We start from the raw sequence: 72089 nt of genomic DNA on the forward strand, positions 1-72089 counted from the left end.
AAATTTAAAAATTGATGACTTTGACATTGGCCACACACAAAGAAAACGAAAACCAGACATCTATGCCCATGCTCAGATAATGAATTAATGCAAGAGGAAAGCTGTACTGTTAAGGGATTTCTTTTCACACTTAAACACACACACACACACACACACACACACACACACACACACACAAACACACTGTATAATGCATGTCCGTGGAGCACAAAGATGTGGTATTACTGAATCACTTGTTAGTGGATGCATTACTAACAATAAAGGCAGTGCATCGGTGAAGGATGGCTGCTTTGCTTGATGAATGGAACCTTATTTTTACAGTTCAGCTTACTTTGCGGCTAAAGATAGGTATTATAAAATTTTTAGTTCACTTTCCTTAGGGACGTGGCAAAATAATTTGAATGAAGATAATAGGATTATCTACAATACTTTTTAAGTATACTTTTTATTTTGAGATAATTATATATTCACATGTAGATGTAAAAAAAATAACACAGAGATCCCATGTACCTTTGACTCAGTTTTCCTCCAATGATAACCTACAAAAACATACTACAATATCAAAACTGGACATGGACAGTGATGCAATCCACAGATCTTATCCAAATCCCCCCAGTTTCACTTACATTGTGTGTATGTGTGTATATTTAGTTTTATGTAATTTTATCACTTGTGTAGATCCTTGGGTCTACCAGTGTAGTAGGGACACAAATGAATTCTATCACCACAAAGATCCCTGGCATTGCCTATTTGTGACCACATCTATGGTCTTCCTACCTGTCACCCTATCCCTCACCACTGACAACCACAAGTCAGCTCTCCATGATTTTTGCCACCTCAAAGATGTTATGCAAGTAAAATCCGAATCTAACCTTTCAGGGTTGGCTTATCTCCACTCAGCATCATTCCCTGGAGATGCATGCAAGTGGCTGTGTGTATCAACAGTTCATTCATTTTTACTGCTGAGTAGTATTCCAGGGTATGGCTGAATTGTTTACCATTTACCCGCTGAAGGATATCTGGGTTGTTCCCAGGCTGGGGCTATTAGAAATAAAACCACTATGAACACTTGTACACAGATTTTTGCATCAATACAAGTTTTCATTTCTCTGGGCTAAATGCCCAAGAGTGCAATTGCCAGGCCATATGGTCGTTGCATGTTGAGTTTTATAAGAAATGACTAAACTGTTGGCAAGAGGGTTTGCCATTTTACTTCCCACCAGCCACGCATGCATGAGTGATCCTTTCTGACATAATTTTAACGAGCTAATTAAAATAACTATCATCTCACCAGAGCAAGGGAATTAAGACTGTTTGCTATTGCCAGAGGTTTTATGTTCAGTCTGCCTGGGTTCAAATCCTGGCTCTGCCACTTGATAGCTGTGTGATCTCAAATGAGTTATTCTTCCACTCAGCCTCAGTTTCTCTATCTGTAGAATGGGAATAATAATATACCTATCTCATAGGCATGTTCTGAAGGTACAATTATTGTTTGATTTATTATTATTTATGACATAATTGCAAAGACGTATATATGAGGTTAATGAAAAATACCACACGCTTTATTGTGATAGTCTAACAATGTATAAGAAAAATATTCTGAGAATGTCTCTAAGCTGTCATTTAATGATGGTTTTACACATAAATTCTTTCAGACTTGGAATTTATTACATTACTGATCACAGTGAAATAATGGCAAAACATGTTTTGAAATGTAGGACGGTAACAGAATAACCTCTTCAAAGTCATACCAAATTGTAAACCATACTTTCCTAAGCTCGAGTAAGAAGAAATTAAATTTTATTGAAAGTTGATTGGATGGACAAGATGGCTCTACTGACCAAATGGAAGCAAGAAAAGGAACAGGATGACTGAGGTGCCTCCGTTTCCCCCTGCTAACCCTTTCCAGTTAACTACTTCTTGAGAAAGGCAAAGAGAAGAATAAAGTGTTTACTTTTTTTAAATTTTTAATGTCTATTTGTTTAATTTTGAGAGAGATAGAGAGCAAGCAGGGGAGGGGCAGAGAGAGATCAGGAGACAGAATCCCAAGCGGGCTCTGTGCTGTCAGCACAGAGCCCGATGTGGAGCTTGAACCCACAAACCATGAGATCATGACCTGAGCTGAAACCAAGAGTTGGATGCTTAACCAACCGAGCCACCCAGGTGTCCCTAAAGTGTTTACTTTTTAATCTTCTACCCCAAAAAAGTCATTTCAAAGGAAATGATTCAGATCTTATCCTAAAAGAGATGATCATTTCAGTGTGTTTTGTGCTGCTTTTGTTTTCGTGTCTGTGTGTGTGAGTGTGTGTGTTTGCTGAGACACAACACAGTGCAAACAGCTATGACTTTCAAATCTTGCTATTTAGATGTAATCCAAGTAATTGTATATTTACTAAAATCAACACCTCAGCTAACTTTGAAAATATTTATCTTATTTTCTTTCTTAAAAGTTTATTTATTTTCAGAGAGATAGAGATAGTGGAGTGGGGGAGGGACAGAAAGAGAGAGGCGGGGAGAAGCCCAAGCAGTGGGAAGAGAATGACATGGGGCTCGATCTCACAAAACTGGGAGATCATGACCTGAGCTGAAATCAAGAGTCTGAGGCTTAACTGACTGAGTCATCCAGGTGCCCCCTATTTCACTTATTTTCATCTTTTATCTGAATTTCTTTTAATAAACTTTTTTTTTACTTCCAAGAGACCGCACACCAATGGGGGAGAGGGGCGGAGGGAGAGAGTGAGGGGGAGAGAGAAAGAGAGGGAGAGAGAGAATCTTAAGCAGGCTCCATGCTCAGTGCAGAGCCTGACATGGGGCTCGATCCGACAACCCTGGGATCATGACCTGACCCGAATTCACGAGTCGAACACTCAACTGACTGAGCCACCCAGGTGCCCCTATTTTTAATTTTCACTTCAATTAGAAGTGTTTGTTTTTATTTTTTTGGCGGGGGTGGGGGTGGTTTCATACTTAGATTTGTTTTCCAGAAAATGAAGGTAGACAGCTAAAAAGTAGTTTCATTTAATTATGTGGGAAATACATGTAGTAATTGGAACTCACCATTCAGTGTGGAAAATTGACTTTTGGAATCATCTCCTGGAATCAGGAACCTGAGATGGGAAAAACAAAGTGAATTTGGATTAACATTTATATCACTGTATAAAATATGTGAGCACCACTTACAATTAACCGCATGCTTATTGCAATATGGATCCTGTGTGCTGACGTTTGGCTTACTTATTTTTCTGTTTGCATGAAAGAGCATCTGAGAAAGTTATTAAAGCTTAGTTTTGAACAGTCTATTAGGGGCATTCTTGGGGCACCTGGATGGCTCAGTCGGTTAAGCGTCCGACTTCGGCTCAGGTCATGATCTTGCAGTTTGTGAGATCGAGCCCCACCCGGGCTCTGTGCTGACAGCTCAGAGCCTGGAGCCTGTTTCAGGGTTTCTGTTTTCTTGTCTTTTTATTGTTCTCTGTATGGAATGTAGCTCCTCCACAATTGAAAGTTCACCAAGTACATTCTGTTGGACTTTTTTCAATGTGTCATTTGTTGACTTTTTTTAAATGCAGGATTATCTCTCTGATTAAGACAAGACTTGTATTAATTCTCCTTTCTAACAGTGTTTAAACAATTTCTGATTATTTATCTCTTCTATTCCATTTGCCTGTTTGAATGAAGATGTTTTCACCTGCAAGTAACAGAAAAATAACCTCTCAATGGCTTTTGAAAGGAGGTTCTTTATTATCCATGTAACAAGAAGTTCAAGGTAGACCAGCCTCTGAGTTGGTTAGCTTAGTTGCTCCTGTAATGTCAAAAATGCCCATTTTTTCATCTATTTACTTTGTCACCCTTGATATGTGAAGCCATTCCCCTCATGGCCACAAGATGACTGCAGCAGCTCCAGACATCACATTTTCAGAAACCAATGTCAAGAAGCAGAAAAGAAAGCGTTTTTCTGGATGGATGGATGGATGGATGGATGGATGGATGGATGGATGAGAAACTTTTCTGGAAGACCTCTTCTCTGTGTCATTGGCCATAAACTGGTTACATGTCCAACTCTAAACCAACTTCTTGGATGCAGGCAATGGTACAAAAATGACAAGCTTTCAAGCCAAAAACCTTGGGTGGACTCTGACTGAACCTCTGAGCCTCAGGTTTTTAAGCTACCCAACTGTCTTCTTTGTGAAGATTACATAAATTAATGTATAAACAAGACAACTAGCTCATCAGAGAGATACAATGTGTATTAATCTCCTTCTATTCCTGAAAATGTGCAGAAAGAAAGAAAGAAAGAAAGAAAGAAAGAAAGAAAGAAAGAAATTAGCAGATAATGCCAAGTAATATGAATTTTAGGGATTAATAGTCTAGATTTGCTGTATCCCATTTCAAACTCTGCAAAGAATTCCTGACATGATTTTGAAGAATCTACAATAACAATGCTTTAATGCAAAGAATTCTAATTTTGTTATTTAAAATCATTTGTAAAAGTTGCACCATACCTTTAAAAAATCTGGGGAGGTGAAATATCTACGCAGAACAAGATATACATGTTCTTTCAAATCCTATAATGTTTGTCTCCATTTATTCATTTTGTTTCAAACAGGCTAACATAATGTTTATACAGGGTGCTGGATGTCTTTCTAGGTGCTGGGAATTGAGCAAAAACTGAGAGGCAAAAGTCCATGCCTTCTCCAAATAACCTCCAAAATCTTGATTATACGAATGAGTGTTGATTTCTTTAATAAGTTTCAAATTAATGCCTTATCCCTGTTTCATTATATCATTTCTTTTTTCCTGTGTGGGAAATAAAACAAATTCCAACTCTTTTAGTTGCCTTCCTTCACTTAGCCACTAGATGGCACCCAAAGAATCTATTTCCTTCCAATTGGCAGGAGAAAATGCACAAGTAAAACAGTAACTCTTCCCAGTGTAAAAGGGACAAAATCTCTGCTCTTTGCTCACTTTTTATTTTATTTATCTGTTATTTGGGGAAAGATGCACAGATGTTTTTCATTATTATCTGGCACTCACAGTAAATTTTAAAAATAGTCTTCCAAGTCCACTACAATTTTGTAAAGGCCTTTCCTTCACAATAAGTCATTTCTATTCCTTTATCTTCTACAACAGCAGTTATTTATTTTGCCCTTCTCTTATTCTGATACATACACTGTTCTGCTTCTTTAGAAACACTTGAGTCATTCTCTTCTCTCGGGAATTAAAGAATTACCAAATGTCATCTTCTACTCCCTGCTGAACATTACACCACAACTTGCTGTCAAAGAACATTCTGGAAAATTCCCCATTGCACGTCTGCCTTCCAGCTACTTTGGAGTTTTCACAATACTGATATCTCCTTTAGGTATTTACGCCATGCTGGAATCTAGGGAACCAAAATATGTGTGTTTGCTCTCACGAAAAAATATTCATCATTTCCCAAGCACTGTTCAGGGAAGGGGGGAAAAACAAAACAGTGGAAAGAGAAATTAATTTGGCTGTGAATCAAATTCCAACTGAAGGATCACAAAAGTTTTTTTTTTTCCCCTTCTGTATTCTGTACTAAAACTTGGAGGAAAATCTTTTGCCTAAATAATTAGTTAAGGAATAACTGACAGATGATCTATTAAAATTATTTTTATGGGTATGATCTTGAAATATATATGTATGTGCATGAATTAATGTGCATTTATATGTGTGTGTGAGAGTACACACACACACACACACACACACACACACACACAATGTTGCTCTTTGTCAACTCCACACAGTGTCACAGTCACTCAACTATAGGAAAAGAGCCCTTCAGGGGGCCCACCTTTACAGGACTTGAATCAGGGTCTTTGATCCCTATTCCTAACCAGTTATTTTTCTTTCCTAAGTATTATGCCCTGAGCTGAAAGCTCACCTTTTTCCTATTGTATACATGCTGTAATTAAGGATGTTCTTCACAGACAAAATCTGCCCTGGACCCAGATGTTGATTCTCCTACTGCTTCTAAATTGCGCAGCCTTGCATGCCTGAGGCAGAGGTAGAGTTTCCATACCCATTTATTTTACACTCAATATGCCCTACATCTTTGCGTCTTTTAAATGTTTATTTGTTTTTGAGAGAGAGAGAGCGAGCAGGGGAGGGGGAAAGACAGAAGGGGACAGAGGATCTGAAGTGGACTCTGTGCTGACATCAGAGAGCCCAATGAGGGGCTCAAACTCACGGACCATGAGCTCATGCTCTGAGCTGAAGTCAGATACTTAACTGACTGAGCCACCCACATGCCACTGCTTCTGTTTGTTTATTTATGCTATCCAAAATATCTGGAGACTGTGGGATTGGCTTACACTTGGGTTTTGAACATATTCATTAGATTTAATCTTCCCGTTAGTACTGTTCAAAGTGATCTTTCACGAACTGGCAATCAGACCCTAGTTCATGTATTGGCATTCAAGAAAGGTAGGTCTGGATTCTTGAATTACCACCCTTGGGAAGTTTGACCCTTTGTATGGCTATGGCAGCTAAGTGATCTTCCAGTGCATGGGGAAGGAATTAACAAACATGTTCAGTGTAAAGCACTGTGTTGGGTATGCTCATGAACATGGTCCCAGGAGCCAGACATCTTGGACTCATGATTCCTGTTCTACCCTTTATTATTAGCTGTGTGACCTTGGGGAAATGATTTAGTTTTGTGTGCCTCAGTTTCCTCATCTATACAATGGGAATAACAGTCATAAGCTCCTCCAGTTTTGTTGAAAGGATTACCTAAATGAATGCATATAAGGCATTCAGAATGGTGTCTGGAAGTAAGAACATGCTAAAAATTATACTCTTGTTTTGACTATTATAGTTATCGCTCAGGAAAAAAGCCAATTTGTGAAAGAGGTGTTATTATCATCCTATAAGACAAGAAAACTGAGGCTCATGCAAATTAAATACCTTATCCAAGGTAACAGAGCTAGTAAATGTTAGAACTGCAATTTAAATCCAGATCAGGTCCATCCACGTTGCTACAAAGGGCCATATTTTGTTCTTTCTCATTGCCATGTAGTACTCCATTGGAGAGTGTGATGCTAAGTGAAATAAGCCATACAGAGAAAGACAGATACCATATGTGTTCACTCTTATGTGGATCCTGAGAAACTTAACAGAAACCCATGGGGGAGGGGAAGGGAAAAAAAAAAAAAAAGAGGTTAGAGTGGGAGAGAGCCAAAGCATAAGAGACTCTTAAAAACTGAGAACAAACTGAGAGTTGATGGGGGGTGGGAGGGAGGGGAGGGTGGGTGATGGGTATTGAGGAGGGCACCTTTTGGGATGAGCACTGGGTGTTGTATGGAAACCAATTTGACAATAAATTTCATATATTGAAAAAATAAAAAATAAAATAAATCCAGATCAGGTGACTTCAAGTCTTGAAGCCCATTTGCCAGGTAAGGAATATTTCTAGTGATAGCTGAAATTACTGCTTCCAAAGGCAAGAATTTTTATCATTGGATACTTCTGACAAGTAATAGTAACAGTGTGATGATGATTTATGAAGCAACTATTCAGCCACCATTTGTTAAACCCTTAGTAATACCAGTTGCTACACGTCGCACTATGCATACACTGTTGACTCATTTGATTATCATAACAACCCCCCAAGTTAGTTGTTATTTTCCCTACTTATCAGACAGGGAAATTGAGGCTCAGAGTGGCAAATATCTTGCCAAGCTTAGATAATGGGTATGTGGTGGAACAGGTATCTGAACCCTGACTTTGGACTTTGTGTACTTAGCCACTTTCTTGAGCCTCCTTTCACTGCTTCTGGTTTTCCCTAAGGATCCACAGAATAGGGCACTTAGTTCTCTATGTCAAGTTAAACCTCCGGGTTATTTGGAGAAAGAAACAACGTCTTGCCATTTCCTAGGTTAAACATTCAAGTTCCTTCAACAAATCCAGACTGGTCATGACCTCATTTTGAGGCCTTTCGCTACCAAAGTCCCTCTTCTCTGAATATGCCATCTACCTCTTGGTCACTCAAGCTGTGATGTCCTGAGCTGCGCCCAAGAAAAGACGGATCCTCAGGAGGCCAACTCTGACTTCTGCCCAGAGACAATAAGTGATTCTAAATAAGTCCATGAAGAGAATTCACCATGGTTTCAGTATTGTGGTCTGTTTTCTGTTTTCAAATCTAAAGGAGGTCTTGTTTTGTTTTTTAAATCATTTCTACCCTGTGGTCTAAAGGTAGCCTGAGGTAAACCAAAAAATTAATATTTGACATTTTTGAGCTAATTTCTTCACAAGCACTGTTTTGTTCAACGTTAGTTTTCTGACCTGGCAAAACAAGTAATTTTTAAAAAGGGGGAATGCATTTTCCATCTGGGTGGGCTGTGGATAATCAAAGATGGTTTTGGCATATTGATAGTTATGAGATGGATGAGAAACCTGTTTTTGCCTGATATGCATCTGCACAAGTAAAGGCTGAAACATCCAACTAATATAACTCCTTCCATTTCAGAATAAATTTTATTGATTTCTCTTCCCTTCTTGAGGACAAACAAGTTTCACATCCACATTCCATGGTCTTTGTTTCTACAGAATAAGTGGCTGCTGCTCAGACAATTTTCCTCAGCCCATATGAATTCTCTTAATTGAAGATGTTTACATTTTATATTATGGAGAGAAAAATCTCTGCAATAGGAAGAGTAATGTAGTCTTCCTGTTAAAATTGTTAGCTTCATTATTTTTAAATCATATGCAATTGACTCAAACTGCTTTAGAAATCGTCATATGAATAATGATGAAATAACTCATAGCTGAAAACAAAGGGAGTCATCTTTGGAAACTGGGAAGATGTGTAGTAGCAAAAGATACCAGGATGGATCTAGAGATCTTTCCGATTCTTTCTTATAACCCCTTTCCAAGATGATCAGAGTGTGGGATACAGGGAATTAATCTGTCTTGCTTATCTTTTCATGAGGACTTCCACCAATCAGGGAGAGAAATATATCCAGTAATATAAGCAGTGAACAAAAATTACAACCAGTGAAAAGGTTGTTTAGTCTCTATACCTTATCTAGACCAACTTCAAAATATCACTAAATAATAAACTCTAAATTACTAATAAAAATGTCAAGAGGTTCCAGAGCGTGATTGGGAATTAAAGCTTAGCCGCCCAGATTCTGACAATAATTTTTTTGTTTGATACTTGAGTTCCAACTTGGATTTTAGATTTGTTTTAAAAATTATTTTTGTAGGGCACCTGGGTGGCTCAGTCAGTTAAGCATCCAACTCTTGATTTTGGCTTACGTCATGTCATGATTTCATGGTTCATGAGTTTGAGCCCCACATAGGGCTTTGTGCTGACAGTGTGGAGCCTGCTTGAGATTCTCTCTCTCTCTCTCTCTCTCTGCCCTTTCCTGACTCTCCTGTCTCTGAAAATAATAAATAAAATAAAATAAAATAAAATAAAATAAAATAAAATAAAATAATTTTTGTATGAGAAACTCCAGGCATCATTTCCCAGTACCAACTCACCCTCTTCAACCGAGTGTTTAGTTCTGGGAAAAATGTGTGACTTGACAAGAGCCATTGAGAAAGAGTGAATCCAGGGCTGGTGCAGGCACTCCACTCTACTCCAGCAATGAGGTATGAGGTCCTGCTGGGAGAACCTAGGGCATCTGGGAGGCACAGAATTGCCTAAAGCCAAAACCAAGACTTGAGAAAACACAAAGGAGAAATAGAAACTGGGACAACGGTGATGTATCTTAAGGCTTTGGAACAAGCTCCACTTCTACCTCTAGACTTCTTGGCTACACGACCCAATGAATTAATTTTATTACTTACGTCCCCTTGAGTCAGTTTTCTATAGCTTGTAAATAGATCAGCTTTTCTTGAGCTTTAGTTTCGTATCAGGTAAAGGGATGTTAATATCCCCTTTGTCAGGTATTTGTGGTGATTAAATCAGATAACTTTTGTAAAGTATGCTATGTGCTGACCATGCAGCAACTATTTGAGCCCGTTTCCTTTTCATTTCCTCTTCCCATCTTACATACTTCTGGGCACTGATGAGTCAGACCAATGTTCCATTGATCCAGGGAGTTTTCAGAAAAGGGTGTGGTACTGCATAAAGACTGAGGTCATTACAGGCCACAATTCCCAACAGCTCTCTCCTCAGGCCTGATTCTACGGTACTATCTTTTCCAGGGAGCTTTAGTGGTCAGCCAGGTCGGTGTAGTTCTGGTGGAGCAACACTGACAGTTCTTCGAGGTGAGTGGTAGAACAAGTAGCTAGACAAACTAGATTTTTCTATAAGAAGCACATCACAGACGGGCAACCTTTAAACACCAATGGATACTCTGTCTTCCTAGAATATAAAATAAATCTTGAGTACAGATTTGACACAATAAATCTTGAGTACAGATATTTAAAGATGACCCTCATTTTTGATGACAAAAAAAATTAGGGAACTACAGATTAAGGAGATGTCCAGTCTAAATTATATTAAACAGTTCCATTTAATTGTGAGGTAATTTTTTCATTCATTCTACAATTGTGGAACAGAGAGCAACAAGCTAGTTCAAATCCTTAGTTGATAGATAAGAGAATGGAGGCCCCAAGGGGTGATTTGCTCAAGCCCCCGACCAACTGAAAGCAGACCAATGGAAGGGCAGTATGTCTACTGTCTTTAGACGAGATCGGGTGCGTTCAGGGTGGTATGGCCGTAGACATGTCTACTGTCTTTAAATAGATTGTGCTCCAACCGCCCCAACCCCTGCTTAAGGGCCTCCATTTCACTTTCCATTACACACAAACCAAGTGTCTGGCAGACACATACACACCCATCAAGTCTAACAAGCGCAGCTAGTTTTCCCAAAGTTCACACAAGTATCACCAGTGACTCAGCATCAGGTCTCATGAACACATTTTCCTATTGCTGCCCATGGATCAAGCAAGGCTTGTTAACAGGGCCTGTTCTTGGTCAAAGTTGAGAACAGAGTTGGTTTCTCAATCTCATTGCTATTGACATTTTGGCTTGGCCGTTTTTTGTTCAGTGGCAGAGGGTTAAGGGGGGGAGCTCCTGGGGTGTGTTGTGGGGTGTTCAGCAGCATTCCTGGCTTCCACCTGTTCCCTGCCAGTAGCACTCCTTCAGTTTTGACGGCTAAACATGTCTCCAGATATTGTCAAATGTCTCAGGGCAAGAGGTAAGGACAAAATCAACCCACTGAGAACCACTGCTATGAGAAAAGCCTTTTTGCACTGGGCAGTCCTTAAACCACAGGGTTTAGGTCCTTCTCTCACAGGGTGATCCTAAATGCAGGAAGAGGAAAGATTTGCACATAGACGTGAAGTACACTTGGGATGTGGAATACATTTTTTTCAGGCAAATTACTAAATTGTCAGGCTTCTAGAGCCAGACTTTATTTCCTTACCTGATAGTATTTTAGGTTGAGAGCAAAGACTAAACCTAAAAGAGTCTGATACTTTGTGACTACCACAACAATAAGAAATTACACATTAAATAAGAAAAAAAAAATAATAGGAAGATAAGTCCTATAATGCAAGGGAATGACAATAGGGAGTGCACAGGAAGTAAAACATTGAAAAGTGCACATACAGACTATCTCCCTTCAAAGTCCTGGTCCTTCCTGTCTTGTGGCTGTTCTTACAGAAGGAGCACACAGCATTCTTTCTCCCGAGAGCCTCTGCCAAGCTCCATAGAGCTATGGGTGCTGAACTCAGACAGAAAGTGGGATAAGCCACAGAAGAGAAGAAGGATTACAGTGAGATATAGAAATATGGGGAAAAGCAACCTGAGAGGAAGCAGGAGAAAAAAATCCAAAATGGGAAGTAGGTATAAAGCAAAACTTGCCAGAAGATTCTAACCCAAGTCCTAATAAAACCATCGTTAGGGGCGCCCGGCTGGCTCGGGCAGAAGAGTGAGCAACTCTTGATCTCAGGGTTGTTATGTGGAGCCTCACACTGGCTGTAGAGATGACTTAAAAATTTAGACATCTTTTTTTTAAAAAAAAACCCAATTTTCAAAAACGTAGATTTTTCCAGATTGGATGATTTTTGTGGAACTTATTCAAAGTATTTCTTTTAGAAAGTTGTGCGTCAAAACAGCAAGTGTGTTGCTGTGATTTAGAATACTTAACTATGTCAAATTTATATTAGTAAATCTGGTAGAACAAGAAATAATACCACAAACTGTATCAATCCTACGTAATCAGCCCTTCTGAATATCATAACGTTCCTGATGCTATTCCAAGCTGTCCTTGGAGATAGCAGTAGCCCCACCACATACAAAAGGTTTCCTTTCTGCCTTCATAATTGTCCAGGACAACGCATTCTTTTTTTTTTTTTTTTTTTTTTTTTTTTTTTTTTTTTTTTTTAAATTTTTATTTTCAACGTTTTTTTTTATTTTATTTTTGGGACAGAGAGAGACAGAGCATGAACGGGCGAGGGGCAGAGAGAGAGGGAGACACAGAACCGGAAACAGGCTCCGGGCTCTGAGCCATCAGCCCAGAGCCCGACGCGGGGCTCGAACTCACGGACCGCGAGATCGTGACCTGGCTGAAGTCGGATGCTTAACCGACTGCGCCACCCAGGCGCCCCCAGGACAACGCATTCTTACATTTCATTTTTAATCATCTAAAGCTTTTCAGAGACTCCAGAGTCCGCCTTCAATAGTGCCATAAATGAGATCCAAGATTTCTAAGAGCCTTATGTTTCTTTCTTCTTGTGGTTGATAACATGCTGTTTCTGCCTTGTACTGGATACCAGATGTGGAGCAGTTAGCATAAGGAGAGGAAAATAAGAAGGCTATTCATGGGAGGGCCAGATTCATAGGAGAGCAAAAATAATTTCCTCAAACCAGGAAGCCTCTTTCTTAAAAACAGTATCCATTTATTTCAAGTGCTGAGATAAGGCAATTTAGAATGATTTTCACCTTGGCACCAAAATCTTAAGTAGAAAACAGTACTCATAGAAAAGGATTGGATGGCAATTCTTGCTAGAGAGAGGGGGGACAGAGATGCAGACAAAACAATAAAAACCTTCCAACTCAAAAAATTCTTCAGAATTATAAAGCAGGTTATCAATATGCTCCCATATATGGAGAGTTATAGAATTAGTAATGTGATAGTATTTTTATTTATTTATTTATTTATTTATTTATTTATTTTATTATTATTACTATTACTACTGATGTTGTATTATTTTTTTAAAAAGCTCCTGGTTCAGTTTGTGTGCATAAATAATGAAGATGTATAACAATAAAGGCAAGATGATAGAGACCATAAGTAACTATTTCTGTAAGTACAAAAGCATCTCAGCGGTTCCCAAACCTGGCTACCTATTCAAATCACTCCAGTCCTCCCCTATAGGTCCTTATTCAATAATTCTTAGATGAATTTTGTAACTCTATACTTCTCATGATCTTTCTGGATGATTCTGATGCTTTTTCAGTTTAGAAACCACAGGAGAATTCAAGTTAAGAGACCGTTTTTAAAATACCCATATATTAGATCGGCTGTATTGGGAAGAGAATTTCTAATTTCTAAATAAGCCCATCTCATCCACAGCAGGGCCCTACATGCTCCTTCCTCATGTGCTGTTGACTTGTGGGATCATATAAGCCTGTGCAGAGCTGAGGAACAGTGTGGACCGGCACTCTTAGAAAAACACACATGCCCAGAAAAGTCAAAAGTTTGCACACAATTTTTGGGAGTCGGTAGACGGCTGAAACCCATTAGAGCTACGAACCCCTGTTTGAATGATTGCCCCTGTGATTTGTGAGGGTTCATAGTTCAGTGGCTTCCGCTCACGTTTGAGCACTTAAGGATAGCCTATGTGTTTTTTGAAAGGGCGCTGCTCCACTTCTGAGGCCAGGGTTAAGAAATAACCAGGAAAGCCATAGGGAGTAATCTGGATTACCACATGAGCCTCTTTTAAATTTTTTTTTTTCAACGTTTATTTATTTTTGGGACAGAGAGAGACAGAGCATGAACGGGGGAGGGGCAGAGAGAGAGGGAGACACAGAATCGGAAACAGGCTCCAGGCTCCGAGCCATCAGCCCAGAGCCTGACACAGGGCTCGAACTCCCGGACCGCGAGATCGTGACCTGGCTGAAGTCGGACGCTCAACCGACTGCGCCACCCAGGCGCCCCATCACATGAGCCTCTTAAGTGGCCTCTGCCTCTGCTTCATTCCTTTTCAGCCCACAGGTCTGCAGGAGTAATTTTGTCAAAGTGAATTTCTGAGTATATCCCACCCATGCATGACACTCTTCAAGGTCATCCTATTGCTCTAGAGATGGTTCAAGGTACACTCTGTACTAGTCAAAGTCAGCCTTCTGCCTGATACCACCTTCTGTTGTTTTCATTTGCTTGTATTGCAGCATCACCTAGGATGCATTTAAAAATACCAATGAATGTGCACTACCCCTTGACCCATTACTTTAAAATCTTTGAGAGCAAAGGGGAAAGAATCCAAAGAGGGTTTTAGTATGAAAGGAGGGAAGGAAGGAAAGCAGGAAGGAAGGAAGGAAGGAAGGAAGGAAGGAAGGAAGGAAGGAAGGAAAAAGAGAGAAAAGTAAAGAAGTGAGGGAGGAAGGCAGAGAGGGAGGGAGAGAAAGATAGGAAGGAAGAAAGAAAGGAAGGAAGGGAGGAGGGAGGGAGGAAGGGAGAGAGAGAAGGGAAAGAGAGAGAGAGAAAGCAAGCAAGCAAGCAAGTGGGGAGGGAGGGAGGAAGAAAGGGAAAGAAAGAAAGACCAGAGGGAGAAAAACCCAACTCCTCAGGAGACTCAGTTATGCAACGAGAATCATGAGTCTCTACTGGAGTCCTCAATATCTGAATTACTGAATTACTTGCAGTTCCAGAACCCACCTTGCTGCATCTGGCCTCTGAGCTTTTTCTGTGTTCTTCCTTCTGCTGACAACAGCTTTCCCCTCCTGCCTCCTTACTAAGCTTATTTAACTGCCGTTTCTTATTTCTGAAATCAAAATCCCCTACTCCTCCCAGAACTGGGTTCGTTTTGCCTCATATGTGCCCACTGCTCATCTCTATCTGACTACATTCTAAGCTGTTAAACAGTAGTAGAGAGGCTTGATATTTGGGGTTTGTTTTGTTTCCAGGGCTAGAACCAGAGCTGGGCACTAAACCTGGCACATTAAGTAGCCACTTAATAAGTCTTTGTTGAATAAGCAAGGATTCAGATCTGCATGTTAGCATATTCAGATGACACCAGAGTTTAATGATCCTTTACTAGGAAGGACATATGATACCTCATATGATACCACGACATGGAGACTTGATAGGGTAGATGCGATTTTTTTCTGTTTGCTCAGGTCTACCTTAGAAGACAGTAGCCAGAAAGGGAGACTCTACAAATCTTGGTTTAGTGTTCAAACCTCCCTTTTTACTATCTTTCTATGACTTTGCCTTGGAAGACGCTATTAAATCTTCCTAGCAACTGAAAAAGTTAGAAATACTGTCATTTGTCACCCAACTAACATTAGTTATCCAATATTAGTTATTCCCTGAAATGAGTCTCAGTCTGAGAAACATGGGTCTGCTTGGTCTGTAGATGGTGACCAGGTAATGCGTGTTAAAAGCTCTTAACTACTCTTGGTCTGAAGTTTCTCTAAGAAGACAATTTGATATTTGTTAGGGTAAATAATTTTGTACTACTGATACCACTCTGGATACTTTATCTTGGAATAGATAATAACAGAAAACTTTAAGCACACTCCGTATGCCATGCACTTTTCCAAAGATTCAACATGTATTAACACCTTTAATCTTTACAACCCTAAAAAGAAACTTCCATTATTATCTCCATAACACAGATAAGGAAACCGAAGCACAAAGAGGTTGTTTAACTTCCCTAAAATTACATAGCTACCGAACAGAAAGGCCAGGAGTCAAATGAGCCCATGTTTTAGCCCCTCTCCTGGACTGCTATTCAAAAGACAGAAGTACGGTTACAATCTGCTTATTTTATAACATGTGTATTTAATCAGAATCCATACTGCAGTTGGATTTCAGATTTTTGAAGAAGTCAAACTTTTCACTGGCTTACCTAAATAGAAGCCTGGCTATTGTCTGTTTTGGTTTTGTTTTGTGGAAATAATGTAACAATATGTAACTTTTCACAGGCTCTATGCTCTGTAAATAAAAGCCCATGTTTCTGTGGCCTATTCTTAAATTTTCAGATCAAGGAACACTTTTCATTCAACATTCACAACAAAATGTTTCTTCTTCTTCCTAGCCAGAAAGAGACAGTGAGAAAAAGAAAGAAGTTAAAAAAAGAAAAAAAAAAAGTTTAGAATGGAATCTGTAAAACTTTCGGAGACTAGACATTTAAAGAGAATGCCCCACTGATGTTTCCTTTAATTATAAGTTTAATGTTATGATATTTTTGAGGCCCTGTGTATCAGTTACTGTGCGGGATGCTAGGGATTCATTTGTGAATAAAGCTGGCAAGGTCAATTGCTAATTAACAAGTAAAGATATCACAGAGATAATTTTAGATGGTGATAAGTGCTGAGAAGAAAATAAAACAAGGTGATTTGATAGACAGTAAAAAAAAAGTGAGATGTGAAATGAATCATTTGGAGTAGAGATTAGTTAAGGGTTTGGTTACAAATAAAAGCATATCTCACTTTCTGTGTTGCCTTTTAAGTTTTACATGAAATTAACTTTTCACTAAACTTGAAAATTCTTTCTGCTTTTCATATTCTACACTTGTCATACAAAAATGTCAATCAGACTTTTTTTTATTTTGTTTTGTTTTTGTTTTTACCTTCCAAATACAATCAGATTTGCAATTTGTGGGAAATTTATCTCTGAGATATTTGCTGTCTGTGAGTTTTTCATGGAAATGTTTCTGAATAGAAGTACTTCCCACATTGCCAATCTAACTGGGACCTAAGAATAATTAAGTGAAGTAAAACAAGAGAATGGGGATCTGTGTGTAGATATTGCTTAATTTTATTTACAGATCTGAGCTAATCCTTGAATATCACTGTAATCCTACCAGAAAACAGTAAATAAGAGTGAAACCAGTGGTGTTTCATTTCAATAACTCATGAATTCACAGCTTATATGATTAAAATATGGAAGAGTAAATTTGTACGTGTCTGTAGCTCAATGTAAAATTTTAAATGTACTATCCCGGAGTTTAAACTTGAAGAATTGAAAATAAATCTGCTGTGATCTGTCTTATCTTCAGTTATTTTATATCAGTATTCCTTCAAACCGTGTTTATGAATCAAAACTACACCTTTGTTAAACATTTGATGTTTGAGCCACTCCCTGAAACAGAATTTCCTTTTTGGGGTGTCTGTTGTTAATTCTGAATGGTACTAGGCAAACTTTTGGCTATATCCAAACACACAGCTTTCACATTGCTCCCTTTTGGAAGATGCAATATTATATATATTTCCTGTCCTTCAAATAATAACAGCAACATTGTAAACAGCCCCTACCTTGTCATATCAGGAAGGAATCATTCTCTTCAGTCCAGTAATTACAGCGTGCATTTTGTGAGACAGCCTTTGAAAATGGCTCATAATGCTTCCATTTTTTCCCTTGGATTGCAATATATTGTTGGTCATAAAACCTATGAGTTCTGCCAAAAATAAAATTGCAAATTGAGACTGTAGATGGTTTGCCATCCAATCTGTCACTGTTTATAGTTACTACCATTAATTTTAGCCCATAACTAAGGCTAAAACTCGTATTAGGCTTCTGACTGGCTGAGTACATATTTGTTTGGTACTTAGACTATAGGATATACATGTGGTACTCTTACTGAATGCTTATTGTCTGAAAAACAGAGATCACTAAAACTGTAACATCGGACATACCAAAGGTCTATACAATAACATCTTTCGAAGATTCCTCTTTCAGAAATCAACCAGTATCACTTACTAAGATTTTCAGGTTGTAAAACATAACAAGAAATACCAGTTAGGTAATACCTTCTAATTCGGCGTGTTTTCCTACCCACCCAATTATCTGCATCCTACGTTAATACGTTAAATATTTCAGTGCCCAGTCAGGAGTAGAGAAAAGCCAAGACTTGGACCCAGGAATGTGCACTCTGAGTGCCAAATTAGAATATGCCTGAGCCAAGCTGTTTACCCTCAGACTTCAAAGTTAGGAAATGTGCATTGCCTTAAAACCTTTCTAGAATTCAAGATCAGTAAATCCTGGAGATCAGTTTGTGATATGCTGGCAGGGAGGTCTGAATGGTAGGTTTTAAAGTTTTACTTATCACCTATTTTTTTAATGTTTATTTATTTTGTACGGGGCAGGGACAGAGAAGGAGAGAATCCCAAACAGGTTCTACTGTCAGCACAGAGCCCCAACAAGGGGCTCAAACCCACGAACCATGATATGACCGGAAGGAAATCAAGGGTCCCATGCTTAACTGACTGAGCCCCCCAGCCTCCCAACTTATCAGCGATTTAAAAAAGAAAGTAAGAGGGGCACCTGGGTGGCTCATTCGATTAAGCATCTGACTTGGGCTCAGGTTATGATCTCATGGTTCTCGAGTTCAAGCCCCATGCCAGGCTCTGTGCTGACGGCTCAGAGCCTGGAGCCTGCTTCAGATTCTGTGCTTCCCTCTCTCTCTGCCCCTCCCCCACTCATTCTCTCTCTCTCTCTCTCTCTCAAATAAATAAACATCACAAAAAATTAAGGAAAGAAAGAGAGAGGTAGGGGGTGGGTAGAAGAAAGAAGGAAAGAAAGGGGAAAAAAAAGAGCTTTTCTTTGGTTGTGAAATGTGAAATTGTTCCAAGCACAGGACAAGTTTCCTTCTAAAAGGCATGCTTAGGGGCGCCTGGGTGGCGCAGTCGGTTAAGCGTCCGACTTCAGCCAGGTCACGATCTCGCCGTCCGGGAGTTCGAGCCCTGCGTCGGGCTCTGGGCTGATGGCTCAGAGCCTGGAGCCTGTTTCCGATTCTGTGTCTCCCTCTCTCTCTGCCCCTCCCCCATTCATGCTCTGTCTCTCTCTGTCCCAAAAATAAATAAAAAACGTTGAAAAAAAAATTAAAAAAAAAATAAATAAAAGGCATGCTTGTTTCCCAGATGTCTAGTGAATTTTCTGTATGGTTTCTGCCCCTCCTGTCCTTAATCTCTCAGCGCTCCAGTTTTCTCATCTATAAAACTGTATGTGTGTGCGTGCATACATACACGTGCACACCGACACACAAAACATATTTCAATATTCTTATATGGATTAACTGAGACAAGCTATAAAAAGGGGCTTCTTTTCTTCCTTTAGTTTCCTTTCTAATGTCTGCATTTTAATTCTATTCAAACTAAAATGGGGGCGCCTGGGTGGCTCAGTCGGTTAAGCGGCCAACTTTGGCTCAGGTCATGATCTCGCCGTCTGTGAGTTCAAGCCCCGCGTCAGGCTCTGTGCTGACAGCCCAGAGCCTGGAGCCTGTTTCGGATTATGTGTCTCCCTCTCTCTGACCCTCCCCCGTTCATGCTCTATCTCTCTCTGTCTCAAAAATAAATAAGCGTTAAAAAAAATTTTTTTTAAAAAACTAAAATGTATCTGTGCATTATTTTGATAACAGGGACCTCATTACAGAATGATACTGAATTAGGAAAAAGAGATTTTGTCATGCTACTCTATCCTAGGACCATTGTCCTCTTGCTATAGATTTCCCAGACCAAATAAGAGTTCTTCACATCAGGGGCCAACTGGATAAATGCCAAATACCTTATGGAGTAACCCTTTCCCAGCTTTTCTGTTTTATTTTTTTTTTTAATTTTTTTTTCAACGTTTATTTTATTTTTGGGACAGAGAGAGACATTTTTGGGACAGAGAGAGACAGAGCATGAACGGGGGAGGGGCAGAGAGAGAGGGAGACACAGAATCGGAAACAGGCTCCAGGCTCTGAGCCATCAGCCCAGAGCCCGACGCGGGGCTCGAACTCACAGACCGCGAGATCGTGACCTGGCTGAAGTCGGACGCTTAACCGACTGCGCCACCCAGGCGCCACCCAGGCGCCCCCCAGCTTTTCTGTTTTAAATATGAGCTATATATGTCCATGAATTTAAAAGTGATTATTCCAAGGGCTTAAGAATAGTTTTTGTTTTTAAAATAGATAAATCAAATTTCAATAAGATACTGTGTATCAGAAACTTAGCTAGATGTTTTCAAAGTATGATTATTAAGAGAAAATGTATTTTATTATATGAATTCTTTAGGTAAATGGTAGTACCTTGGGATAAGGCAACCCTATCCGTTATTATGAAAAATTTTTGATTACTAACTGCCCAATCTTAGTTGATCTGTTTGTACTGACTCCATCATTTTTTAGTTAATTTAATCTGAAATCAGAATAGAATAGCATTGACAGTTATAGCAATAACAATTGCAGCTAACGTTTCGAGCACTTACTACGTGATAGGCACTGTCCTAAGCAACTTATGTGAATTATCTCATTTATGCTAACAACTATCCTGTTATTCCCTTTTACAGATGAGACAACCAAGGCTCAGACAATTAAGTAACTGTTGCAGAGCCTTACCACTGTTTTTATGACTTTCTAGAACTAATTCATTATTAAAAATTTTAAGCTACTATCTAGGTATATCTTTGTTAGGAAAACAGTTACTATTCTGATTCTTCACCAGAGTCAAGATAGAGATTTCGTTGAGAAGTTGTTTACAGATTCAGAGCAGTAGATTAATCCTTTTATATCCCCCACTGTTATTCAGTTTACACAATTCTATTTAAATAAGAGGCAGATGATCAAATCCAGGGTATTGGGTAGGGCCTCTAGTACATCAAAATCTTTATATGACAGGAAAAGTAAGTTAAAGTTAGTAAAGAGATGAGTCAGTTAGATGGTATTCTTTCAATGCAAAAGTTTTTTCAGTAGGAATAGTAGTGTTTCTCATGTCATGTCTCTTCTGGTTTTACCTTATACATCCTTTGTAAGACAAGGAGCAATCATATAATGTGTAAACTGAGTTTACTTTAGAGAGAAGAGGCCTTTTTTCTGTGACTGGTTTCCAGGAAGTTCTAGGCAAACCAAATCTCATTGATACAGATGGAGGTGGTTAGGTTAAGACACTGAACGGGGGACAGACAATTTCGTAGTACAGATCTTCCATTCTTCAGGAATTTCATATATTTGAATCACACTTCAAAGACCAGGATGACTTACTGGTGGAAATAAGGCCAGGATTCAGGCTTTCAGTCTCTGTTTCGCCATGGAGAAGGGTTTGAAAAGGCGATGTAACAGCCATTTCTATTGCAAGTCACAGAAAAACTCAGAGGATGCTAAGCTGTGCCAAACTTCTAAGAGTCTTTTCCCTGCCCTGATTTTATTTTGTCTGTAAATTGGGAATAGCTCTGATCTACCATAGTGGTGAGCTGAAAAATGGTCAAACGGCTGCAAAGTGAGTCTGCTGGTACTACCACGTGTTTTTATGATAAAAAGCTATCCTGAGATTTCAATGTTGTTTTCAAAGTAAGCCGGTGTATACTGGTAATTTTCATCACATCCCTGGAGGGAGCATACTTTGCCTCTAGGCGCCTCTATTATAATTATATGATTATATATAATTATAGGCACCTATAATTCCTGTAGGGCAGCTGTTCTCAAACTTTTCATGCATCAAAATTACCTTGGAGAGTTTGTTAAAGTACAGATTGCTGGACAGCACCTCTCAAGTTTATGACTCAGTAGGTCTGAAGCAGGGCCCAATAACTTCCATTTCTACCAAGTTCCCAGATGCGGCTGCCGCTGGTCCAAGGACCACACTTTGGAGTCACTGCTCTAGAGAATGCTGCAGAGATATATTTGCTGGGGTTATTACAACCATTTGACGAAATCCATTTCAATGAGCCACTAGATTGAATGAATGCCATAGACATGGCTTTGCCCTCTGCACAAAGTGGATATGGGCAAACAATAGAGACACTATTTGCTAAATAAAAGTGGCAGCTCAAAAGAGATTTCATTGTAAAATATTAAGTGCATATCAACACCAAGCCCCTTAGGTAATGAAATAAAGACCATCGAATGGAGGTGGGTTAGGAGTCAGGGTACAGAGGGAAGTTTCTAGGCTTCAGACTATTTTATTTGTCAGCTCTTTAGTATTTATCTAATCAATCCTAGAAGACCATGCGTCTGAAATTAAAGACAACAGGCAGTAAAGAGATGTATAAGATTCCAACAGGAACTGAGGCAAATGTGTTTTCTGGGGTAAAGGATTCGTCTTTATCTCTGTCTAGTAGGAAATAGTCAGTTGATTACAAGAATCATAGAATTAGTGTTATCATCCAATTTTTTAAATAATTTGGATCTGTAAAAGGGCTCTACTTTTCTCAAGCTGAAAATAGGTTAATTTATGTTCATTTTTTTTCTTTATAAAAATGTTCTTGTACAGAAGCCTCAATATGGTGGGGTGCCTGGGTGGCTCAGTCCGTTAAGTGACCTGACTTTGGCTCAGGTCATGATCACATGGCTCGTGGGTTCAAGCCCCGTGCCAGACTCTGTGCTGACAGCTCAGAGCCTGGCGCCTGCTTCAGATTCTGTGTCTTCCTCTCTGTCTGCCCCTCCCCTGCTCATGCTCTGTCTCTCTCTGTCTCTCATAAATAAATAAATGTTAAAAAAAAAAAAAAAAGAAGTCTCAATATGGTGTTATCCTAAGATCTTTCTAATATATAGTTTCACACAGTTCACAAAGTTTTCAAGTGCATCAAACCCCATATTTTTTCATAAACTCCCCTTGTAATAATGCCTTGAACCAACATCTCTGAAAAGTTCAAAGCTCTTGATATATCTTTATATCACTTATTCTGAAAATACCCTTGGGAGGATGCAGACAAGGTATCATTAAACCCGTTTTACAGAGAGGACAACTGAAGTCCAGACTGCTTTGTATCACCTAACAAATTAGTGGGGCAGAGTTAGTTATTATATACTTGTGTTAGAATTTTAATATCCTACCTTCAGTTTGAAGCTACATGTTATGTGTTTTCAGAATGAAAGTATTCTCTTTCTGAATAAAGGCTTTGTAAAATGCTAGGTTACTAAATTGTAACTGATCTATAGCAACTCTTTCTCTAGGTCCTACTATCCACATATTCTTGTTAATTCTGTTCTCTGTTTCAACAAACTTACACATACTTTCCTGGTTTTTATAATGATATTTTTATGACTTTTCTCTTGTACAAAATAGGCATGTAATTTAACAATTTAAGAATATATTAAAACTTAAAACATTGAAATTAAAATCATCTCTTAAACCCATCACTCAGAGATATCCACCAATGCTACCTGGTAAACATCCATCCATTTATTTGTCTATAAAATCCTTTACGACAGAAAAGGATTTTTCTAATATTTTTTATATCAGTCCTATAAGCTGAACTTCTTTCTATGTGATTAGTACTTCTTATGAACTTTCTTCTGATAAGACTGAAAGACATGCATAAAATTAAACAATCATGAGGTTTGATGAACATTCACGAAGTGAACATCCTTATGTGTCAGTCTGAGACCAAGAAACCAGCATTGATAGAACTCCTGCGCTCACCTGCAGTCATGACGCACTGTAAAAGTTAAGCAGTAGTTATTTTTGCCTCATTTGAGCTAGATATAAATGATATATATGCTCTTTTGCATCTGGCTTATTTTGTCCAGCATTGTGTTTATTAGATACAAGCGTGCACCAACTCTTATTAATGGCTGTATGGTATACTATTGGATGGCTTACTATGACTTGACCAAGGATGAAAGCAAAAAAAAAAAAAAAAAAGTCATCTATGAGACATTTAAGCTAATTCTAACTCCTCACTGTCATAGACAAGGTTGTTATCAGCATCCCTATTGGCTTGTTCATATTCTTATACAATCTGTGGGATAAGTTCCTAGAAACGGAAATGCTGGTTGTAAAGATATCACAATGTTAAGATTTTTGAAGAGTATTGCCAGGCAGCCCTTTAGTGTGGTAAAAATATATTTCCAACAGTAACATGTGTGAGAGCCTGTTTCCCAATATCCTCTCCATCACTGCACATTACAATTTTCTTTCATCCTTGTGGTTTCTGAGGGTTTTTGGTCTCAGCATATTCTAGCTATTAATGACAATACTTCTCAGTTCAAGTTCTGAGTTATTTCAGAGAGATAAGGACCAGTTTTTATTTTTCAAAACTAACTTATTCTTATATACAATGATATGCATATGAATTGGGTTTTTTGTTTAGTGTAATACTCTTCAGTTAATCATTCTATATTACAGGATTCTTTGAATATATACAGCCTAACCTAGCTAAATATTTCATTTGTCAAATATGTATTGTTCCAGGGTATGAAAGGAAATATAAATACTGTGTTCTTTATGTCTACATTTTAATTGCTTTCTATTCCCTTAAATCTAGAGATTTATTTACTAGTCTAAGTAATAATTATTGTCCCATGCTTTCATAACTTGAAGTTTCCTTCCCATAAGTAATTTTTAAGAACTTTTTTCTTATTCTAAAAGTAATATATGATTGTTTGAAAATGCATATTAATTCAAAAGAAAATGAAAATCGTCTGTATTCCCTCCTCCTTATTGTTTGTTTGTTTGAATGCCTCGTTGTAGTCTTTCTTATGTACACTTAGAGAACTATTGTTCACACACACAAAAAAATGAATTACACTTACTGCACATGCTGTTTCCCTCATAATACATTTTATCTATCCAATCTTCTCTTGACTCAAATAATTTTATTCAATCAATTAGGGTATTATATATTTTCTCCAGGGTGTTCTGTAAACACTAAACAGTAAAGAAGGTGAGAGTTCCTTCTTTAGATGGAGTTGTCTCTTAGTTATTGTGTTTGGTGTTGAAAGAGTCACCAGGGGCACCCAGGGAGCCCGAGTGAGAATGTGTTTCCTGATGTAATTCTCTAGGCTCTATCTAGGGCCTCCTGTCCCCTTAGTTGGCTCCTAGTGCCTCTGCCAGACCAAAAGGAAAGGATCAGCTCCTCCTTCTTTTCTGGTCTTCCATGTACATTTCAGCTTCCAGCCACCAGTCTTGAATGCAAAGATATGTAATTTTCTTAGATCTTTTCTAAACAGGCTACTTCTGGAAAGTAGTAAAATGGCTACATTTGTTTCCCAGAGGCTCAATGTTGTTTAAGCTTCTATTACAAGCATGCTATGCTTATCAATGAGAAGTGCTGTTTCCATTCATAAAACGTATGAGCTGATCGTCCGATGTTAGTTAACCATGTGTTTGAAAAGTTTGAAAAGTTTGTTGTCTTCATCCTTTGGCTCAGTTAAATCCACAAATCATTAGGTCCAAAACTAAACTTGAGCTGAAAGGTCATTGCTTTTTTCCACCAAGCCATCTAACCTCTAGTTTTAGAACAAGTATCAAACCATCTGCTTACCAGGAGGCAGAGGAGCTCAAAATCCATTAACGCCATATGTATCAACAGAAGTGTGACTTCAGAGCCTCAAATGTTTTTAATTTTTCTCCCTCATTATTATCTGCCAGAAACTTAGTTGGAATGCTTTCTCTTTCCTTAAAATGCATTGAATTTCCATTTAATTATGCAAGTCTCCCCTCTTATTAAGTAATTATCCACATTTTCTCATCTGTGTGTCTATATTTCAGAAGTAACTGCTTCATTTTGTTGGCAAAAACAGGAAATTAACCAAAAAGGGGGCAATAAGATTTTATTTTCAATTTCCCTTCTTTCTCCCGAGGGGAACTAACACATCTTCCAATGCATCACAAGATAAAGATGCTGACTCAGCCTCTTAAATCATCCCTGGAGTCTACAGCATAGCCCCTAATGAGAGAGAATTTGCTGTACAAGAAGTTATTTTATTAAATGACTGAAAAATAACCTCTCCTCTTCCAAAATTGCCCTTAGCGAAATAACCAAAGTCTGAAACCAAACCCTCCCATACTTATCCCAAAACACAGGGGAGGACAGACAACACAAATTCAAAAGGATGAAATGGCTACTTAGTTTGAAATTATACTTTGGACATTTCACCAAAAATGCGACATTAACTGTGGTCAACATAGGGAAGTAAAAATGTTCACCAACCTAAAGACAAACTAAGCAGATCTTCAAAGGACAGGGAAGAAAACAAAGCGGGAACATTTCAAATGAAGTTTACGATGATTGTGTCTAATTGAAATGGATGCAGATTTGTCTTAATAATAATTCTTTGCACTTGTGGCTTATAAAACATAAGCATTCTTATATCAGTTACTTCATTTCATCCTTACAACAACACTGAGAACGAGGCAGGAAATAAATTACCTTTCCAAAATGACAGATGTGGAGTCTGTTATTCAGGGAAATCACATGACTTGCCCAAGGTCCAATGGGGCAAGTCAGTGGCAAATCGTCTGATTCTAAATGAGCCCTGCCCTACTGCCTTTTTAAATTAACTGATAGAAAAGTGTTTACATAGAAGTTCTTAGAACACTGTAATGACTCAGCTGTATTGTTTGGAACACAAGGAAGTTAAGAATTATTGGAACATATACTCTCTGTAAAATATTAAATTCAAGTTGTTAGTTTTAGCCTGCTACATCCAAATCTTTCAAAGATGCTTACCTTCACATATTAACCCCAAATATGTAAGTTCTTCTTTTGTTTATGGTAACATTGGTTGATTGAAGTTCCAGCTGATTTTCCTTTTACCTGCTGGTAGAAAAACCCAATGGGAATAAAATAAACAAGATCTGTATATTCTGAACACTCAAAGATAAAACTTTGAAATCATTAACTGACCATGAAGTAGCATCACCCTGAGGTTTGCAGATTGCCCAACTAACTACAAACAGCTTCCTAACTTCTCTCCTGCTTCTTCCCTCTCCCCATCTCTCCCAACTTTATATGGCTGGCAGATTGTTCCAATTGTAGTTACCTTTTGCAAATCTTCCTTTAGCTCACTAAAAAAACCCAAAAAACAAAAAAAAACACACAAACTTTTTATCCTGTTATTCAAGATCTCTGCAAAATAATATTACCTACCATTTATTAAACAACTATTACAGAACAGATAATCTCAAAACAATCCCAGGAAATGCATGATTAGATCAAGTTTAGAAATGGGTAAACTGAGGCTGAGGGTGGTCAGGTAACTCACCCTAAATTGGACAGTGATTGAGGCGTAGCACCAGTGTCCAAACTCAGGCCTGTCTAACTACAAAGACCAGACTTTCTAGATTTGTTTCCGACCCCTGGGACACACATAGCCTGTGTTACCATGTTACCATGAGCCTACAGTGCTGGACTGGTGAACATTCCTGGTCCTGTCACAGTTCTGTGCTGTTGCCAAGATAGTTTTTCTATCTGGAATGTTTTCCTCAGTCCTACTGGCTGTAGGGATGCTATTAGTTCTTAAGAACTAACCTCAAACATCACCTCTTCCTTGAAGTCTTTGCTGACTCTTATCTCACGTGAACAATTCTCATTCTTTGAACACTTTTAGGTCTTTGTATAATTCTTACGGCATTTACCTTATTCTACTACATCAGCGATTTCCTCGTCCTCATTAAAATGTATCTGGCTTCCTACCCCACCATTCAATTTACTCTTTCATCTTCTCAGCTAAAAGGATTTTGGTGTGAGCCATTGGAAGAATGGAGATGCCATTTATTTTAACGCATGAAAGTGTTTGCTTTTGGACATGTAGAGGTGAAGATATCCATTAGGTTTAAGTTGGACCTAAAAACTTGGTAATTGTCAATATGCATAGGCTATGTAAGCCCTAGTCCTGGATAACTTCTCTTAAAGTAGTGGTTCTCAAGCCTGTTTGTACATTAGAATCACCTGGTAAACTTAAAAATCCCAAATCCAGGCCCTACTCCAGGCCAATTTAACCAGAATATACAGTGTAGGATCCGGGCATCAATATTGCCTTAAAACTTCCCTGAATTATAAAAAAAAAAAAAAAAAGAGGGAGAAAAAGAAAGAATAAATTGCTTCCAAACAGTTAGTACTCAGCTAACAAGTCCAAACAGCTAGGACTTGACTTAAATGTAGTTCATTATAATCAGCAGAATGTTTCTCACGCAGTGAATTTGTTCCACCCTGACAAAAACTTGCCTGAAAATCAGAGCTGGACTTGGGAGTTTCCACAATCCTTCCATGCCATTCTGCCAAATTCTCCACTCCTTAAAAATCTGCAACTATGAATTATTCTCTCTAGGAAGACAGAACACAGCAGAGAATATTGACCACCACTCATTCAACAAACATATTTACGTACTGGGACACTAGTGTTGTTTCAAGAGACTGAAAGATAAGACTTAGGCTCCACCCCAGGGGCACTCTCAAGCTAGCCAGGGAAGATGAACTTGTAAAGAAATAGGCATAATCATTTGAGCTACATGGGGGTGTAAAAGTAAAATGGTTAGTCTTATTGGTGTGGCGGGGACCAGCTTCAGCTTTGCAGAGGAGGTGAAGCTTGAGCTAAATCTTGAAAGATAAACTTGTTGATATTTGCAGGCCAACAAGGACAGATTGGGGAAGATAACCCCCAGGAAGTGGGGGGTGTAAGTAAGGGAGCGTAGTAGGTTTGGGAAACTGCAAATAATTTGGAGCGGTGAGTGTGTCTGAGTGTGCAAGGAAGGATGACTGAGGGTGACAGAGTTAATTAGAGAAATACCTAAGTAAGGAGGGGGATGGGCTTTATAAATCCAGTTAAAGGCTTTACACTTTCTCCCGGTAGCTTCCTCCTCCAATCTCTTACAGCATGGGCAACAGGAAGCTACTGAATGAAAGCTGCTTAACCAGAATCGAATTTTCCAGCAAACCTTAGAGAGACACTTCCTATCTCCTAAATTACTTTTCTAATCTTTGGAAACCAGGTGTGGTCAAAAGGAATCTAGTCATTGCCCTTCTAGGTAGATATGCAGTTTCAGCAAGGGGGCGGGGAGGAGAAGGATGGGATCAGCTACACAAGCACTGGGATTCTGTTGTTTGACCCTTTCAGCACCTCCCTCCCTCCTCATCCTTCTCTATTCTCTTTCAGTTGTTGAACAACCACTTGCCCCGGGTGGTCTCTTACCACTGGTTTCAGAGTGATGGCTCCCTCCCGACTCAGGGACTCTGGCAGGGAGTAAGTGAGGGCCAGGCAAGCTGTAAGCACTTTTCAAATCACTGGGACCACTCCCTCCACCCCCCTCCAGGGCTGCCTTGGGAAAAGTGACTGTCTGTACATTTGTGTTAAACTCCGTTGCACCATGCCTGGGTGGCGCAGTTGGTTAAGCGTCCGACTTCAGCCAGGTCACGATCTCGCGGTCTGTGAGTTCGAGCCCCGCGTCGGGCTCTGGGCTGATGGCTCAGAGCCTGGAGCCTGTTTCCGATTCGATTCTGTGTCTCCCTCTCTCTCTGCCCCTCCCCCGTTCATGCTCTGTCTCTCTCTGTCCCAAAAATAAATAAAACGTTGAAAAAAAAAAAAAAACCTCCGTTGCACCCTAAAGTACCACCACCCACCCACCCCCTCAAAAAAAAAAAAAGTTGGTGACATGTTCTGGTGTGCTAGTAAGTAGTATTCAACCCTTAAGGAAGAGGGAGGAAAGCAACAGGTCTCAAGTCCTTCCACCTGGAGATAGTTACTCCTTTGCAGACAGTGCGGAAGAGGCAGTAGAAGCTGCTGAGGGCAACACCTGTTCAAGACGTAAATCCCAGGCTATTCTCTCACAGGCAGTCTTATTGTTTAAAGTGCAATTTTCCCTGCCTTCTTGGGCTCAAATAAGAACGTCAAACTTCAGCTGCCTTGTGGAAAGAGGGTGAGGCCCTTGCTCTTGAAGGATTGTCTCTCCCCTCCTCCTGTGTAGAAACACCTGATATATAGGTTTCATCTCATTCTGTTTCCATCTGGAAGGCAGGAAACCTCTCATTTTAGCCTCAGTCCCGCTGCTTGACTTAGTGATCTTGGCAAGCCACTTAACGTCTAGATGCCATAATAGCTTTTTTTCACCAGGAGTAACACATGCCTCTTCCAAACCCTCTGAAATGTTAGATAAACCCAAATGGAGCTTTGTGGAGAAAATAGTGAAAATACATACACCTGTTGTAATCAACTAATTCATCTCAAAATTGTTCTTTTAAATTTTCTTTTGAAATGGAAAAAACATATATTTCCTATGAGAAATGGTCTTTTTGGATAACTTTTGGGAATGAATACACTATAATTGTGTAAAGTGTTAAAATATTTGTCAATTCCAAATTAAAAACTGCATTAAAAATGGCAATTTTGGGGCGGTGCCTGGGTGGCTCAGTTGGTTAAGCATCAGATTCTTGATTTTGGCTCAGGTCATGATCTCACGGTTCATGAGATCGAGCCCAGGGTCCAGCTCTGTGCTGACAGCGCTAAGCCTGGTTAAAATTCTCTCTCTCTCTCTCTCTCTCTCTCTGCCCCTCCCCTGCTTGAATTAAATAAATAAATAAACAAACAAACATTAAAAGAATGACAACTTATCAAGATGATAAGTATTTACTGCTCTTGTCGCTTTCCAAAAGATAAGGCAAAACAGAATTCTGGGAAGACTGAGATCCTGACCAAAAGGTTTGAACAATATCTGTCTGTATTTCAAACTACAAACGAAGTCATGGCATGTAATATTCCACTAATATGATACAAATGGATGACTCTTACCTTATAGCTCAGACGTGTTTTAGGTGTACTTACTCCTGCTAAAGACAGATCCCTTTCCGAAATTACCTCTCAGAACACAGCAGTCATGTTCCTACAGCTATACAATTAATCTACTTTTTACTCAGACCACACTGAGGCTATTCTTAATGACAAGAAAAAGGGGCAGAGGGGAGCCTGTCAAATAGGATTATTCAGAGGAAAGAAAACTAAATGGATTCAAAACTGCAGCCTATCATTATCTTCCACAAGTTGTACTGGAAGGACTAAAAAACAAAATAGCATTTTATCAAAACTATAAATCTAAGGAGGAGACATGACTTCTGGTCTTTTAAAAAAATGTTATTTTAACTGCCATGATTACCTGGTAGTTTAAATGGCTCGCTATGAAAGGTATTATATAACAGCATTAGGTGTGTGCATGTGTGTGCCTGTGTGCGTGTGTGTGCTCGTGTGTGTGCTTCCTGACGGCACTAACAGCTCTCTTCACTATCAGGCATGAAAGGTCAAGAGTCACTGGGAATGTCAGATGTTCTCAGCTGGATAACTGATACCTTGTATATGTCTCCCATTCATTTCTAAATACATGATCAACCATTAGCAGACAAATCTTCAAATGACTGTATAGATTCAGGGCTCTTCTCTGTTTTATAGTTTAAGAAACTGAAAAAGGTGATTTGCCCTTAATGTTGTAAAACAATCTTTTTTCCCCTTTTGCCCTCTTAGACACCTAACCCTAACACTCCCTCCCCTGGATGTATATGGCTAAAAGCCCAGCAATAGAATATATTGTATAGTAAATCATAGCATGTTATCAGGGTCTTAATGCATTACTTCCTTTCTCTTTTTAAAAGAGAAAGAAAGACAACACAAGTAAATTGACCTTTCAAAATAGAACAACAGGCACTTTGGCACTTGTATGAAAACAGAACTAGTACCCTCCCAAATTACATTTTGTAAACATCTACCTTCTCTGTACAAATCGTGATGACCTTGTTGTCTTAAGCCAAAATATGAGCCAACAATAAGACGAGAAATTAAAGTTATATCTCCCAACTCTTTATCCTGAGTTCTTGCCATCAAACTAATTCATGCACCCTCCTAAATAATATTTACAATGAAAAAAAAAAAAGCAGGTTGATTTTTGGAATTATTGTAAACCAGAGGATATCCGAAGATCTTCAGTAGGTCCATGCTGGAGTTGTCCTATAATAAATAGCTGTACCTATAATGAATAGCTTCTCGTACCTATGATAAATAAATAACTCCAGACTGTTGGTGGCATATTTTGACCCAAGTTTTTACATTTAGCCTTAAGAAGTTCACTCACATGCTCATCACTATAAATCTTGCAAATGTATCCAATAGACTAAACTACTTAAATATGGGAGTGAAAATGAAGGTCCTGACAATAACTTAAAATCTGACTTTCTCAATTGTTAAACACTGAAGCAGGGGGCAAAAATTAAGCCCCTGAGGATTTGGGAAAGAAGCAGAGAGTGGCGGGGAAATTTACTATGTGTCTCTGAAGCAGATTGCTGCAGAAATTTAGTTATCATGGTTTTATAGGGAGAACTAATGAACTTAATTTGGAAAAGTAAAATTGGAAGAAATCAGGCAGATCCACAAATCATAGTAAAGTAACATACATCTTAACAAGTGGGATGCGGCAGGGCTCCATGCCATCTATCGCTCTGATAATGAATGCCATTTAGGATAGGGTATAATTTCAACAAAAAGTTGAAATAAAGGATGGATGGCTTAGGGAATTCCAGAAGGTGCTTATAGACTTTTATGTATTTTTATTTATTTATTTTTTTTTAATTTTTATTTTGAGAGAGGGCAAACGAGGGAGAGGCAGAGAGAGAGGGAAACAGAGGATCTGAAGTGGGCGCTGTGCTGACAGCAGGAAGCCGAGGTGGGGCTTGAACTCACGAACTGTGAGATCATGACCTGAGCTGAAGTCAGACGCTCAGCCGACTGAGCCACCCAGGTGCCCCTAGACTTTTATTTTTAGATTGTTCATTTACAGAGTTCAGATCATTATTTGCTGCTAGTTATTTGCTCACCAAGTAGCCAGCCATGGAAAGATAGAAAATAATGGTTTCATTTGGGGGGGGGGGGTGGTGAGAGGACAGATCATAGAAGCCTTCATTATGTGTTAGCAGGCTGCAACAGGGATCTGAGTGACCAAGGAGACCGAAAACAGGCTGCAGAGCTAGATGACCGCTAAAGAATAGTGTTACAGCCCTTCATCCTCCCACTGAAGACTTCAGACTAAAAGGAAAATCTTAGCTGAGAAAAAGAAATCTGAGTCTTTACAGCTATGAGGTGGGTGGGGGTGCTATGCTGAAGAAACACTGAAGCCCAATGTTTTAAGGCACCTGATCATTTTAGTCCCCTTCATTATCATTTTCTAAGACTAAGTGCTCTTAGAACACCACTTGAGGCTGTGTTGATGGTAGACATTTCTTGCATCAAGTGCTTTCCTGGTGACATGGTTTGGGGTTTGTTATTACACCAATCTCTCCAAACAATTTGCTTCAATTTATGACACAGAGTGTTACTTTACTAGCTAATCATGTATGTTCATTCATTCATTCATTCATTCTTCCATTCTTTTGTTCTATAACATCTATACATACACGTAGGCACTTTATGTACTTGGTTCCAGTAAAATGAAAGAAAATGACAGAGTTCCTATCTCCTCAAAAGCTCAGAATCACAGACAAAATGTTCACACATAATTATAAGACAATGACATACATTATGGTTTTCTATAAATGCATTGGGCCTCTCCCTTCTCTCTCTCTCTCGTGTGCATTTAAATTTTCATACTGTGTTCTATTGTTGAAATGTAATGCTAGAGCTGATATGATTAAACTAGCATTCAAGTCTTGACACCACCACTTCCTGATCTTGTGACCTTGAGATTTTGGTGGAATTTAGCCTCTAAACCATTTCACTTCTCAGGGCCCCAGTTTCTTCATAAGAGCTCACACTTACTGATGGTTTAGTATGAGTTAGGTACCTTATGTGTTTTACATGTATTAATTTATACAGCCTGCACAACCAACCCATGAAGAGCTTGCTAATATAATCCTTATTTTACAGATGAGAAAATTGTGGTACCAATAGGCTAAATAATTCACCAAAGATCATACAGATTGACAAGTTTTGAACACTGGCCACAGCATCTGTGATCTTAATCAGTGATATATACAGCCTCTTCAGAGTGCTAACAGTAAGGTTAAAATGAGAATATATATGGGAAAGGGTTTTAAAAAGTTTAAGCATATGAAAGAAAAAGTGTAATTAAAAACAAATCTTTTTTAATGTTTATTTTTGAGAGAGAGACAGAGCGCGAGTGGGGGAGGGACAGAGAGAGAGGGAGATACAGAATCTGAAGCAGGCTCTAGGCTCTGAGCTGTCAGCACAGAGCCTGACGTGGGGCTTGAACTCATGAACTTTGAGATCATGACTTGAGCTGAAGCTGGATGCTAAACTGACGGAGCCACCCAGGGGCCCCCAAGAAGTGTAATTTTTAAAGACTTTTAAATCCAAAACTCTGTTGGAGGAAATCAGCTAACATCTGTAGTGTCCTGCTTGTTTACTTAGCAGTCTTTCCCCTTCCTTGGATAAAGAGCATGTTCATTTCTTTCCTTTACACTCTGTCTCTCCGTACATTAGGTAGGAATGGTTCTACTCCTGCCTCCAAGCATGAACATACTGAAAGCTGGTTATACACCTGTCTTGGGCCAAAAGTAGTGGCGAGCCAAAGTCAAATCCCAACACCCTCCAAACTCCAAAGTCTTGGAAATGCCTAGCCTTAGAAAACACTACAATCAGAAGCCTTTGCTTTGCCTCCTGAAGTCTGTCATGAGACAGCTGCTTGGCCTCAGCTTTCTCAACTAGAGCAGCCCCCCCAAGTTTCTGTTTCATTGATGGCCAAGAGTCAACAAAATTACAGGTCTATATAATGTTGTTGACATGTAGGTTGTGTCCAAAAACAAGGAGAACGTGGACATACTTTCAGGCAACCACATTTTCCAATCACCATCCTCAGGCATGACAGGGAGGAAAGGGGGTATTGCTAGCTAAAGGGCATGTCCCACAATCTCACCATCTCACAGCCCTCTGAAGGGACATAGCACTTTCAAGATTGGTCCAATGAATGAAGTCATGTTGTCAATGGCTGCAGAATTACAAAGACCAGATCTCTGAGTCTACCTCAAAAGAAGACTGAAAGTCACCCTCTGTTTTGAAGTTTGGTGGGTGTAGTCAGGGTGCTCAACATAGTCTTGATAGCATAGACCTTATTCTGCCGTGTAATTTGGCTAGAATTGACATCCACACGTACATATCATGATGGAATTCATGACCATTTTAGGCCCACAGAGTTCCTACTCATTTAACTATCTAAAGGGAAAATCATTCCAAAGAGCCAAGACAAGCCAACTTAACAGAGATTTTCCTGGAATTTCCTTCCAGCCAGTGGTTCCTTCTAGCTTTATTTTTTTATGATTCAATTACCAGTACCCTGCCATTTGCTCTCATCACCCTCTTTCTCTCACTCAGCTCCCTTCTTTTCTTCAGCACACTTCACCTTGGTAATAGATGTTTTAGCCTCTGTGTCAAGAGCAAGGTTTAAGGACAAGGGCAAAGTTAACCATGTAGCACCAAACAGGATTCTCTGGACTCTGGAAACTGCCATTGCACCAAGTGTACTCGTTCCTCAGAGTGATTATATCATTAGCTGGTGCATGAAAAGCCTATTGGCAAACTTATAGGCTGGAATCCAGTGAAGCTGGGAATACAGTATATAGATCCGGTGTTTTGTTTTGTTGTGTTTTAACCTGTAAGATTCCCCAGGCACTCTGCTACATTCCAGTCAGCTGACTAAAAGCAACATCTTCCTTACTTCATTGACTCAAATTCAAGAATTATGACCTCAAAGATCTCAGATGTGGTTTCCTGTATATTATAGCTACTAATACATTAAATATTATAAAACATTTTTTCTATTTTCTCCATAATTTAGGTTGAATTGCTTGCTCCTAAACAATTATTTAACCAAGGGTCTATCTTTGTTCAGGCAAGGCTTCCCTCTGTCGCAGCCCACATAGAACATCTGTATGCAACCTGAACGTTCTCAGTGCTGACAGCCCTGCCTCTCCCCAAACTGTCACCATCTGGCCATCGGCTGTGCGCACGGCTGAGAACCCACGCATGCACATGCGCGCACCAGTCTTTTCCCTGGAAGGCTGTGAGCTCAGCATATCTCCCAGATTCTTGCCCAGTGACTCAACTGAATCTAAACTTATTTTTTCCTCACTGTTCTTTCACCTAGCCTTTACAATTATAGTTCCACCTATCAATAAAAACACAAAATTTCCTTTTAATTATAGAAAACATTTTCAATTTGTCTTACCAGCAGATTGAAGGTAAAATATATATACATACATATTTTTTCCATGTGATTTGCTATGTCACATCATGGAAATATCAACAAGTTCTGCTAAGAATTATGATATTTATACTTGGAAAGTAGTCAATTTCAACTCACTTTAAAAACAAAAATCTGATAATATTGCTTTAATCAGACACTTTAATTTCTTCACCTATTTTAAAACAATGTGCCTGCTAAAAAAAACATAATTCCTTTTGCAGCTTTATACAATTGCTTTTTAAATTGTACATGAAAATTAAAATGCCATTTCTGCCATCTCTTTATTAATTCAGCCACTAATCTTCCTTAAGTAACAGGCATCTGGTTCAATTAATTAATTAGTTATTTTGAGAAACATTTATCAGTGCTTACATTAGGTCAGCATCAAAAGTATAGAGATGTCTGGGGTGCCTGGGTGGCTTAGTCAGTTAAGCGTCTAACTTTGGCTCAGGTCATGATCTCACAGTTCATGAGTTCAAGCCCTGCATCAGGCTCTGCGTTAACAGCTCAGAGCCTGGAGCCTACTTCAGATACTGTGTCTCCCTCTCTCTCTACCCCTCCCCATCTTTGTCTCTCTCTCTCTCTCTCTCTCTCTCTCTCTCTCTCTCTCTCAAAAATAAATACTTTAAAAATATATATAGAGAGATGTCTAAGACATGGAAACTGCTATGGACCTTGCAGGCTGGTAGTTAAGCAAACATATCCAATTCAGCTCAGAAAGTAGAACTATAGAGACAAAAACCCTTCAGAGATTTTTCAACCACTTTGGTCTCTTCTAAGGCAGAACTGGGTGCCTTTGAATTCAGATTTAATTTATTAGTACAATAAGGGCCTTTTGTCCATACATAAATAAGTACATAAATAATTTTAAAACCCTCTTGCCTCACTGATAAAATTTCTTTTCAAAATGAATTTTCTTTTTCTTTAATTTACAGGTGATTTCCATCCATGCAGTGGTTCTTGACTTAGGACAGTTGATGCAAATATATGTCAGAATGAGAATCACAAGAGGCGGTTTTTCAATCTTTATGTGATCTCTCTATTCCAGTGCTCACTGACTTCAGTGTGCTCTCTCTAAAAAGATAGATTGCTGGGCCCACCCCCCAGAGTTTCTGATTCACTAGGTTTGGGGTCGGGCCTAAGAAAATGCATTCCGAACTAGTTCCTAGTGATGCTGATGCTGCTGGACTGGAGACCCAGCTTTGAGAACCACTGCTCTTTCCCATTAGACTATCAAGAAAGTGGTTGCATTTTATGAAATCTCCCAAATTACTGTGACACTCATTTCTTAACCACTAATCAACTCTGAACTTTTCTCCACCAATATCACCAAATCCTTTTTCACATTTGGTGTTTATATTTCTCACATGAAAAATGTCTGGTCATGTCTTTTCTTCTTCTTCTTTTTTTTTTTTTTTTTTTTTTAATGACACCAGTTTCTGCAGATACAAAGCTACAGATTAGCCTTGATCCTTTACATACTATTGGTTATTTCTTAGTGCAATTCTAAAATAGCATCTGTGAAGTTATTCATCTATATGTCTATCAGGGATTTAGGCGGAGAAAATGGTAACAGTATCATGAACACTACTATGGAAGTTAACATGTGCCATGTTTACATGGTTCTAAGAGCTCCATATATGTTAGCTCATTTATATCCTCTCAACAACCCAATGAAGTAAGTACTATTATCATCCCCATCCTAAAAAGAGAGAAACTGAGGCCCACCGAGGTTAAGAAGCTTGCCTCAGGTCACCCAGCTGGTGAGTGATGGGGCCCAGCCTGTCCAGTTTCAAATCCAGGCACCTAACCACTCTCTTTTCTACTGTGACCTGGAAAGGTTGAAGCTCTTAGTGTACCTATTAGTGATATTTTTGATATTTTAAGACCTTTCTCAATTTCCAGAGATGTTCAACAATTACACTATAAGTATATTCTAAATTTAAACAGTCTCACCATGAAGCAAGAAGTAACTCAAGTATTTTTAAATCTCCTGACTCTTCCTGACTACCCATTCCAGCACTGTAAATCAAGAAGGGCTCCATTTCCATTTATCATATGATAGATAGATGGATTAATGGCTAATGGAAAGCTAAGCTCTCCATGAATTTAGGGAAACAAAAGGAAAGAAAAAAATCCTAATACTCTTCAAATGAGGTTATCAAAACTTGACCAAGGCTAATTAGAACATGTATACAACTCTCCTGTGATATTATTCAGATATGACTTGTGGCAGAATAAGGTTTTGTTCTTCCATTTTTCTGTTAAAAAAAAAAAAAAGCTGTGGGGCACCTGGGTGTCTCAATTGATGGAGCATCTGACTCTTGATTTAGGCTCAGATCATGATCCCAGGGTCATGGGATCAAGTTCCGTGTTGGGCTCCACACTGAGTGTGGGGAACCTGCTTAAGATTCTCTCTCTCTCTCTCTCTCTCCCTCTGCCTCTCTCCCTACCACACGTTCTCTCTTCCTCTCTAAAAATAAATAAATAAATATAGTTCCTCAGAGAGGAAGATTAGTAAAAATAATAATGTGTTTGCTATTTGGGAGTTTCCATTGAAGATATCCATGAAAAAAACATGTCACATCAATCAACTTATACAGGAAATGTTCCATAATTTAATTTAAGGTGAATCCAAACTCTGGGTAAGTTTTAAAAGGTTGAAGACCAATAATACTGAATTTCACCCCAGATTTTAATACTCAAACTCATCCCTTTACCCCTGGTTCCACTGTGGGAGCCTGAAGACTGTCTCCTTCCCTCCCACTCCAGGTACCCATCTTGAAGGTTCAGCATGTAGGGTGTTGTTACCACTTAGACCACATGACACTATCTCTTCAAAACATTTTAACAAATGAAATTCCCTTGGCTGAGTTGTATTAAATATGCTGTGCTGGAGTGCCAATGTCTGAAATTGTAGCTTAATTTTGATCTCCAGACAAGAAAAATGTGATTAAATGATTAAAATTAACATAATATAATGTATTTTTTAGAGATATTCTTTTACAACCCATGAGGTTTCTTGAAGAAGAGATAGTTATTGTTCTTGACATTAAGCATTTCTAGTTAACTGAATTATAATATCTTAGAGTTTAAAGACAAGGCATGATTTGAATTAATAAAATCACAAACACTTGCAACCACAACTATTATGTTTAAGTGTCCAAAAAAAAAAAAAAGTCAGGAGCCCAGATTCTAGACCTGCTTTGGCCACTGGTAGCCATGTGACCTATAGCAAATAATAACCCCTCAGCCTCTCAATTTCCACATCAGGAAAAAAGAATGTATAACCAAATGTGTAGAATATCAGAGACCAGAGGACTACAATAAAGATCGATTGATCCCCAATCTAGGGTTCCTGGGCCAGCCAGGTGAATGATGCTTTTCAATAGATGACAATGAGATATTTCCCTTATAGGAGTTCCTCCAGAGACCCCTGGAAGGGGTACAAGGTTACAAATTTGCAAAGGAAAGAAAGTAGATGTAACATGGAAAACATCACTCATAATGAACACCTTAAAAAAAAAAAAAATATATATATATATATATATATATATATTTGATTATATATATACAATTTGATTAAGGACCAAAGGATTAAGGAAGTCTCTGGGCCTTGATTATTTTGCACCCACTATGCCTCACACCACCCCTCCCCCATTCAAAATGACCCTTCTTGCAAACTTCAAAATTAAATGTGTGGTGAAGGCTTGTCGGAACATCAAAATAAAACATTCTTGTCACTCTATTATTCTTTGATGTATGCAAGTACACATATACCCTTAACTACAAGTATAACTGAAATAAATAAACTCATTTTCATAATTATAAACTTCAAATTTCAAGGCAGAATGACCTCTGATTTACATGGACTCACTGTAAATGGCCTTTTTCTGGAATCAATTATCCTTGTATAATCAGCACTGCCTATGTTTTAAAATGTCTGATGGAAACAATAAATTTTACCACAGTCAACCTGCACAGGTTAACTAAAGTATCAAATTTCTTTGCCTTTGGCCAACAGTATACCCACCCAGTGTGGTAATCCTGGATATCTTCTACTGATCAGAACCAGTGATTAATATGTTTCATTAATACAAATCTGAGAAAGGATTTATTAATCATTAGATGCAACTTGGTTAGCAAAATTTTCCAAATATAGGGCCCATGGCGAGCGAGTGAATAATAAAGGTGGTCCTTAATATTAATAGGTTGGGATTCAACAGCATACAGCAACTCTTAAATTTTACAGAAGCAGAAACTGAGGCCAAATGAGGTTGCAAGTTGCCAAAATCCCCTTCCAACTTTGAATTTTTATTTGTCTAGTGAATCTACATTCCTAAGCCTTCTATATATTGTAAGGCTTAATAAATCTCACTGGTGATAAGTATATTCAACCTCAGTTCCTCATGGTTCAACTAAAACCCATTTCCTCTGTATGTAAACTCCATTCCATCATACTTTAGGAAAGGGATTGATTAATTAAAACAATCCCACGGCTTGTGTTATAATGGGCTAATGTTTAGGCATGGTTACCTTAGCTTAGTAATCTCTACTAGTAAAACATATTTATAAAAACATTTGTAACATATGCATTAAATTCCCTTTGTAGAACATGTGGCTTTAAATAATGAGGGAAAATTTGGCAAAAGCATTTTGTGTTCTGCCAAATCCAGGACAAAATGGTTTATGAAATTTAACTAAGGTTAAAGCACTAGTTCCTGCTTTTTTCTCTCTGAATTCTTTGCCTTGAGGACAAAGCTTTTCTTGGTGTATAATATCTAAATTCTCAAAGCAACTTTTTGTTGTTTTTTTCACTGTTATCTGGAAAGATGTAAAAGAATGTTAATTGAAAACTAAGAAATAAGGAAAATATTCATTCAAGTGGTTTCATGTTTAGTATCATTAAGGGTCTATTTAGAATCACATACTTAATAAGATTAATATAGTTTATTTTTTATGAGTCATCTCAACATTCCCAGAGAAAATTAAAGATTAAAATCAAATAAAAAGGGGTGCCTGGGTGACTCAGTCAGTTAAGTGTCTGATTTTGGCTCAGGTCATGATCTAGCAGTTCATGGGTTTGAACCCCACATCAGGCTCTGTGCTCACAGAGCCTACTTCAGATTCTATGTCCCCCTCTCTCTCTGACCCCACTCCCTTGTTTGTGCTCTGTCTCTCTCTCTCTCAAAAATAAATAACACCAAAGTAAACTTGTTTTTTTTTTAATTTTTTTTTCAACGTTTTTATTTATTTTTGGGACAGAGAGAGACAGAGCATGAACGGGGGCGGGGCAGAGAGAGAGGGAGACACAGAATCGGAAACAGGCTCCAGGCTCTGAGCCATCAGCCCACAGCCTGACGCGGGGCTCGAACTCACGGACCGCGAGATCGTGACCTGGCTGAAGTCGGACGCTTAACCGACTGCGCCACCCAGGCGCCCCAGTAAACTTTTTTTTTAATGAAATAAAAAGTACCACCTAACATGCTGCTCTGAGTGACCCAAGCCATTTGGATTATACCCATATATATCTTGAATTCTATTTGACCCCAAAAGACTTTGAGTGGGAAAGTCCCCAACAAACTGGCTACCACGTTATAATGAAAAATAAATCTCAGACCCAGTTTTACCATACATGTAGACAATCATTAAACAAATAATAACTAGCAGCTTCTAAAGCTTGAGGATGTGCCAGCGGAATTCTTTAGGTATTCGGCTTGGAAGTTTACTCTGGATAGATAAAAAACAAAAACAATACCAAAAACGCACGGGCAGGATTCTGTCCTAGCTAGGGACAGCCAGTAAACTGCAGAACCCTGAATGGACACAAGATCATCTAGGAGTCCAGCCTTGGGCCCCTTCATTCTGGAACAATTTTTGGGATTCACCAGATTCATACAAAAGTAGAAAAGTGTTTCTAAAATTCCTCAGCGATCCATAAATACCTTTAACATCACCAATGATGGCCCATTTCTAACATTCATAATACCTATAAATAAACCTTGAATTTCCCAGATAAAAACCACTTCTGACATTTAGTATGCTAATTAGCCAAGTCTCAGGTGTTGAGATGCAGATAGCTAAAGCACTTGTACCAGTTCACTCTGAAAAGTGGCATTTTCTGATAAATTGCTTGCCTCCTGTCTCTGGAATCTCTATGAAGGCAACTGACTGCCCTTCGGGTTAAAGCTGAAACCAATGGACACATATATGCTATTATAGCATCTATGCTGGAACATTTTAAAATAGATTACAGATTTCATAAACAAGCCTTGATTATTATTATTAGGCATTTTGAGATCGCAGGGAAAGCAGTAACCAGTGAAATCACAAAAGGAGAAATTCTGTTTCGAATTCTCTTTCCATTTCTAAAGCTGTTGGGTGTTTTCTAGTTCTGAGTTGATTTTCTTTTCAGCATATACATTTCATTTTACCATCAACCTTTACCTCTATAAATTGGTGTATATATGCATGGTAGGGGCTTGAATAGTTAATTTACTTATATGTTAAACTTGGAGTTTATTATATTTTGCCTTAATTCCTGCTGATTTAAAGCACTCACAGCTAGAGATGGTTTTATAAACAGAATGGTCTTTAAAGGAAAAGGAATGTTACTGTGCTTTTCTTTCCCTTTTTAATGCTAGTTGCTAAGCATTAGAATTGTGAAAACTATTTTTATATTTAAAAGCATTTTCATTATCTAGCTCCTATGAATTCCTATGTACACAGAGGCATCTACTGAAATAGCGAACAGGCTTTGACACTGAGTCGAGAGAAATAACCATTATGGCCAGTCTTTTTAAAAAAGTGTATTCCAAATTCGCATTCCAGAAAAGCTAGGAGAGCCAGAAAGAGGCGATTTAAATGCTATTGTCCTTTAAGCCTGTAGTGTTAGGGGCAGTAACCTGACATTCGTCCAGTCATTATGTGTCAGGCCATGTGCCAAGTACTTTACATGCACTATTTTATTGGATACATTCCCAATCATTCTATTACGGATGGCAGCACTCTACAGTTGTTAAAAAAACAGGCCTTGGAATCACGAAGATCTGGGTTTAAATCCCAGCCCCCATATTATCTCTCTGGGATCTTTACCAATTTGTTTTCTCTGGGCCTCAAATTCTTCATTAGTAAATAATACTATTTACCTTATGGGGCTAGTGCACACGCATATGTGTATGCACACACGTGTGTATTCTAATGACAGGCATATAGTCATTACTGAAAAATGTGTCTAGTTTCTTACTGTTAATGAATTAGCATTTGTAACAAAGAAATATAGGTTAAGTTGTGTTCCTCCCAAATTGTGTAGAAGCTTTAACCCCAGGACCCCAGAAGGTGACTGAGTTTAGAGATAGGGCCTTTAAAGAGGTGATTAGATTAAAGTGAGGCCTTTGGGGTGGACCCTAATCCAATCTGATTGGTGTCCTTAAACAAAGAGGAAATCTGGACCCACAGAGAGATACCAGGGGCATACGTGCACACAGAGGAAAGGCCGTGTGAGGACACAGTGAGAATGTGGTCACCCACAAGCCAAAAAGAGAGGCCTCAGTGGAAACCCAACCTGCCGACACCGATCTTCAACTTCCAGCCTCCAGAAGTGTGAGGAAATAAATTTCTGTTGTTTGGGCCACTCAGTTTGTAGTATTTGTTATGGCAGCTCTAGCAACGAGATAGAAACTATAAACACAGTTATCCATATATTGGACATCAATTTAATTCAATATTTTAAAAATAAAATACTGCATTATCAAACAATCCCAAAGTAGACATAAACATGAATTCTCCTGGGAAAAAAAAAAAAAAAGGAATCTTACCTGAGTGACAGAACAGCAAATGGGATACATTTTAAGGAGCCCATGTAAAGTTTATGTAAGTAGAAATGAAATGAAATTTTGAATGAAATTTAATACGTCAGCATTTATTCATTTACTGCATATGTATTTATGAGGCATCTATAGTGCATTCTGTGCTGAGCCTAGGTGATAAATAAACTTTTCACAGTCCCTGCTCTCAAAGAGCTCAACAGTAAATGCTCAAACAGTAAATAATGCATTTTTGTAAAATTATCCCAAACTGCTCAAAAGGTGGTGAGTTATGAGGTTTCTCATTGCCCAGAGGTATAAGGGGAAGGAAACTTAGAAGTCTACATAGACTTTTCTATGAAGGCATTGATGCTATGAACCAGCCTGGTCCACAAATGTCAACAGAATTCTAATAATATTAATCGTGGTATTAGGAATAGAACAACATACTCTTGTGAAAAGCTACAAAATCTTTGCATTTTGTAGAGGCCTCTATTGCCTCTACCTCCAAATCCTTTTTTAAAATACACCCACGTCACTCCCTGTCTACTCCCACCACCCTGTCCAAAGCCCTATTGTCTCCTGTCTGGACAACCTTGCCCTTCTACAGTCCATCCTTCACAGAATAGCGGGGTCATCTTTTTAAGTCCTAAATCTGATCATATCATTCCTGTATTTAAACTAGAGCAAAGATTTCCTATTTTCAATTAGAAAAAAAAAAAAAAAAATTCAGGTCCTTTACCTTGTCTGTAAAGCCCCCTGTGATCTCACTCCTGCTTACCCCGCAGACCTCATTTTCCAATCACTGTCTTCCACACCCACTTCCTTCTCTTTTGTAAGCAAGACCAGCTTCTCTCCCTTCATTGTAAGGCTTTTTCATTAGATATTCTCCCTCTGCCTGGAACTTCCTTTCCCCAGAGGCTTGCCTGCCTGACATCTTCTCTGCATTTCAGTTTAAATGTAATCTCCTGAGATGAACCTCTTCTGAGAACACAGTCTAAAGTTACCCACCTGGTACCATATATCAGTCTATTTTATTGTTATCATAGCACTTCTCTTTAACTAGTATTTCCTTATTTGTGTTTTGTTTTGGTTTTGCTGAAGAGTTTATTTGCTTGGGTTTTCTTGTGTCTCTTTTCTGCCCACTCTAGCCCCTCTAGAAGGTGTGTTCCCTGAGAGCCAGGACCTAGCCTGTCTTGTTCATGGCTATATCCCAGGTCCCAAAGTGACCACCTCACAGTGGGCACTCAGCCAACATCTTTTAGTCAGGGTATTGATGTAGACACAAATGCATGGCAATCTATTCTGGAAAGGTAAAAGGCCTTCAGTGGCAGAAAGGACACTTTGCATATTTAAAGTGTGCTTAGTGTGAGGGGCAGCCTGGGTGGCTTAGTCGGTTAAGTGTCCAACTTCAGCTCAGGTCATGATCTCGCGGTTTGTGAGTTCGAGACCCGAGTCAGGCTCTGCGCTGACAGCTCAGAGCCTGGAGTCTGCTTCAGATTCTGTGGCTCCCTCTCTCTCTGCCCCTCCCCCACTCACACTCTGTCTCTCTCTCTCTCTCTCTTTCCCTCAAGAATAAATAAACAAAAAAATAATAATAAAAAATAAAGCGTGCTTAGTGTGAACATGGACTCTGGACAATGTTCACACAATTGCAGTGCATTAGGCTTAAGAGGGGCACTTCTTAACAGAGGTAGTTTTAAGACAAAAATAACGACCAATGAACAAAAGCGATGACTACTTCTACTCAAAAGACAGTCTCAGTACATAGATTCAAGTGCTTAGTTTCTTGGAGATATAGCCCTTGTGATCAATTGTGCTCCTGTTGAGGGTAAACACCCGAATGATTTAGGTGCTGGATTCCTGTTTGGAAAGAAATGCTTACTGTACACAGACCAGTGAGAGGCAAACTCCTATCCTGAATTCAGTTTTGGGAAAAATCAACATGAAGAGCAGCCTCGTCCTTGGCTACTGGTGACAGTGAAGTCTATTAAGTTTTCACTCCATTCATAAAACTGACTAGCTTGTCAAATTTCTGAGTTGATCTGAATTGGATTAAAGGTAAAGGCTTATGAAAATTTTCACATTTCAGGTATTTAATTGATTTGCCATGGGAGACTAATGTGCTAGAAGTCTTAAAAAGACTAGGTTAGGATCTAGAACTCCTGGGTTAACTTTGTTATAATTATTTAATTCCACACTTACATATTGGAAGATACAACTTAGAACAAAATATTCAAAATGCACATTAATCAGCAAGTTGGTTTTTATTCTTCTATATTTTTAGATGTTAAAAATTTGACAATGAACATGGATGGCAGCACTCCACAAGAGAGATTATCTGCAAAGAAAATTAATGCATTTGGTAATCCTTTACAAATTTTGCCTCCATTGCTGAAAGACTATTTCATTACATCTAAACAAAAATGTGCAATTTAAAAAAAAATCTTATTTTTCCACTTTCTATCCTCCTGGCATAAAACATGCCATTCTGATTTAGTATATATGTGCTAGTCACCCTGACTCACCTTCTTCTCTTTACTGGAAAATTCTTTTGATTTAGTGTGCTCTTGTACATTTTTGTTGATTTCACATTTTCTTAGAATCTACTTTATTTTTTAAAATATTTATTTTTATTTATTTATTTAGAGAGATGGAGTGCAAACAGGGGAGGGGCAGAGAGGGAGGGAAACAGAGGATCCTAAGCCTTCTGGGCTGACAGTAGAGAGCCCTATGCAGGGTTCAAATGCACAAACCATGAGATCATGACCTGAGCAGAAATCAAGAGTCAGACGCTTAACCCACTGAGCCATCCAGGCGCCCCAGAATCTACTTGAATATGGCATTGTACTAGGTATTGGTTTACTCATTTATTAATTCATTCACAACTAATGAGACTTTTCTTTGTTCCATGCACATTTCTGGATATTAGGGATAGATAAGATTTCGCTCTGTCTCTAAGACAGGAGCCATCTAGAAAAAATATCTTACCTCCTCACTCCTTGGTTGTTGTTTTCTTTCTTTTATTTCTTCATTCAATGGAGATTTTTAAGTTTTTTAGCATGATTTATAATACATATCATACATAAATTTATGCTATTGAGGGATTTTTTTTGTTTAGATATTTGATTTTGTCTCACTGTCACAGACATCTGAATATGGAAATTTTAATGTTGCTACTTCTGCTATTTATGAACTGGTGCATGAAAATTTAGTTTTGTCCCTGAACTAATATGACTTTCCTGTGGGTGACAAAGGCAACTCAAGTGTATAAAGGAGTCATGTTCTGATAGCCTACTGTAGTATCCAAATCAGAACACATTTCCCTAGGGGTGCTATATTGCATGCCTTAGTGTCACTCTTAGGCCAGTTTCAAAACCTACCTAACCCACAAGGTAATTCAAATACATTAGTAACAGCACAGGCATGAGTCCTGGCTTCTGGAAGGAAGTCATTTGGAACAGAAGGAAGATTAGAAGCAAATCCTGACTTTCCTAGTCACAGAGACTCCCTTAGGTAATATTTGGAAATAATAAAAAACAGTTTTTTAGAGCAGGGGTTCTCCAACTTTAATGAGCATAAAAGCATCTGAGGGTTTTGTTAAAACACACCCTCTGCTTTAGGAGGCCCAGGGTGGAGCCTGAGATTCGGCTTTTCTAACAAGCTTCTGGGTAATGCCAGAGTGGGGTCCTCAAACCATACTTTGAATGACAAGATCTTAGATTACCATAATGAGTCATGAGACATCTGTACTTGCAATCCCTCTACCCAACCCCCCCTTTATTGATCGTTCTCCCAATTTACTGTGACATCCTGTTGTCTCTCCTCTTAAAATATTTCCTACTCCCAAATTAACCAAAAATCCCCCATCTCTACAAATAAAGATTTCAGCTAATGTGTAAGAGATAGCTACCTAATTTCAATCTCTTTATCTTCATCTGACTCATGTCACATTACCCCTAAAAATGTGGATTGATTTTTAAGGGGGGGCATGCCCTAACAATGTGAAGGCTCCAGGTGGAGCAATTTAGAATGTTGTATAAAAATAAAAAAACAGGGGCGCCTGGGTGGCACAGTCGGTTAAGCGTCCGACTTCAGCCAGGTCACGATCTCGCGGACCATGAGTTTGAGCCCCGCGTCAGGCTCTGGGCTGATGGCTCGGAGCCTGGAGCCTGTTTCCGATTCTGTGTCTCCCTCTCTCTCTACCCCTCCCCCGTTCATGCTCTGTCTCTCTCTGTCCCAAAAATAAATAAAAACGTTGAAAAAAAAATTTTTTTTAAAAATAAAAATAAAAAATAAAAAAAACAAAAAGCTCAGAGTGCTAAAGGAGGGATATTTTTGAGACAAGTCCTGGCCTGGAGCCATGTGCAGTCATATGCCTCAGGGCTCACTGCCCCCAAGCTATCCCTGTGTCTTACAGGAAGTTCCCTTCCTCTACTCTTAGACTGACAAGGCCTTTGCAAGCAAGCTGACTACTTATTTATTGTTAAGCTCTATTTTAAACAACTGGTGTTTATCAAGCATCTACTTTGTACAAGGCACTGCAATAAAGCTGTTACTTGTACATACATAAGCTCTCAGGGGACTTATGGTTTAATAGGGCTGAACTTTTACCTAATTCTTTCCTTAGAACAAACTAAACTCTGCATCTGTCCTTGTTGACTCTCCTATTTCCTAATATCCTTACACAGAGCTGGCTGTGAACTTTGGAAAGTCACTAGCTTTTGGAGGATTTGGATTTATAGAACCTTCCAATTCAAGCACTGGGGTTCTAATAATATCACTTCTGTGTAACTTTTTTTGTGTCTCCCCCTCATTCTTTCTGGTCTTTCTAATGCCTCTGCCCTCACAGACCCATCTACAATGCTATTTTCCCTGCAGTTTATTAGATTTGCTACTTCTTCACAAAGTATGCCCTTATATTGTCCTGTATCAGTCTTTTTTTTTTTTTTTTTTTTTTAACGTTTATTTATTTTTGAGACAGAGAGAGACAGAGCATGAACGGGGGAGGTCAGAGGGAGAGGGAGACACAGAATCCAAAGCAGGCTCCAGGCTTTGAGCTGTCAGCACAGAGCCCATCGCGGGGCTCAAACTCACAGACCGCGAGATCATGACCTGAGCCGAAGTCGGACACTTAACCGACTGAGCCACCCAGGCACCCCTGTCCTGTATCAGTCTTATGTCAATATCTGTGAGATCCAGCTCCTTTGACATTTCAAGTTCAAATTTATTTGGAGTCAAAAATTTAATAACCTAATGTGGTCTCCAAATGTCTTTTTTTGTATATTTGACTAGTATAGTATTAACTTATGAAGAACAAAAATGAGAATGAAGAGGAAGAAAAGCGAAACGAGACTAGATCCAGTAGATGCTTACCACACACCACAGGACACACTATTGTCTTAAGTGGGGACCTTCTACCTGCTCCATGCTGGTCATGCCACCTGAAGGTGTTTGAGTTTTCCAGCCTCTGCACTAACTATACTCCATACTAAAAGGGGATTGACCAAACAGTAATTTGTTCACCCACTTCTCTGATACACTTTAAAGGAATTTCTGACATTGTCTCACTTTGGTGCCACTATATATGTCAAGTCTCTCATTTTCCAGCATTCGATATCAGAATTTTATCTAGACAATGGTATTAAGATTCTCCAGAGAAACAGATGAGGATATGTACAATAGGATGTATACGTATACAGAGAGAGATTTTATTTTAAGAAAGTGGCTAACATGATTATGGAGGCTGGCAAGTCCACCATCTGGAGGGTGGGCCATGAGGCTGGAAAACGAGGGAAGAGCCAGTGTGGTAGCTCAGGTTGGAAGATCATCTATAGGCAGAAGTCCCTTTTGAGCAAGGAAGGTCAGTTTTTTGTTGTACTTAGGCCTCCAACTGATTGAATGGGACCTATCTAGATTATGGAGGGCAAAAAGCTCTACTTGAAGTCCATCAATTTAAAAGTTAATTTCATTCAAAAACACCCTCACAGAAACATCTAGAATGTTTGACCACATATCTGTGTTCCTTGGCCCAACCAAGCTGACACATAAAACTGACCATCACAACAGGAGCAAATGTCAAAAACAATCATGTTCTATTAAAAATACTATGGAAAAACATCCTCATGCATAACAAATATCCTAATGTTTCTCAGGAGTGATCTGACCATAGTGACTTGAACATTTTCTTCAATGTGACTGTTCTACCTAGATCCCACTCTTTGTGCCCATACAACCAGGAATTATCAGCTTTATGAGGAAGTGGTTGGGGGGGGGGGTGATGGAGAAAGATAGGTAATACAGTCATTTTGGGAAAGATAATAGATATTTCTTCCTTCCATTATATAATTAAAGGATTTTATTCCAGTTTCTTTCTGGGAAGTCTTCACTCTAGAATTACTAGAAACATTTAAAAACTCTTTAAACTAACATTTCATGTAATAAAACCATAAAGCAGAATTCTTGAACAGAAGCACTCATTCTCTTTTTGTATATATATTTACATATTGAACTCATAACAATTTCTTATTCCTTCCATGTGAAGAAATTTGTGAGACATTTTTGCTTAACTCTGGGTGGTCCATTTGTTGTTCTGTATTCATTTTGCTTGTGATTTTGCTAATTAAAAAGTATTTAATCTTTAAACTTGCATGAAGTGGGAGAAATGGCCAAGTTGACATCAAAACGCAGATCAAAAGTATTGACTCTCTTATTTCTCTTTAAATCAAGAATGAGAATTGACGTTACGCTCAAAATAAAATTATCATAGATTGTTCTTTTACATATTCTGGTGGGATTTTTTGAGTAAGATAATTTGGATAAAAGAAATCATTGCTTTGTACATGTGTCAGTTTATACGAAATAGTTTATCACAAAGCTAACACTCAGTTTTTAAGTATAGAAGAGGTGATTAGACTGTGAACAATGAAAGTCTATGTTTATCATATTTTTAGTGGGATAAAACTTTGATCAATGACGTAATTAGGAAGTTTGTGCCCCATATACTGGCTTAAAGAGAGATCATTACCCTATTCACAACGGTCTCTTTTTGTAGAGGTCTTATACCCTGTTTTGAAGTTCCAACAACTTTACATCTTTATTGATACAGTTTTGCTTAAAAAAATTAATGTTTCTGTTTTGACTGATTCATTTGCAGTAAGAGTAAGTTTTACACCCTGTGGTAGGAGGGGGTCACACAGAGGACAGTGGAAGTAGGGGAGAAGGCTGTAAAAATCCATCAAGAAATGAGCACAGCACATGAAGATATGAGTACCGGTACTATATGTTTTACCAAATGCCCTGCCTAGGAATAACTGTCTTTCTACAGACCCCATTATATGATCCTCCCATTCAATCCTGGTGTTAGACCTTGATTACTTGTCTGGATCACACATGCATTATAGAAACCAGTGCTAATATGCATAGAAATGTGGAGGTTCTCCAGAAGTTTTATGATAACAAATGGTGCCATGAACATCTCTCACATATTCATTGCCAGGAAGAAATGCATGGCTTCTTTTAAACTCTTCTCTAGTAATTATGTACTGAACAGGAATGACTTCTTTACATGTCTGCTTTGCTTCTAGACTGTAAACTTCTTGAGGGCAGGAGCTAGACTGTATTGATCTTTGTTGACAGAGAAGCTAGCTTTAGTACACTGCTTGCACAAAAAGAAGTTCCCAATAAGAATGGCTGAACAAGGGGCACCTGGGTGGCTCAGTAGGTTAAGCATTTGACTTCAGCTCAGGTCATGATCTCATGGTTTGTGAGTTCAAGCCCCACATCGGGCTCTGGGCTGACATCTCAGAGCCTGGAGCCTACTTTGGATTCTGTGTCTCCCTCCCTCACTGCCCCTCCCCCCTCAGGTCCTGTTTCTCTCTGTGTCTATCAAAAATGAATAAACATTAAAAAAAAAAAAAAAAAGGAGTGGCCGAACAAAGCACTGGATAATACTCTCGTGTACACTCTAGCATAGGTAGTTAATGATAAATGATTGAATGATAAATAACCATAAGAAATAGTATGTAACCCTCAGGCTCAGTTTTTCAGGTTAGTTTTCATTTGCAAACACATGACTGAGAAATTGTCCTCTTTTTTCCCCTTTTCTTTTTTTTTTTTAATTCAAAAAATAAAATGAGCTATTTTGAACTTAAAGGCAAAATACTCACTAGGGTTATTATCCCATCCTTCATACCATTCCACCAACCCTGTTTATTCTCACTGGGATAAAATTTGAAAACTCCAAGAAGCAATTTGAAAAAAAAGTAACAGGCAATTGTCACGGCTCTAAACTGCATATCAGAGAGTATGGTAAGCACAGTAATCAATTAAACCTGATAATAGGGACACAGAATTTATACTATTTTTAAAATAATACATTATATCTTCAAAGCATCCTTTCTTCCTCACATTTTGTAACTTCCTCACATTTTGTCCATTTGTTCAATGGACTTTTCATATAAAGTCCATTAAGTAAAATTATTCCTCCCCTATTGAATATGGGCAGGAAAATTTTCCTTATTTTCCCGATAGGCCAGATTTGTGCTGACTATGGTGTAAACCAGAAATGGAAACATCAATGCAATAACGTATCTGCAATGATTAACAGTAAAACTTTAACACACTCCTCATAATAAGGTTTGGATTAGGTTAAAGTTCTCTTTTCTCAATAAAAATACCACGCCTTATATTCCATTGTACTTTATAGATTTTGTAGAATGAATGCTTTGATTTTGCCTGCGCATCCTTCTCCTTTTAAATAAAGGAGCAATGAAACTCTTCATCTGTGTATTATCAGAGATTTAAGAGTACAATTAATAGTAATAATAGTAATAGTAATAATAATAACAGCTTACACTTGCAAAAGGTTTACCAGATGCTAGCACTGATTTAAGTGCTTTGCAGGTATCAACTCACTTATTTCTCAACACATTCTGTCAGATCAGTATTATTATTCCTCTATTACTTATGAGGTCTCTGAAGCATGGAACGGGTTAAAACTTGTCCAAAGTCACTACCAAGTAAGTGGCAAAGCTGGGATTTGAATACAAGAAATTGGTCTCTGAAGTCTATGCTCTTAATCAGTAGGAAGTAAAAATTCTAAAATAAACCATATGCTATAAATATCAACACTATATAGGCAGGGATTGTGTCTGTTGGGTTTACTTTTCAATACACTGTCTTACACAGTGCCAGGCACATAGTTTCATAAAAGATTATAAAATGAATGCCAAAGTAATACAGGTACATTGCATAATATTCATAAAATGCAAATAAGAAAAAAATTAATCTGCAATCCCAATATATTGCGTTTTGGTATGCATCATTTCATTCTTTAATAAACATATGCCCTTTTTTGCATCCATACACACAAAATATCATTCTTTATTATATTTGTAGACTTTTTCACTTAGAATATTTCCACATCAAAAAGTCCTTTTCTGCAACAATAATTCTTCCCTTCTACAATATTAGGTATTCTTGCATGATTAATTTTAATTTATATTTTGTAAATAAAGTCCATCTTGATGGGAAAGTCATGCTCTTTCTATATATTTGGGGTTGTATCATGTTAAAATATAAGGTATTCTCATGTTTCCCTATCTGTAACACAGAATTTGCTGTCTAAAATTCTAACATTAGTAACATTTGATAGGCAATCTGGTTCTTAGTAGACATAAGAATGAGTAAATTAAATGAGTATACGCATGAGAGTACATTTGTCAACTAGTAAGGATGTGATATCTCTTCACGTGTCTTTGTTTAGATGTTATTATACAGAGGATTTATCTTCTGTTTTGTTTTGATTCTTTGAATAGTTTTGTATTAATTATGTTGTTTTCAATTTACAAATTACACCGTCTTAGTTCTTTTGAGATCTGAATTTAAAAATGCATGTCAAAAGTATGACAGCAAATTTATACTCAGCCTAACACCAGCTAATTTCAAAGCATGGCATTTCTATTCTAGAGCCAGTGGAGTATTTTTGTTAACAAGAGGGATAAGAAGAAGCCAAAATTGATATGCTTTTTTTGATGAAATGTTCAAACATTCAAGCTTCAGTACACTCTGTTACACAGGGATGATGGGTTTTCAGGTCTTTTTTAAATTTAATTAGTTGAAAATGGAAAAGTTAATTACATATAATTATAACTTTGCTTGAGTATAGGACTTCCATAATACAGCAGATAAAAAATGGTTCTTTTACTAATAGGTGTGCTGATATAGTCTACGACATCCCAGGATGGGTTTTGTGGTAATGTTTTAGATGACTTTATCCTAGCTCTATAGACTTGTCAACCAACACATACAAGATATTTTGAACTTAAAATAAACAACTATATTTTCTTTCTGATTTGAGTCTTATTCTGTGACTATCTGTTGATAACCCCAAATCCTTTACATATCTTGGCTCCTATCTTTTACAAGCAACAATTTCATAGAAACCTTCAAGGGACAATGGGATTATGGACAGACTTTCTTACTACTGTGCATATGATCAAAAACAAATAAGCATCCTCAAAATAAGATTAGTGTTAGGCATATAGAAAGTTTGCTCCATAAATATACAGAACATTTCAAAAAGTTGCCAAAAAATTCACTAGTTAAGACAAATATTTTAAGTACAAAAGATATTTTCCAAACTCAAACAATGCAATCAGTAAATTCAATGGCTTTTTCCTTGATCTCCACACTTCCTAAACTTTGTTATACTTGACTTATTATCTACTATTCTTCTTCCTTGTTTTTTTTTTCCAATTCCCACATCATAGATATTCAACGACATAGCAATTTTGGATTCTTTTACTTCCTACTTCCTGCTTCCTTCTTTCCTTCACTGTCTCCCAAGTCCCTTAACTGTAGGCCATTCCCAAGACAGCTTCCCTGTCTGCACTCTCTCACATGATTTCTCTTAGTGAGACAAACTCTGTCTTGGAGCTATCTATGTGTTATTTCCAGATTTTCCTTTCTTTGATCAGGCCCCTATCACATCATCCAGTCCTTCACTACCTGGCTATTCAAGAATTACCTGAAATTTTAGCCAGTCTCAAGTGACATATGAGCAATCTATAGGAAATCTGGAGGGAGACTTCTAAAGAAAGTGAACAAAATTGGTGTTTTTGGAAGAATAGCAAATAGTTCCGTTTGTTGTAAGTGTGGTGAGAAAGGAGAATGGAAAGGCATAAGATTAGAGCAGTAATACAGGGCCACATTATTTGGCATCTGACGGGTTATATATTTTATGAAGCCTTTGGATTTTATTCAAAATACGATACCTTTGGAGGTTTGAGGTCATGGGAGCAGCAGATTCTGTTGACACTTTTAAATAATCACTTTGACTGCTGGGTAAAAAAAAAAATAGCAGGAAAAGCAAAGACAGGTATAGGGAGAACAGCTAAGTTGTATGCCATTGTACACTTCCAGGTAAAAGATTAGAAATGAATGCATAGTAAGAGTCAAGGCCAGCCCACGAATGCCTTCTTAAACCATAATATGGGGAACCTGGGTGGCTCAGTCTGTTGAGTGCCTGAGTCTTGATTTCAAGGTCATGATCTCAAGGTCATGAGATGGAGCCTCTCATCTGGGCTCCCCACTGGGCATGGAGGCTGCCTAAGATTCTATCTTTTCCTCACCTTCTGCCTCTCCCCCACTCGTGCACCTGTGTGCACTCTCTCTCTCTCTCTCTCAAAAAAAAGTGTGTATATATATATATATTTATATTATGTATATAATATATATTATATATAATGTATATACATATACTATATATATTACATATATAATATTATATATTATATATAATACAATGTATATAAATATGTATACATAATTATATACAATACACAATATATAATTATATATAGATATAATATATAATAATATTATAATATAGCATATATATATAATATATATGCTATATATATATAATACAGCATATATATGCTATATTATATAATATATTATATAATATAATATATAATATATATAATATATAATATATAATATATATTATATATTATAATTTATATATATTATATATTAATTATATATAATTATATATATTATAATATATATTATATATATATTACATAATATATAATGTATATATATTATATACATATTATACATATATATACATATATATTATATAATATATATTATATAATATTATGTAATATATAATATAATATATATATTATATGCTATATTATATATATGCTATATAATATATATGCTATATATAATATATATGCTATATATATAATAATATATAATATAGCATATATTATATATTATATATTATATATTATATAATATATATACAATATATAATATATAATATATATCAATATAATATTATATATTATATAATATATATTATATAATATATAATAATAATATAATACATATTATATAATATATAATATTATATTATATAACATATTATATTAATATATAATAATATTACAATAATATATAATATTATATTATATAATATATAAGTATATATTATATTATATAATATTATATTATATATTATATATGTTCTATAATATATATTACATATGTTCTATAATATATAATATATTATATATTATATATAATATTATTATATAATATAAATATATATTAAATATATAATAATATAATATTATATGATAATATTATATAATATACAATATATAATATAATACAATATATAATATATTATATGAAATAATATTAATATATATAGTATATTTATGGAGCTATTTAACTTACAGTGAAAAATAAAGAAGCACTATTTCTATAATGGTAATGAAGTATGAAATAAAACAGAAAATAATACCACTTAATATGGTTTATTATTAAAAGCTGGCTTTATTAAGAGATTTGGAATTAGGTAGAGATTTATAAAATGATTGTTGGGAACTTCTGAATACTTTCAAGAGCTTGAGAGGGCAAAGGAATAGTTCTTAGTCATCTTTACTCTTACTTTAAAACTCATGACTTTCCCCTGTAAGAGTGTGGGGTTTACTGTCCATGATGAACATAGCCTTTGATATTACAAAGGGAAGGGGAGAATCTGAGAGAGAAAAACATGGTAAGAGGTTTTTTCCTGAGGTAAAAGAGAAAGAGCTGGAATAAAGCTGAGAGAGGAATACAATTAAAGAGGATGTTGTGTACATAGCAAACACCAGCTAAAGTGGAGTTAACTGAGCTATGAAAGGTGGGAGATAGGAAAGAGGGAGACCACAAAATGTGCCTGGCCCACCTAAGTGGGAAGAAAGAATCAGTGTGAAAACAAAACAGAACAAAACAACAACTTTTCAAATGACTGGATGATGAACATCTCACAGTTTGGGGAATGAGAGGTGGGGGACCCATCCAATAAAATATATAAATGGTAAGTTTAGAAGATAGGGTTGTTAATGTAGAAAAACCTTATGCTGTGAATTATCAAGAGATTGCCCTTGGAGCTAATAAAGATTAAAAGATCCTTCCTGAAATTTAGGGGACAAAAATTATAAATGTGTTTACTTAAACTTCTTTCAATGGTGTCAAGGAATTTCCCACTCTAGAATATATTGAGATATTAACTACATCTATTCAGGCAAGTGATAGTTTTCTGAGATCTATTGGCAAAACACTGTCATGCTTTAATTTGTGAGCACTGTTTACTCTTATGAAATAGGATATTAGGGGGTATATAATTCTCAGTTATGTGTTCTTATAGAAGTAGTCTCCTTTATTATTTGATAATATATTCCAAAGTTTATATCTGCTTATATGTGTGTGTATGAGCAGAAGGATCATGCCACGTTCTTTCTGGACAATGGTATCATAATTTCAACACGCCTCTATTAATGATTTCACTGGAGTTGCACTTCAGGACTCTACATGTAAAACTGATCATGAGAATTGAACTCGAACCTATTGATATAAGGCCACACTCTATGAAATATCACATGTATTTTAAATGTCACTAATTCATACTCCCTTCAATCTAATTCATTATAAAACAGACAAAAAGATAAGTCCATGATAAAAGAAAAATACATGCATTAGCATTTACAACAGTAAGAAAATCGATAAGGTTTTTAAATAATATACCAAAAAAATCTCTTATATTTTTATCTTCCCTGGCCAGGGAAATTGTGTTAACAGCATGCTAGCAAGAATCATCCTAATTTTTGCAAACACAATTTTTACTGCAGTGTAGGCAGGGCCTTAAATACATTTCTCACTACTGCATCTATTTTTAATTTCTAATTCAACATGGAATTCTTAATTCACTGTCTCTAAATTGCAGGCTATTTACAAAGGCTTAGGTGAAACACTATGCTTTTACTGGGTATTTTATTTTTAACTTTTCTCTTCCCTAGGAATAACACAAAATGGACCTCTTTTGGAAATGTGATAAGGATATAGCTGGTGCATTTTTCTTCTGCAATATTCAAAATAGATTTCCTGCATCAGCAATGACAGTGTTCTCTCAACCAAGCAAGTATCAGCCAAAGTACACTCTGAACATAACGCACGCAGGGTTAATCAACCTCAATATATAAAGGGTAAGCTATGTGAAGTGATTTCAAAACAGCAAAAAATTCTTAATAGTGTTTAGATTTTTTGAAAAATGTTGGTCTCTCTCTGTCTCTGTCTGGAAAGTTTGCATGTCTGGGTTTTAGATTTCTTGTTGTTGTTAAAAAGAAATGCACAACCAGTTGGTAATGTGCAGTGTGGCTCTACTTTTACTCATCATGACCTTGAACAACAAGATTCTACCTACTTACAAGGTCCAAGTATCACCCACGGGACAAGGGTAAAGTTTCTTGTACACCATACAAAATGTGCATTTTCATTTCTCCCCACAGACAAGTATGAACTTTGAATAGTTTCCATTGCTCTCCCTGTAACCTCAGAATGACAAGGAAGCAGCATCCTACAAGGAGATGTTACAGTAAATGTTTCTTCAGAAGCTTTATAGTGATCTCTTCCAATAATATAAGCCATGAAACAACAAATACATTATTTATGAGGTGTTAATATTTATTGTATCTTAAAAAGTCACCACAGAAACCCAATCTTTGGTGATTATAGCAAGAATAGTTATTACCTGGGGGTGAAGGTGGCTAGTTGTTGACAGGAAAGGAGCTGAGGGAGCTTCTTATTATCTTCAGAGTGGTAGTTGCATAGGTGGAATCCTATGTACAATTCATCTAGCTACACAGGTAGGGCCAGTGCCCTTTATATATATATATATATATATATATATATATATATATATATATACTTGCTTGGTGTGGAGAACACTGTCACTAATGATGCAGGAAATCTATTTTGAATATTGCAGAAGAAAAATGCACCAGCTATATCCTTATCACATTTCCAAAAGAGGTCCATTTTGTGTTATTCCCAGGGATGAGAAAAGTTAAAAATAAAATACTCAGTAACAGCTTAGTGTTTTGCCTAAGCCTTTGTGTGTGTGTGTGTGTGTGTGTGCACACGTGTGAGTCATGATGTATCATGGCCAAAATTTAACAAAAAAACTTTAGGCTTTGATGAAAATCAGACACAAGTGTATTACAGGGACATATTATTCTGACTCAATAGTCAGTTCTTAGTACCAATAAATAATATTTGACGGAAAGTCTATGTTATGTTTGGATAGAAATTTATTAACCAATAGTAAAGTAATATCTGTTAAAGTGAAATCAATTTTCTTTTTTTGTTCAACTCTCATTTGGGGACAAATTAGATATTTATTCTGTACAGTATCATAGCCTGCATTTCTTAGCCTCTTCTACCCACCTTTTTGTTGTCCACACTCACTCTTCAGCAACAGAAAAGCTATTCTCTTTTCTCAGTAAGGGCGGTCATTTGCCCTTTCTTTAAAAAGGACAAAGCTGAAGCTGAACCACAGAGCAAAACCTTCAGGACTCTAACTCTGCTTTCTGAGCTAGGAGTATTAGGAGAATCTAGGCTGTGTGTAAATCAAAAGGTTTAGGGCTTAGAGCCCAATGAGTTGTTGTTTTCTTTTTGCTTTTCTGTTTATTTTTTTTAATATAGAAAGTAAATTAGGCATAAGCTAGGAAAAAAGTTATCACCTGTGGGAAATTTTTTGAAATGTCTGAGAAAAAAAATCATCATAAATCCCCTTTAGGTATTTCTGGTTGTTTAAAACAATTCTCATCACCTCTTATTTTTATTCATAGGCCTTGTTCCTTTTTTTCCACATGGATTTGGGGAATTTACAGTTTCAGAAATGTGTTGAGCATATTTTATGAATTGAGTGATCTTCTAACCCAAAACAAAGTGAATCCTGCCATGCCAATGTCAACAATCTTCTCTAAAAGATTTTAGAATCTTGTTCACAGAGACAATAAGGCCTTTTAAAAAACGAATAGCAAAAAACAAAAACAGGAGATTTTTTAAATTTGTGATTTCTAGGGAGAGGATAATGCTCCAAAGTTTTATAAAATGAAGGGATGGGAGAGGGGCAAGCCCTGAGAGAAAAAGCCCATGCTACATTTCAATTATTGTCTATACCTTAACACATTTAATTTTGCCTCTAAAAATTCTGAGGGAAGATGACATTCCCTTTATCACCTCTATCAAGAAGAGTAAAAAGAGGTAATTTTTGTTCAGAAACCTCTGAATGAATTTAGTTACAGAAATTACTTTTAATCTCATCACTGTTATGGTCCTATTTGTTACAATTACCATTGGTGAGTTTTTATAGTTAGGTAACTGGTCATCCTCAAGGCCACCTCAGAAAAAATTGGTAACAATAAAATAAAGGCAAACCTCAAAGTATAAGAGACTTTTATTTTATTTATTTATTTTTAAAAATTTTTTTTTCAACGTTTATTTATTTTTGGGACAGAGAGAGACAGAGCATGAACGGGGGAGGGGCAGAGAGAGAGGGAGACACAGAATCGGAAACAGGCTCCAGGCTCTGAGCCATCAGCCCAGAGCCTGACGCGGGGCTCGAACTCATGGACTGCGAGATCGTGACCTGGCTGAAGTCGGAAGCTTAACCGACTGCGCCACCCAGGCGCCCCAACGAAGTATAAGAGACCTTTAAAAACTGAGAACAAACTGAGGGCTGATGGGGGGTGGGGGGGAGGGAAGGGTGGGTGATGGGTATTGAAGAGGGCATCTTTTGGGATGAGCACTGGGTGTTGTATGGAAACCAATTTGACAATAAATTTCATATATTTTTTAAAAAAAAGGCAAACCTAAAGGCATCTGGGCCCATAATGATTTATAGTAGTTTACATACACACGTACACACACACACACACACACACACACACACACAACTACACTTGAAATGAATATTTCAACCTGCCCTTTTAACTTCCTCAGTCCTAAAATTACGGCTGAAAAATAATCTCTAAGATGAGTTAAATGGTTGAGGTAAGCATGTTTGAATATTCTGACCTATTTCTCTGTAACCTCCAAAACTCAGCTGCTTAAAACAACAGTAAAAAGTTGTTATCTCATATAGAGTCAGGAATTCAGGAATTGCTTAACTGGATGGTTCTGGCTCAGTGTTTGTCATAAGGTTGTAATAAAATGTTGGCTGAGGCTGTGGTCATCTGAAGGTTTGCCTGTACCTACAGTATCCTTCTCAAAGATGGCTGCTGGCAAATTAAAGGCTTATGGTTGGTGGGAAGCCTTAGTGCCTCCCCATATGGACCTCCGCAGAGAGTGGATGAAGCTTCTTCCTGACATGACTGCTGGCTTCCCTCTGAGCAAGTAAACCAATAGGAAGCAAAGCGGAAACTGCAATTGCTTTCATGATCTAATGTCGAAAGTTAAAGCCCACGATCTGAAGGCCCTGAAACAAGTTATCTGCCCCCTCCCTCCCATACCTAGCAAACAATGGTAGAACAAAGAACACTCCCCTTGGAAAAGGGGGAAAACTGGAGGCACAAAAGGGATAACTGGTCCATTATAGTTCTGAAAAGAGGCCAATATTGGAACTGGAAATTTCCATATACATTGAATTTGAAATTTCCATATACATTGAACACTCCATTATTTCTGCAATATCCTATTGGTTACAGAGGTTCGACCTGTTTGGTGTGGGATGTTGGCCACTACCTCGGCAAATGGCAAAGCATAGAAAACTCTTATGAAAGCTTACCATTTTCAGTTGCTTATGTTTTATGTTAAGAGACTTATAGATTGTAACTAAGTAAACTAGTGTGGCTTGTGTGCTACAGCATCTGTTAATGATACCTACGCAGTAGTTTTAGAATACCAAAAGGAAGGATAACCAATGCTTAATTAATAGAATATATCCCTTGTCCTATATGTGTAATTTACCAAACATGGGCACTGCTAGCTTTCTGTCTATTGGCTGAACAGCTTCTTGAGAGAAGTTCCTTTATCATGCTTATTAGCCACCGGGAAGAAAAAGCTCACAGCTATGACAATATGGCAAGCTGGTTAAGAGCATTGCTTTTGGCAGCAAAAACTTGGAATCACGGACCTACCAGTTACTAATCATGTACCTCACTAATGGGGAAATGGAAAAGATGAAATGAAATAATGTATGTAAAGCACTTAGCACACTGGCTGGTCCAGAGTAAGCCCTAATTATTATTTTTATTACATAAAATTATGGAGGGACACCTGGATGGCTCAGTCGGTTGAGCATTGAACTTCAGCTCAGGTCATGATCTCATGGTTCGTGAGTTCCAGCCACACATCCGGCTTGCTGCTGTCAGCCTGTCAGAACAGAGCCTGCTTTGGATCCTCTGTCCCCCTCTCTCTGCCCTCCCCTGCTTGCTCTCTCTCAAAAACAAGTAAATATTAAAGTAAAATAAAAAATAATGGAAATTATCTGTGTATTTCACTACTCTTTGGGTCAAAGTTTTCCATTTGCAGAATTAGGGGGCTGGACTCAATTTCTCAGGTTCCTTACAGCCTTACCAGCCTACGGTTTTTCCAGCTGAGTTACCTACCACAGCTTTTTTTTTTTTTTTTTTTCATAATAATCACTTGCATTTACACAGCACTTTTAACTTCAAAATCTTTTGGTATCTCTTATCTCTCTTGGTTTTCATCATCACCCTGTGAGGCAGTGGGCAGGGTAGGCACTATTATCCTCATTTGACTGATAAAATGAGATACTGAGGGATTTTAACTTGCCCGAGTTAGTTAGTTGCAAAGTCAAAACTACAGGAATCTGGCTCAGATTCTTTTCTCTAGGCAACATGGCCTGTCTTAGTGTTTAATGTACTTTACTTCAGCCCAGGAAACATGAAAAGCAGTTAAAGAAATGCCCAGAAAAGACCACAGACTTTGAGTATAAATAATATGGGTAGTTTTAATCAAACCCAATGGGAGATAGGATGTGTATTATATCTCATTTGTCCACACCAATCTGAAAAGATCAATTTACTATGCACCTTGACTCCCTCACAACACACCATGATGTTGTAATATGTATTGATACGATGCTGTCATTTCCAAGAGCTGTGTGTAACTTTTTAACCACAGGATATGAGTAATTACTCAGTTCATCAGCTTTCTTCCTTTGCTGTTGATTGTTTCCAGTTTCAGCCAGGGTTTTTACATTAAATGGATTAGCTTCTTGACTATTATAATCAGTTGCCCTATTTGAAAATCAATGGCTAGAAAACATGTCCAGAGGAATTAAAGGGCATGTAGTTGGTGAGCCTAAAATGGATAATTAAGGAGTGGTATAGAGTGACGCTGGAAGTGGATAAAGAAAAGGAGCTGGAGGAAACATTTTCAGCAGCCTGTCTTCTGCCATGTTCCTTCCCTGAAGTGCGACTCACGCTAATTTACCAGGGCATTGAGCCAAAATGTTGGTCAAATATTGACTTTTTGTTAGCAAGACTATCTGGTCACACCCTAGTTCAGAGTAACAAACCACCAGCACGGTAGGTGAAGCTCCATTACTCTGTATTTAGTCAAAGAACTTACTATCTTCTTACTTCCTGAACCAGAATACCATTTCTATTTTCACAGTATTTATTTGGTATGGTCTTCAATCATTGAATTCCTGTGAATGAGACAGCTTTCTTTCTAATCTTAGAAATACAGTAGACAAGATTCCAGCTGAAATTAGCCACTAGTTAGGAGATGGTGTGCTCAATTCCAAAAGAGAATCTAAAAAATTTGAATCAAAAAAGCCTCACCAAGTCACTTCAACCTTCTGAGTGTTGAGCTTCAGTCTCTGTGGAACTTTCTAAAACTTATAGTTATGTTATAAATATATATGCTTATGTAATATACAAATATATTTCTTTTGTAGATAAAATATTTATCATATCAATGTACTGTTTATTATATAAATCTCATGTATAGATCATACACAAGTAGAATATTCATGTGTTTGTATAAAAACAATAAGATCACCCAGCCAACATAGCATTCTTTCAAGGGTTCAGTGTCAAGAAATGATGTGCTGTTGAACGATGGAAAATTTTTTTAACAAGTTATTGAAATGTCTGGGCTAAAAATTTAGTTTAGGTCATAAACTTCCTTTAAAACATTTATATAAAGTTAAATGCCTGTTTATAAGGAGCTCTTGATTCGATTTTATTTTCCCACTGGGAAGTTTGGGTGGAAACAACTCTAACAAGCTCGCCTGTTCTTAAAGTCTTAAAATGAATACTTCCTCAGGCCCAACTGAAATATAGTCAATTTATTTTGAAGACCTCTAGATTTTTTGTTTTCTGAAGAAAAGTTTGGACTCTTTCGACACATGCAAAAAAATGTTTTGTTAAAAAAGCTTTGGGAATGACAAGGTTTGCTCTCCTCTTGTTAGACCATGGGTGTCAGTCCAGGATTTCACAATCTTCTTATGACCTAGCTCTCTATTAGTACCTTCAATGGGAGTATGTGTAAATGGGGGCACAGTGTATTCTGCCTCTTTGATAAGGAACAGCTGTGTACCTCAAAATGAGTACCCACCAAATTTTTTGGAGGCTTCCCCCAAACCTCAATTACAAGGAAGTTACAAGAAGCCAAGTTTCTAGTTCCGCACCTGGGGTCTTTGCCTTGCCTGTAAGCTTCTTGCGGTTGTGACTTACATTGCTTTGACTTCCTTTTTAGCAGTTCCCATTGCACAGTCCTGGGGGGCACCAAACTGTAGCTAATAAATGCTTGAAAAATTCATTTGGTTCCCTAGACTGATAAGGGAAGGAGCCAAGAGAGACCTCCAGGCCCAATCACAGTCCAGAAATAGAGCCTCAGGGCTGGACCAGCCTGTGTTTGTCCTGTGACATCACTGGTGAATTTTAGCAGACATAAAGCTGTAACATAGTTAAAACGGAGCAAACCATTTTATTTCAGTTGTACCCGAGCTCTAGCTTTCCTGTGATTGCAAGCAGCACTGAAAAGTTCTTTACTATTTTTTCTGTCTCACATATAATTTCCTGAGATTGCATGATAACAGAGACATCTGCATTATTACAATTTAACAAAGTTATTGAAATGTGCTAGAAAGAATATTTTATAACTTTTGTTTCTTTTTTACATGTAAGATGCAAGTTATAAAATATAAATTATTTTCTTTTTGCTCAGTTTTTATTAGCTTCTCATATATTTTTCAGCATTATTTTTTCCCAAAAGAGAATAGCAAAGAAGACAGTTTAAATGACAAGTATCTGTTTTTCACAGTTGTGGCATATGGCCTTCTCTAGAGGCTATGAAATTTGAGAGAATTATTCTCCCAAATCCCTTTCACCTCCTTACACATAAATGACTGCCTAGACCACGTATGGCTGAGTGTTTTCCATTTCCTGGGCATGTCAGCATATCATTCAGAAATGAATTTCCCTTTCAGCCAGTCAGCAAATGTGTAAGGAGTATCTATACATAAACTATTTCCTAGGAAGTAAATGACTAGAACACTTTTCTCTTGACATCTTCTTAAAAATGTTACAGGTCTGTATTGGCCAACAAAATGAATGAAATTGGGGCGATTTTATGAGACACAGACGGAAGAGGTCTAAAATATTGTCATTGCTAATAAAGAAGCATGTCTGGCAATGAACAAAACATGTCAGCAGGAGAGAGTGTAATTTTGCATTGATTTTACCACATTGAATAAATTAAAATATAGGGATGTTTAAGCAGAAGGACCTTGGGTAATTTCCACTCTCTTTCTGTTTAGGTTTGGTCTACTGGGATTTGGAGTAAATGTAAATCTGTACTTTTATTTATTTTTAAGTTTATTTATTTATTTTGAGAGAGGCAGAGAGTGTGAGCAGGGGAGGAAGAGAGAGAGGGAGAGGGAGAGGGAGAGGGAGAGAGAGAGAGAGAGAGAGAGAGAGAGAGAATCCATAGCAGGCTCCCAGCTGGTCAGTGCACAGAATGCAACAGGGACAGGCTGGAACTCACAAACCAGTGAGATCATGACCTGAGCCAAAATCAAGAGTTGGACGCCTGACTGAGCCACCCAGATGCCTCTAATTCTGAACTTTAAATTATTTTTTGAGGCCTCTTATTGGAGGCTTCTTATTTTATTTTTGTTTTGTTTTGTTTTGTTTTGTTGTAGGAGGTTTTGTATTATTTTTTGGCATTAGATATATGCTTAAAATATATTTCTTCATTAACTCCATAAATGAAATAATTGCAGAAAATTGATCAGAAAAAATTTTAGAAAAGAAAATATTGAATGAACTCACAGTCCTATAAAAGATACTACTTTCAAAATTCCCTTAAAACTGACATCTGGTAACCATTGTATTTTAAACATATTTGAAATGAAGTCCATCCTTACATGTTTCCAGAGGCTTTTCTTTATATTCCTTTTAATGGGCAATACCAACCTACCAACTGTTGTACAATAAGTGTTTTGGAACATATTTAGTGTCTTTAGCAATATTACTTTACAAGGGAAAAAGGTGAATTTAGAGAATTGCATTTTTAACACCAATTTAATTAGCTTCATCCTTTTTGCCCCCTTGTAAGATTAGAAGACACAGCATTCCATATAGTCTACTTCCCCTTCCGATTCTGCCCAAATCCTCAGCTGGAGGATTTCTACCTGTAACATTTAAGATAGGAAAACTAATAGGACAATAGAGCCCTCAGGTTGGTGGGGCCATTATGAGTCCAGGAAATATACTTATCCTGGTAACACCACATCTATGAAGGTTGTACATGAAGTAAGAAGCAGAGTCAGAAAAATCTGCTCATGAAGCCATTCAGACTCAACAGAGGCATATCTACTAGGAAAGTAACTTATTAGTTTAGAATAGGGGCTAAAATGTTGGGTGTGCAATTAAAAAAAAAAGATCTCTGAACAGAGCTTGGTAGACTGACTCTCTTTTCTACTTCTGGATATTGGGGACCCTCAGAGACCATTTCTCCATCTTAGAAATTGCCTGGGACATGCTACCAAATTATGGGTCTCAGGCTGTTTTTCCAAGATTCTAGGGTGTATACTTCCCCCCTGTTATTGGTGTCATTATTATACCAATCATTGCTCTGTCAGACGACAGTCACAATGGGTTAGGATTCTGTTTCATAGCTCATTTTACATTGATTATATTCCTGTACATTTTTTATTGTGATATAGCTTTTTTATGGCAAAGCCCCTGGTCTTAAATGTAAAGTGTGGTGGGTTTTACATAGGTATATACACATGTAACTATCACCCCCAGATCAAGATACAGGACACATCCAGCACTCAGAAAATTTCCTTGAGCCCCTCTCAGGCAATCCTATCCCCAAACATGAACTTCTAGCCTGAACTCTATTCCCATAGTTGAGATGATCATATTTTAGTTGGTTTGTCTTGATCTCATCTACAAAAGTGTTTTAGTCTCATTTAAATACCAATTTTATTGAATAAGAAATTAATTTCAGGAAATTTTCCTGTAAAAGATAACCCTGACCAGACTATGTGGAGTCTATCTAAGTAGAAAAAATTAATATGTTTAAAAACTGCCTTTACAACTTTTTAATGCTGTATCTCTCCCTGGTTTTAATGCTCACTGACCTGCTTGCCCACCCCCTTACCTTGTAGCTATAATAAAATCTGAGGAGGGAAGAATTGGGCTGGTGGGTACATCTAGAGAGAGATAAAAATCAAGAACAGTTGAGAGAAATGAGGGAGAGAAACCTGTTTAGGAAAGTAATTGGTGATAATATGGATTAGGGAGGCAGAGGAGTTGAAGATCTATTGGAGAGACAAATTAGTAAAAAGGGAACTATTGTGGGCAGAATTTAATGATTCAAGGATCCATAGAGCACACCAGTCCCAGTGAGCCAGCCAGTTCATATATTGATCAATATCTGCTTAATAAATTTTTGTTGACCGCATCATAGGATTGCTTAAGCGCTATAGTATTGTGTTGATTTAGCATCTTGTCTTCTCAGAACTGTCTTCCATGTGTGTTGTCTAAGCAAGCTTTGCCTTTCAATCTGAAACATACTAGAAACTGTTCTCTGGCTAACCTGCTAGCTAAAGCAGGACTGGTTAATGTCGATTGGTCTACTATGGACAAAGATATCCTAATAAGGAAACTTTAGGGCCCCCTTCTTGTAAGCTAATAGAAAAATACAATGACCCATTTCAAAATAATGGTTTAAGTGGTTTTCATATTGAATATATATGGATTAGAGTATTCCAGCTATCAGGGCACCTGGGTGGCTCCGCTGCTTAAGCGTCTGACTCTTGATTTCAGCTCAGATCATGATCTCACGGTTTGTGAGATTAAGCCCTGCATCAGGCTTTGTGCTGACTGCACAGAGCCTGCTTGGGATTCTCTCTCCTTCTCTCGCTGTCCCTCCCCCAATCACACACATGTGCACGCTCTCTCTCTCTCTCTTTCAAAATAAATAAACATTTAAAAAAATAGAGTATTTCAGCAGACTATTAGCATATTGTATAAACAGTTAAGGGAAAATATTTTGTAAATAAAAGCACAAAGTATTTTTTGTTTCTCCTTTGGACTGCTTCTTCTTTATAATGATAACATTTCTTCTAAATTCTACTTTTTCAGTAGAAAACTTGCCCCTATTAAAACAAAATTAAAGCAGACTTGATTCTTTGTAATTGTTTTACACAGAACTCTCTAACTTCCAAATTTATTCTTGGGATGGGCTAGAAATAGTGCAGGTCAAATTGATGCCATAAAGTAGATGCAATACCAAATCTAGATTTTTTAATAAATCATGAGTATCCCAAGCTAATGTAATGAAGTAAGGGTTTGCAAGTAAATCAATCTGATAGTTTCCTCTTCTTAAATTAAAGTTAGTTTCAATGAACATCTTAGTTAAATAGCTAGGTTGAACTTGGTCGAACAATAGGTGAAGTGAACATCTTCAAGAACAACTTGGAAGGAAAGAAAATGTCACAAAAACTTAACATGATCATTCAGAGCCTGTACATGTGTAGGAGAAGAAATTATTCTATTTCTTTGACTTAGTGATTAATGTTTACAAGCTCTATTGAACTACTTCTCTTCCAATGCTTGCCTCTGTAATTACTGCCCAGCCTGTAAATACCTGATGTTTATGAAAAGCACCCCCTCCCCATTTGCCATGGGATGAATCTGACTGTAGTAGTCTAACTTTCGTCAATATCAGGAAGGGATTCTCTTGTATGATCACAGAACTAACGAAAAAGTGGCGAGATCTGATATCTCATAGGTGGCAAGGAGATGGAGGTCAAAGTCCTAGGCAAAAGAGAAAGCACAGAAGGTACTAAAGGAGAGAGAGGAAATGTAGATAAGCTAACTCTTCGTCAGAGAAAAATCTTTAAGGGACATATCCTGATGCAAAAAGGAAGTGATTAGAGAAAGTCGGGGTTAGACACATTTAGAAAGAACCTCAGAGGTCCTGAAATCTAACCCCAATAGTCAGTGGGTGTGGGCACATGAGCAGATTATGTCATAACAAATAAGAACAACTGTAAAGGTCTTCCTGCCTTTCCTGAGCCAGTACCTATTTTGGGGTCACTTTTAGAGCTCTCTTGAGATCCCCTGAGGCAATAGCTTTTCCTTCATAAGTTCTACATTCAGGCCAAAATATTTCCCTCCTTCCTCTGTTGACACAGGGGCAAGTGAGGGAAGGGATACACATAATTTGGGATAACCTTCTGGTACCATGTCATTCATAACTTACTAGAATGTTGCCCCAAGGATACAGTGTATGAAGCTCGTTAAAGGAAATTCTTGCAAAGAGCTCAGGTGAAACTGCCCTGCCCACTCCCTGTGACACACAGTGTGGTGTGTGACAGAAACCCAGGATGGTTAGGGAAACCATGACCAAGCCTTACCAAGGCGGAAGCCAGCAGGGAGGAAAACCCCAACGTGTTCCATCAGGTCAGCAGTCAGTTTGGCTATAAACAAGTAAGATTGCAATGTTGTGAGGTAATCCTGGTCTGACTCACTTCTATCAGAACCTCACAGGCCGTTTTCATTAATCTCCCATTGAGCAAATAAAATAGTTTCACAATAATGCCATATTTAAATGTTACGTCTCTGCTCATCTAATCCTCTTCTTATCCTTTCCTTTATTTACTTTCCTTGAAATGGATCCAGTTATAATACAAAGTGACAGAAAAGAAAACAAGGGAGGAAACTGTGTAGTCTTCCTCTGTTGACGTCCACCCATCCCTCTACCTGAGACCACTTTCCTTTTTTTTTTATTTTTTTTTTAATGTTTATTTATTTTTGAGAGAGAGAGCAACAGAGCATGAGCAGGGGAGGGGAAGAGAGAGAGGGAGACACAGAATCTGAAGCAGGTTCCAGGCTGTGAGCTGCCAGCACAGAGCCTGACGCGGGGCCAGAACCCACGAACCGCGAGAGTGTGACCTGAGCTGAAGTGGGACGCTCAACTGATTGAGCCACCACGCGCCCCTCCCCGAGACCACTTTCCACAGGAGCAGTTACTTGGGGCAATCAGATAAGAGAGAATAGTTAAAGCACCTTAAAGCTGAAGCAACCTTCAAAATCACTGTATTCGGTTCACTACATTTCTAGACGAGAAACATCAAGGTCCCAAAGAGGAAGAGTAACTTGCCTAAATGACACAGGGAGTTAGTGGAAGATCCTGAATTAGAATTCCAGTCTTTTGATTCCTAATCTCAGACTCAAAGTTTTTAACGCTGAAAGAGGACTCAAAACTTATGGGGCACAAGACTTCTCAAATTCTACTTATATTTTGTTCCAAGAAAGTCTTTACTGAGAGTGTAAACTAGCAACATTGGTAATGCTTTCAAACTGAAAAGGAAGAACCCGAGTTCCATCCTTGCTCCCAAAGCTTCTCCTTTTGGAGGAGGCCATGGGAAGAACACTTTTCCAAAATGACTTGAAAACCACTAATGTTTCCTGATGCTTTTATTTTACTAAAGGAGAACTGTGAGATCTAGTAAGGCTGAGTGATACGCTCACTCTCCAGGATATTCAAGTGGAAAAGTCAGAGCCCAGAGAGACAGCCCCTCAGGTTTTAAACAATTTAAGAATTCAGAATTAAAGTTGAGTTTTGAATTTATCTCCTTGAGGCCAAAGAAAAAGGGGAAACATGATTCACACTGTCCATAAGGAGAAAAGGTACCAATTGCTCAAGAAGTTACCGTGTACAATGTCACCAACCCTCCTCTCCTCCCTAAAATCAAACCCAGACTTCTCAGTACTGTACATCTCACAAGTTGTACACTCAGCTGAAGTGTGAACATCTGAAGTGAGGGTACAGGCAATCACCCTACCCCTGAGTGTACATATATGTCTTTCTTATGCATTTTAGCTTATAAAATTCTAAGGCCATGAAATATGTGTAAACAAATCAAAGATTTTTCTCAGTTACCCATCATTCAAAAATGACTGGCCAGATTGCTTTTATGAAACTTGGAGAGTATATGTGGGATGGTCTGGTTTCTATTATATGCATACATGAAATTCACTTTAGGGGTCCTAAGAATTGTTCAAATTTATAGCCAGTCACCTTCTTGCAAAGGCTCTGGGTGAAGCTTCCCCCACTGCTTCCCCACTGAACACTAGAGATAGACATGCTCTTTGCATTAAAAAGGGGCTAGGCACAGACAAAACAACCCACGGTTTTATGAACATGCAGCAAAGCTCAACAGAAGCCGCAGGGATACATTTTATTAAACCATGGCCGGTGAGTCACCTAACAGCACCAGGTAGAGCAGCTAATATTCCATATGTTTAAGTGAATATAAATAAAAATAACCTAGGTAGATGCGGCTCTAGCCTTCCTTTAGCATG

The 72089-nt window shown here is 37.8% G+C and overlaps 1 long non-coding RNA gene across 1 annotated transcript; it reads right to left on the bottom strand.

Annotated features, from left to right (window-relative positions):
- Positions 1 to 3054: 3054 nt before the first annotated feature.
- On the bottom strand, positions 3055 to 26708 carry LOC147577238 (uncharacterized). The gene is made up of 3 exons (XR_015255777.1): positions 26574 to 26708; positions 17459 to 17601; positions 3055 to 3107 (listed from the first exon to the last, which is right to left on the bottom strand). It is a non-coding gene; the product is annotated as an uncharacterized LOC147577238 (long non-coding RNA).
- Between the last annotated feature and the right edge of the window lie 45381 nt (positions 26709 to 72089).

The sequence above is a fragment of the Puma concolor genome, chromosome C2 (assembly GCF_028749965.1).
Source record: "Puma concolor isolate L17-30 chromosome C2, mPumCon1.1.hap2, whole genome shotgun sequence".
In the NCBI taxonomy this organism is placed as follows: domain Eukaryota; kingdom Metazoa; phylum Chordata; class Mammalia; order Carnivora; family Felidae; genus Puma; species Puma concolor.